The sequence below is a fragment of the Oncorhynchus keta genome, chromosome 5, assembly GCF_023373465.1.
Source record: "Oncorhynchus keta strain PuntledgeMale-10-30-2019 chromosome 5, Oket_V2, whole genome shotgun sequence".
Lineage (NCBI taxonomy): Eukaryota > Metazoa > Chordata > Actinopteri > Salmoniformes > Salmonidae > Oncorhynchus > Oncorhynchus keta.
The window spans coordinates 17085292-17155759 of NC_068425.1; the positions used below are offsets into that span (position 1 = coordinate 17085292).

The following is a 70468-nucleotide window of genomic DNA, read 5'->3' on the forward strand; positions in this document are numbered from 1 at the left end:
ATATGTGGACATCTATAAGTACCTAGGTGTCTGGCTGGACTGCAAACTCTCCTTCCAGACTCATATCAAACATCTCCAATCGAAAATCAAATCAAGAGTCGGCTTTCTATTCTGCAACAAAGCCTCCTTCACTCACGCCGCCAAGCTTACCCTAGTAAAACTGACTATCCTACCGATCCTCGACTTCGGCGATGTCATCTACAAAATGGCTTCCAACACTCTACTCAGCAAACTGGATGCAGTCTATCACAGTGCCATCCGTTTTGTCACTAAAGCACCTTATACCACCCACCACTGCGACTTGTATGCTCTAGTCGGCTGGCCCTCGCTACATATTCGTCGCCAGACCCACTGGCTCCAGGTCATCTACAAGTCCATGCTAGGTAAAGCTCCGCCTTATCTCAGTTCACTGGTCACGATGGCAACACCCATCCGTAGCACGCGCTCCAGCAGGTGTATCTCACTGATCATCCCTAAAGCCAACACCTCATTTGGCCGCCTTTCGTTCCAGTTCTCTGCTGCCTGTGACTGGAACGAACTGCAAAAATCACTGAAGCTGGAGACTTTCATCTCCCTCACCAACTTCAAACATCAGCTATCTGAGCAGCTAACCGATCGCTGCAGCTGTACATAGTCTATTGGTAAATAGCCCACCCGTTTTCACCTACCTCATCCCCATACTGTTTTTATTTATTTACTTTTCTGCTCTTTTGCACACCAATATCTCTACCTGTACATGACCATCTGATCATTTATCACTCCGGTGTTAATCTGCAAAATTGTAATTATTCGCCTACCTCCTCATGCCTTTTGCACACATTGTATATAGACTCCCCTTTTTTTCTACTGTGTTATTGACTTGTTAATTGTTTACTCCATGTGTAACTCTGTGTTGTCTGCTCACACTGCTATGCTTTATCTTGGCCAGGTCGCAGTTGCAAATGAGAACTTGTTCTCAACTAGCCTACCTGGTTAAATAAAGGTGAAATAAAAATATTATTTATAATATAGTCTTTTTTTGTTCATCTTTATCAAATGTGCCAATAATTTCAGATGTGACTGTAACTGGTCAGCCAAGTATTGCTGTTCCATTTTCAACATTACTGGGAGTCCCTCTAATAGGAAAGAGAAAAATGTCAGTATTTATTGTTTGGCCTTGCCACAACTTTCCATTTCTGTTTGAGTGCTTTTTCGAAAATGTGTCTAAACCCATTTAACACAACACTAAACATGAAAACATGAAAAGGCACATTATAAAATCAAAATGTTTTATGAAGTCTGAGTGGTCAACAAAGCTGTCTATAAATGCAGTTCATATGTGTGGCAGTGCTTACATTTAGATAGCCATGCATGCTATTTAATTTTAAAAAAAATGTTTACTAGGCAAGTCAGTTAAGAACAAATTCTTATTTTCAATGACATGGGTTAACTGCCTGTTCAAGGGCAGAACGACAGATTTTGTACCTTGTCAGCTCGGGGATTTGAACTTTTCGGTTACTTGTCCAATGCTCTAACCACTAGTCCAATGCTCTAACCACTAGTCCAATGCTCTAACCACTAGGCTACCCTGCCGCTACATGCAGTGGGGCAAAAAGGGATTTAGTCAGCCACCAATTGTGCAAGTTCTCACACTTAAAAAGATGAGAGAGGCCTGTAATTTTCATCATAGGTACACTTCAACTATGACAGACAAAATGAGATTTTTTTTCTCCAGAAAATCACATTGTAGGATTTTTAATTAATTTATTTGCAAATTATGGTGGAAAATAAGTATTTGGTCAATAACAAAAGTTTATCTCAATACTTTGTTATATACCCTTTGTTGGCAATGACAGAGGACAAACGTTTTCTGTAAGTCTTCACAAGTTTTTCACACACTGTTGCTGGTATTTTGGCCCATTCCTCCATGCAGATCTCCTCTAGAGCAGTGATGTTTTGGGGCTGTTGCCGGGCAACACAAACTTTCAACTCCCTCCAAAGATTTTCTATGGGGTTGAGATCTGGAGACTGGCTAGGCCACTCCAGGACCTTGAAATGCTTCTTATGAAGCCACTCCTTTGTTGCCCGGGCGGTATGTTTGGGATCATTGTCATGCTGAAAGACCCAGCCACGTTTCATTTTCAATGTCCTTGCTGATGGAAGGAGGGTTTCACTCAAAATCTCACAATTTACCTCCTGGGTGGCGCAGTGGTTAAGGGTGCTGTACTGCAGCGCCAGCTGTGCCATCAGAGTTCCTGGGTTTGCACCCAGGCTCTGTTGTAACCGACTGGGAGGTCCGTGGGGCGACTCACAATTGGCCTAGTGTTGCCCGGGTTAGGGAGGGCTTGGTCAGAGATTATCAGTGGTCTTGTATGTCTTCCATTTCCTAATAATTGTTCCCACAGTTGATTTCTCCAAACCAAGCTGCTTACCTATTGCAGATTCAGTCTTCCCAGCCTGGTGCAGGTCTACAATTTTGTTTCTGGTGTCCTTTGACAGTTCTTTGGTCTTGGCCATAGTGGAGTTTGACTGTTTGAGGTTGTGGACAGGTGTCTTTTATACTGATAACAAGTTCAAACTGGTGCCATTAATACAGGTAACGAGTGGAGGACAGAGGAGCCTCTTAAAGAAGAAGTTACAGGTCTGTGAGAGCCAGAAATCTTGCTTGTTTGTAGGTGACCAAATACTAATTTTCCACCATAATTTGCAAATAAATTAATGAAAAATCCTGCAATGTGATTTTCTGGATTTTTTTTCTCCTTTTGTCTGTCATAGTTGAAGTGTACCTATGATGAAAATTACAGGCCTCTCTCGTCTTTTTAAGTGGGAGAACATGCACAATTGGTGGCTGACTAAATACTTTTTTGCCCCACTGTACATCCTATAATTTAAAGGTTAATGACAACCACGTTTTTGGAAAGAAAGTGATAAAGATATAGCTGGCATGAGGCTAATATTGAATAAGGTGATGTTGGATGGTGCATTTGTGTGCATGTGCAAGGTGTGTACATTTTGCGTAGAGGGATGTTTTCTTTTAGGTGTGTCTCTAAGTGTGAGTGAGGGAGTTATTAAGACAAATAAGGCCTCAAATTTCAACCCATGACCCCTCCGCAAATTCTCGAACTATACAAACTGAACCACTAATGCCAATATGCTCCATTTTTAACTGGGCTTTATGTTACAGTCTGCGTCCTGCGCTACACAGGGCCTGATGGAAAACACAGACAGGTCTGTGGATGTGGCTGCTCTGCTACCCATGGCTCTGTGCCCAGATCCCAGTATAGTGTTCTGTGGTTAGGAGAGAGGGAATGTACTGGAATGGTTACTAGATCTACAAAACACAATGGGCTGAGTTTAATGGTGTTGGGATGGTTTTTCTGACTGAAAAATACATTTATAGTGAGGAGAACCATGGAAGGAGAGTGAGAGAAGTTGTTCTTATATAAAGAACCTTTCGCAAACCTTTCTTCTCTCACTCAGTTGCCAGTAATGGGACATATACAGATACCTTTGGTCTTCACTGAAATGTGTTACATTAATTGCGTCCTTTCATCCATTTTAGATTTTTTAACAATTTGACATTGGCTTGCTCAAAGTCTCTGATCCGTAGCCAGTTCCTTTATATTTCAGTTGGCAGCTATCAGCTTCTTCATGGTGCTTTGGTGATTGACAGAGTTCGTTCAAACACTGTTCCAAAGAAGCCCCTGTTCTAATGGAAGTTCTATGACATACACACAAAAAAATATATATATGTATAGTGCAAAATAAGGGTTCTTTGGCTTTTAACCAAAGCGGATCCCTTTTTGGTGGTATATAGAACCTTTTTTTAAAGGTTCTATAAAGAGCCATACTCATATACATACAGCAGAGTTTAGCTATGGTTATAACCCTTTTGGGTGCTAGATAGAACCCTTTTTAATGGTTCTATAAAGAACCATAGCGAAACCTTTATGGAGAACAGTAAAACAAAGAACCTTTCTCAATCTCAGAGGCTCTACAAAGAACCTTTTGGATAACCATGCAAGTTTTTAAAATTCTGGTTAGGCATGTTATATTGATAAAATTCCATAGGTGTTATTATTGTGTTATTTGACCAGTTGGATCAGGCATGCAAGCTCTGGAACGCCTAGGGGTCCCTGAGGGGAGAATTGAGAACAACTGATTTAGTCAACAGTTCTCAATTGACACAAGGCCATACGCGAGTGAGTCTTTCACAAGACACCGTTATTGGCCATAGTCATAATTAACATTTAAAAACATAACACAACAGGTTAGATCAACTGGAATGACACTCTCACTCACGGTAAAACCACACCCCCAAATATTCAAATGAACTGCCCCCACTACATTTGAATTATCACAAGAAGATAAACTAACACTTTCCTGAACTGCAAAGAACCATTAAAGGGCACAAACCCTTACCAAATAATCTAAGTGTGTAACCCTGTATTTTTATTTTTTATTATTCACCACAGGGTTTGAACTTGTTGGCAAAAAAGTGGACTGAACTCATTTGTGTGAAGTATATCTGTGTTTTGTAATTGCTGGCTGAGCAGCCGTTGACAAAGCAAAACAAAGAAGCTGCCAGTGACAGTCACTCACCCCTCAGCAAACATCCTGTTTCCTCTGAGCTTGTGAGGCCTGCCCAATCATAAAAAAAACTATACAGACTGTAATTGTTACTAATTATAGGACTTAGGAAATAATGTGGGTTAAGTGAGAGTGCTAACCTATTTCACAGTGCTGTGTTCTCTCACTCCAACTTTGTATAGACATCTAGAAATGCAGGGGGGTCAGCACGGGATCTTGAGAGTTAGGCACGCATGCCTTGGTGAAGTGCATTGCGTTTTTTGAGGAGCAGTCACTGTGTCTCCAGGAAATCGTTATTTTTCTGACTGACTGAGCTTGGCGACAGCCAGAATGCTAGAAGCTGCTGTGTTATCTGGACTGGAGTGAGCAGCTGCTGAGAAACCTGACCATCACAGTGGGCCCTGCCCTCATCATCAGCCTCTATCTGAGAGTTAATTGCTTTTGAAAGATGTCACTACCCAGCTGACTTATTTGAATCACAAATCACTTGGGGTGAATCCATTGAAAGAGAGCCCCTCCAACTTTTGAAAACAGTGCATAATGCCCAAAGAGAGCCTCCTCTGATGGGCTGAGGAAGTTTCTCTATGTATAGATGCATCCTTATTTTTCTCTCTTCTTTGTTTTTCCTCTGACTTATTTTTGTTTAAATAAAAAAATCCTAACACTGACACTCTGGAGCCTCCTTGGTGTTGTTGCATCTTTTGTGTTGATCTGAATCTAAAACAGGAAAATGCATAATCTCTTCCACATCATATGGGGACAATTAGAGGAGAATAAATTACAGAGCAAGATTTGAATTTACTCATGCCACCCATCCCTCTTTTGTTCTTTGTTATCCCCCAAAATAGTGAGGAAAGACACATTCTTTGTGGGGACAAAGGGTTGATTCTGCTGCAGCAGAGTCGACAGTGAGGCCCGAGTCAGAGATGGGGCCGTGGGTCTACTGGGTGAAGGCCAGTGTGGTTGTGCTGGACTGGGACAACGTATTCCACCACTGCAGCACTGGGCTCTGGGGCTCTCTCAATACCCTCTCTGTTTCTGTCACCTCAGAAATTAGAAGAATGATGTCCCCTCTGGGCCTGGCCTGTGGCCGCAGTGCTTCTGAATGTGAGAAGCAGGCTTTGAGAAAATATGAAAATGAAAGAGAGATGAGGAGAGGATGTGCTAAAGTTGTTTCAAACATCTATTTCTGAACATTAAGGCGCCTATGAATATCTAAAAACAAAGTAACGTATGCTTTATTTTGTAGGCCCCAGTGCTTTGGCTTCTGTGCTGTAGGCCCTGCTTCAGTCCAGCAGCTCTGAGACACTGGTCTGCTTGTTTATTCAGGGGAGGCCCAGGGACCGAGGGTAGGTTGACATTTCCTTTCAGTGTGTCAAGAGAAAGACACATTCGTTTGTCAGCCACCCCACATTTCCTGTCTCACATTGCACTGTAACTGAGAGACACATTCCCAGTTTATTTATTATTATTAAATGTTATTTTTTCCTTTTTTTGTAATTATCTTTTTTATTAGAATTGTAATAAACCATTTTGATCAGGGTTTACACAGACAACAAAACAAAGTGCACCACACAGATAGAGTACAGGGAGTTAACGCCTTCCCAGTTTAAACCCCCCTACTGTGCTCAGGCCAGACGCACCAGCCTGAATGCCTCTGCAATGTCACTGCTGACTTCTGTTGTAGTAACACAGTATCTGTCGAATTGTAAGTGCTAACACACTATCAGTCTTAACTGTAAGCGTTAAGTGGGCTTATCTAAATATCATTTCTAAGGTAGCAGCAGCCTTTCAAAAGCAATTACATAATATTGAAATGATTTGTCATTGTGTATGTAAGGCGTGGTCCCTCTATTGTAGACTGCTACAGCAGTTATAGGTAATAGGTTTTCATCATGATTCAAGATCTTGTAGTGAAAGAGAGACCATGAATAAGTCAGTGCTCAGTGGACCAGGCCAGGGTGAGTCACATGCTGGGCAAGAGCCCCGGGGTATAGCTATCTAACAAAACATAACATAGGACTAAACTGTCTCATATAGTCAATAGAATTAATCACAGATGTAATAAAAACAACTGGTATTATTGGTGTGAGCAATGGAACTTCCAAAGATATTGAAGAAAGAAAGAAAGGTGAATTAAACTGAGCAACTTTGTAAAGCACTGGGTGGATTGCTCCACCTTGTGGGAAAGCCCTTCTCTAGCCCCTCTTCAAAGCAGCTTTAATACCTAATTGAGTTGAAGGGAGTAAACTTTAAAAGTTCAACAGCAAAAATGACTGATCTTCATGATCTTAGATCTGTATGGCCTGTTGAAATGGAAGTTGTAGCCTACTGATGGCTGGTTACATTTGAACTATGGTAGGCTTTCCTTTTTAACAAGATATGTTTAAAGTTAAGCATACACTGTGTGCACAGGAATGTCCATTTCCAAAGACCAAGGCCACTTTATTGCAGGGAATTCGCTTTAACGGTCGACTTTGGACATGAAAACTGTCCAACTCCTCCACTTTCTCATTCTTCAAACAGAAAATGTTTCCATTGGGTTAACCAGAGCTACAGTATTTGGGTTAACCTGGCCTTAACCTAAAGTAGCAGGCTTAAAAGAAAATGCCGAGAGGAGTACCACATCCGGTTTTCAGAAGAAAAGGAAGCCTATGTTGAATTAGCTGTATCCCTGAAAACCGGATACATCCGGTTGTTGGAAATTTATCCTGGTTTGGTCATCTGGAATGATCAGGACAGTTGTGAACAATTGCTGATTGGTGGAATATGGGATGTGCAGACAATTGTGAGGAGGCGGGACTGCAAAGTTGGGGAGGGGTGTGATACTGTGTCCCAAGTACAACACAACCAGCTTCTCAATTCAATAGCATAGCCATAGTGGAATAGTAGTTTACGTTTCTATTGACTCATTCATCCTTTTATGATTGATCAAAAGGAAAAGTGGAATATCTGTCTGAGGAGTTTGCTTACAACACATCAATCCTTGACAATGAGTGGTAAGTGGGAAATTAAGATTTCTTCTTGTCATGTTTATTTTAATTACATTTTTAAAAGATTTCTTACCTGACTTTATCAGATAAAGTTAGATGACTCAATCAGTGGTGAAAAGTTGCGGCACTGAATGACACTTCACCCTCCTTATTGTCTTGTCAGTCACAGTTATTTTTAGTATTGTAAGCTCCAGTCAATTAATGTAGTAAATATTCATATTGCCAAGTAGTCTGAGGGGTGTTTATTTTTATTTTGAGATGTTGACACTGCTCTGGGAAAAAGTTGTTCTTGATAAAAAGTATCTTGTGTTTTCTATGGACTACATGAGTAGCCTACATGGGAAAAAGAGAGATGACAGGAAAAGATTCCACAGGACACAGATGTGTCTCGACCTGTGTGTCTGTTAGCCTATATGTGAGCAAGGGGTGTGTGGTTATGGAGCACTTACTTACCCCTCATTGTTGGTAAATAGCTAACTTTAAAACATATACTATGTTGCTTTAGACTTCTGCGGGAAAAATGGGGTGTCAGCTATGACACGGCGCCTTGAGTTGGAAAAAATCTATTTTGGTTATTGAACTACAGTAAGTGAAGTGGATTTACACCCAGTTACGGAATTAGATTATGGGTCCCTGATCTGTGCTACTAAAAGTGTCGAGAGTCTCAGTTGAACTTGTTTTTTCTTAGTCCAGGGAGATGGCACAACTGCTCCTCAGTAGTTGAGGTCTTTGTCTGCTATCACAGTAGGTTTTTAAGTGTGTGATATGAATCACATCAGTGTTTGCATTCTTGAGCTCTGAGACAGATTTAATGTCGTCCCTATCATTGTTTACAACCCACCAATCAACCTTGTGTAACACCAGGAGAAACTTGAGTAAATCATTGGTGCAGATAAATGCACCATCAAATGTGTTTATAGTACTGGAAGTTAATCCTACAGCCTGTTATACAGTGCATTCGGAAAGTATTCAGACCCCTTGACCTTTTCCACATTTTGTAACATTATAGCCTTATTCTAAAATCAATTAAATATTTTTCCCCCTCATCAACATACACACACTACTAAGGTAGCCTAGTGGTTAGAGCATTGGACTTGTAACTGGAAGGTTGCAAGTTCAAACCCCCGAGCTGACAAGGTACAGATCTGTCGTTCTGCTCCTGAACAGGCAGTTAACCCACTGTTCCTAGGCCGTCATTGAAAATAAGAATTTTTTCTTAACTGACTTGCCTGGTTAAATAAAGGTAAAATTAAAAAATGACAAAGCAAAAACAGGTTTTTAGAATTTTTTGCAAATGTATTAAAAAGATAAACTGAACTATCACATTTCTATAAGTATTCAGACCCTTTACTCAGTACTTTGTTGAATCATCTTTGGCAGTGATTACAGCCTGGAGTCTTCTCGGGTATGATGCTACAAGCTTGGCACTCCTGCATTTGGGGAGTTTCTCCCAGTCTTCTCTGGAGATCCTCTCAAGCTCTATCAGGTTGGATGGGGAGCATCACTGCACATCTATTTTCAGGTCTCTCCAGAGATGTTCAATCGGGTTCAAGTCTGGGCTCTGGCTGGGCCACTCAAGGACATTCAGAGACTTCTTCCGAAGCCACTCCGGTGTTATTTTGGCTGTGTGCTTAGGGTCGTTGTCCTGTTGGAAGGTGAACCTTGAACCCAGTCTGAGGTCCTAAGCGCTCTGGAGCAGGTTTTCATCAAGGATCTCTCTGTACTTTGCTTCATTCATCTTTCCCTCAATCCTGACCAGTCTTCCAGTCCCTGCTGCAGAAAAACCCACAGCATGGTGGTGCCACCACTGTGCTTCACCGTAGGGATAGTGCCAGTTTTCCTCCGGACGTGAAACTTGGTATTCAGGCCAAACAATTCAATCTTGGTTTCATTAAACCAGAGAACCTAGTTTCCCATGGTCAGAGTCCTTTAGGTGCCTTTTGGCAAATTCTAAGCAGGCTGTCATGTGCCTTTTACTGAGGAGTGGCTTCCATCTGGCTATTCTACCATAAATGCCAGATTGGAGGAGTGCTGCGGAGATGGTTGTCCTTCTTGAAGGTTCTCCCATCTCCACAGAGGATCTCTGGAGCTCTGTCAGGGTGACCATCGGGTTCTTGGTCACCCCCCTGACCAAGGCCCTTCTCCCCCGATTGCTCAATTTGGCTGTGCGGCCAGCTCTAGGAAGGGTCTCGGTGGCTACAAACTTCTTCCATATAAGAATGATGGAGGCCACTGCGTTCTTGGGGACCTTCAATGCTACAGATTTTTTGGGGTACCCATCCCCAGATCTGTGCCTCGACACAATCCTGTCTCGGAGCTCTACGGACAATTCCTTCAATGTTATGGCTTGGTTTTTCCTCTGACATGCACTTTCAACTGTGGGACTTTATATAGACAGGTGTTTCTTTCCAAATCATGTCCAATCAATTGAATTTACAACAGGTGGACTCCAATCAAGTTGTAAAAACATCTCAAGGATGATCAATGGAAACAGGATGCACCTGAGCTCAATTTCGAGTCTCATGGCAAAGGGTCTGAATACTTATGTAAATAAGTGTTAGGTTCTTATTTTTGAGAGTAAATAACTCAAGGACACTAGATAAGCTTTAACCAAGTTTAATTCTTCCCAAAGGTTCTGTACAGCTGTAATTCAGACAACCCAACATTTCTCCCATCACAGATATATATATATCCCACTTAAGACACTCCTCCTGCTCTCCAATCCTTACATCTTATGGTTCTACAGGAAAAGAGTAACAGGATACTAAACCCTTATTACTCCCTTCAGGGGATCTGACCTCACCTCCTGACCTCAACCCCTCCTTCACCTAATCCACAGATGTCTATCTGTCTCCCCTATATCTAAATGTTGCTCTCCTCCCATCCACCCAACACATTCCAAAGCCATATGTCTTTCTACAGAGAACCATTCACTTCTGACATAAAACTCAGTCTCTTTCACTATTCTATGCTTCTTCTCCATCATTTATTTAATATCTCAATGTTCAAAATGTCAAATCAAACATAAGGTATGTCTGTTTTTTTAGCAAACATTTCTAAAAATCTGTTTTCGCATTGTCATTATGGGGTATTGTGTGTAGATTAATGAGGAAAACCAATTTTTGAATACATTTTAGAATACGGCTGTAAAGTAAAAAAATGTGGAAAAAGTCAAGCGGTCTGAATACTTTCCGAATGCTCTGTATGTTAAATGCAAAATAATCCCCTCCAGCTTTCCTTGGAGCACAGCCAGAGAAGCACCTCCTTTTGCTCCTTCTCACAATGCAGCAGACAATGGCCATAAACTGTATCATCAACATAGTTTGAGCCTGTTCTCTTTATAACACAGAATGTTGGCTCCTCTTTCAAACCAGTCCTGTATTAACTTGCTTTATCTGTACCAGGCATCACAGTATGGGTGAAGGATTATGACACGGGACAGGAAGAGGGGCGGCCGGTGTCCCCGTTCTCTGAGGAGTGCTGTGAGGAGCTGTGGGACAGGGTGGAGGGGGTGAGGCACAAGCTGACCCGCATCCTGAACCCAGCCAAGCTCACCCCCTACCTGAGGCAGTGTAAGGTCATCGACGAGCAGGATGAGGATGAGGTCCTCAACTCCATCCAGTACCCACTACGTATCAGCAAGGCTGGTGAGAGAGAGGAAGGGAGAGGGAATGTGTGGGAGCAAAAAAGAGAGGGAGAATGAGAGAAAAATTATGGAAGTGAATGAGAAGAGTGCAAAAGGTACAGTTGAAGTTGGAAGTTTACATACACCTTAGCCAAATACATTTAAACTCAGTTTTTCACAATTCGTGACATTTAATCCTAGTAAAAATCCCCTGTCTTCGATAAACCTGTCAGAATAATAGTAGAGAGAATGATTTATTTCAGCTTTTATTTGTTTCATCACATTCCCAGTTGGTCAAAAGTTTACATACACTCAATTAGTATTTGGTAGCATTGCCTTTAAATTGTTTAACTTGGGTCAAACATTTCGGGTAGCCTTCCACAAGTTTCCCACAATAAGTTGGGTGAATTTGGTCCCATTCCTCCTGACAGAGCTGGTGTAACTGAGTCAAGTTTGTAGGCCTCCTTGCTCGCACACACTTTTTCAGTTTTGCCCACAAATGTTCTATAGGCTTGAGGTCAGGGCTTTGGATGGCCACTCCAATACCTTGACTTTGTTGTCCTTAAGCCATTTTGCTACAACTTTGGAAGTATGCTTGGGGTCATTGTTCATTTGGAAGACCCATTTTTGACCAAGCTTTAACTTCCTGACTGATGTCTTCAGATATATCCACATAATTTTCCTTCCATGTGATGCCATCTATTCTGTGAAGTGCACCAGTCCCTCCTGCCGCAGAGCACCCCCACAACATGATGCTGCCACCCCAGTGCTTCAAGGTTGGGATGGTGTTCTTCAGCTTGCAAGCCTTCCCCTTTTTCCTCCAAACATAATGATGGTCGTTATGGCCAAACAGTTCTATTTTTGTTTCATCAGACCAGAGAACATTTCTCCAAAAAGTACGAACTTTGTCCCCATGTGCAGTTGCGAACTGTAGTCTGGCTTTTTTATGGCGGTTTTGGAGCAGTGGCTTCTTCCTTGCTGAGTGGCCTTTCAGGTTATGTCGATGTAGGACTCGTTTTACTGTGGATATAGATAGTTTTGTACCTGTTTCCTCCAGCATCTTCACAAGGTCCTTTGCTGTTGTTCTGGGATTGATTTGTACTTTTCGCTCTATTCATCCCTATGAGACAGAACATGTCTACTTCCTGAACGGTATGATGGCTGCATGGTCCCATGGTGTTTATACTTGAGTACTATTGTTTGTACAGATGAACGTGGTACCTTCAGGCATTTGGAAATTGCTCCTAAGGATGAACCAGACTTGTGGAGGTCTACAATTTATTTTCTGAGGTCTTGGCGGATTTCTTTAGATTTTCCCATGATGCCTAGCAAAGAGGCACTGAGTTTGAAGGTAGGCCTTGAAATACATCCACAGGTACACCTCCAATTGACTCAAATTATGTCAATTAGCCTATCAGAAGCTTCTAAAGCCATGACATTTTCTGGAATTTTAACCGACTTGCCAAACCTATAGTTTGTTAACAAAAATTTGTGGAGTGGTTGAAAAACGAGTTTTAATGACTCCAACCTAAGTGTATGTAAACGTCCGACTTCAACTGTAAGTGAGAGGAGGCAGGGAGAGAGGAGGTAGGTCGGAGAGAGTGAGGTAAGTAGGGGTTTGTGCCGTGTGAGAAAACGGTGGTTAGGAAGGATAGCAAAGAGGGGAGTGAGAGACAGAGGGAGGGGAGACTGTTATGAGTAACGAGGCAGGAGATCAAGATGAAAGGAATGAAGGAGTGGCCACTAGCTAGGTAAAGGAGAGGGAGAGATAAAGGAGGAGGTAGACAGATGGGGAGTGAAAAAGACGGGGAGAGAGGAAGAAACAGAGAGATGAGGTTAGAGAGGAAAAGATGACAAAGGGATTACCTGGAACATGAGCAGCTTTCACACTTTTGTCAGTACAGTACTTACAGTGTCTCCATCTTCAGGATGTATTGTCGTCTTCGTCTTATAAACTTTAATGATGTCCTAACTGTTTATCAGGACGTTTGATTGACATCCTGCATGGGCGGGGCCAGCGTGGCCTGCAGGCCTTCATGGAGTCTTTGGAGTTCTACCACCCCGAGCAATACACTCAGCTCACTGGACAACAGCCCACCCAGCGCTGCTCCATCATCTTGGGTGAGGATTTGTCCCCAAATATCCCCCTTCCACTCCTGTATGACCAGTGTTCCCCCATCCCCCATTTACCTCCATTGTGTCCCCCATTGTGTCCCCCACTGTGTCCCCCCAGATGAGGAGGGTCCAGAGGGCCTGACTCAGTTCCTGCTGCTCGAGGTGTGTAAGCTGAGGAGCAGCTGCTGGGGAGCCGCGTGTGTGAGCGCCGCCTGTCCCAGCGTTGCCGTGTGGCCGAGGAGGAGCGTAGCCGGGCTGAACGCAAGACACTGGACCTACGACATGACCGGCTGCAGATAGAGAGGTACACCACACGGAACCACACATACAGGGCTTAAAGCACTGTGAGACAAATGACACTAGCATTAAAGTTTGATTAATTGAACTTCACAGGTAAAACCACACAGACATCTGGTTGTTATCCACAAGGCCCAACAATGTGCATTGCACCCAAAGTGAATGACAGTATTCAGACTGGAACTTGAAACATTGGGAATGATATACATAAACTACATTCGTGATAAGCCATGGTCCATGGCTGTCATACATTTCTTTAATAGGGATGTACAGTTTCTATGTCCAGTGTACTGAGAGCTGGCTGAATGTGTCTCCCACAGGCTGCGTCAGGACTGGGAGGCAGGCAGCAGGGAGTTGGCCCGGTTGAAGGACAGGCACCTGGAACAGGCTGTGAAATACTCGCGTGCTCTGAAGGATCAGGCCAAGGCCTCCGCACGTGAGAGAGAGCTACTGGAACAGGTATAGAGAGGAGAGGGTGACAAGGGGTCTGATGGGTTGTTGAAGGAGAGGGAGGGTGACTGGGACAGAAGAAAGCAGCTGGTGAAAGATAAAAGGATGGATGGAGGGTATACATTTTTTTGAAAGAGTTGTTGGGACATGCCTTTATAGGAAGCCTTTTCCCTGGTAGGATTCCCTTGTAATACTCTTACTCAACCTTTTCTACAGATGGAGCATCTGAAGACCAAACTGATAGAGGCAGAGAAAGAGACTGACAGTTGTCCTGTCTCTATTGCGCCAGTCAGAAGGAACAGGGGTGTCGCCCATCACACGAACGGCACCCCCGCTGTTCCCAAGAAGAGTGAGAAGCCACTACAGCACATTGACATTCAGAAGTCAGGTCACATTGAAACACAGGTAGAGCCACCACTCAGAGTGAATCTGATTCAGGTCACATTGAAACACAGGTAGAGCCACCACTCAGAGTGAATCTGATTCAGGTCACATTGAAACACAGGTAGAGCCACCACTCAGAGTGAATCTGATTCAGGTCACATTGAAACACAGGTAGAGCCACCACTCTGAGTTTGTGATGTTTTCCCGCCCCGACGGTGCTGCTCTAACTCTTGTATTGTTCCGTTTTGACCTCAGGCTCTGTTGGACATCCTGAAGCAGGACCGCAGGGAGGCAGCAGAGCAGAGACACGAGCTGTGTGGCAACATCGCCAGACTACAGGGAGAGCTGGAGAGCTCTGAGGATTTCAGGGACAAGGTGAGAGCAGAGAAAGGGCCTATTCACGCCATTCTCTCCCATTATTCACTCTCAGAAGTCACTGAGCTGGTGACAGTTTTTCAAGTTGTCTTTGTTCAGGCTTCATAAAGTGTTAAAACACGCCTCTTGTATATCAACACAATTGTATTATTCTGTCTTTGATTGTATGGTGTGTTGTGTTGTGAAGCAGGAGTCTCAGTGTGAGCAGCTGCAGTTGAAGGTGAGGACTCTGCAGCTGGACTGGGAGACGGAACAGAAAAGGAGCATTTCCTACTTCAACCAGATTATGGAGCTGGAGAAGGAGAGGGACCAGGTCAGTAGGTCTGAGTAGGGATACGGGTTAGAATCAACGAATCAATGTATGGTAAGGTTTTTGTTTCTGTTGGTTTAAATTGTTCATGGCTGTTTGGACACTGAATGAACATGCACAGAGTGTAACGGTTGTCTGTGGTGGAAGAAGAGGAGGACCAATGCTCAGCGTGGTAAGTGTCCATAGTGTTAATTTATTATCATGAACACAAAAACAAATTAACGAGAACGAACGAAACAGTCCTGTATGGTAAATACACAAATCAGAAAACAATCACCCACAACTCAAGGGTGAAAACAGGCTACCTAAGTATGGTTCTCAATCAGGGACAACTATTGACTCTGATTGAGAACCACACCAGGCCAAACACAGAAATCCCAAATCATAGAAAAAAGAACATAGACGGCCCACCCCAAATCACGCCCTGACCATACTAAAAGAAAGACAAAACAAAGTAACTCAGGTCAGAACGTGACACAGAGGAATATTGAGGTCGGAGTGTTGAGTTTGAGGCCTTTTTGCAGGATAATATAAGGCCTTTCTCTGCATAGTTGCCCCATTACTCACCGTAATACATAATTTTTGTCTAGTCATGCAGGTGTTTCCACTACTCAGTATCTCCCCCACTCTGTGTTTGCCTGTCTCCTCATAACTCATCTCTCTAGCACGTTCTCTCCTCCTCCCTCTGATACTGTATATCCTTCAGGCTCTGCGCAGTCGAGACAGCCTGCAGTTGGAGTATACTGACTGCCTATTGGACAAGAACCGCCTGCGTAAACGCATCGCAGAGCTGCAGGCCAATCTAGAGCAGCAGCAGAGAGAGCTGGAGAAAGAGAAGGACAGGAGCAGGGAGCAGAGTTCCCCCTGTATGCACTGTGTGAGTCTCAGCTACTGTATGTACACACATTCTGTGTACACACTTTTGATTATACTTGCACAACACAAGTGTGTTTTCCCTATTCTGTCAGACATACAGTTTCACACACTCACAAAAATATGACAATCAAATTACAGTGTGGACCGACCTGTTAGCCTTCTCCTGTACTCTTCTAATGTGATTGTCTCTCTGTCCCTCTCCTAGTCTCACCTGTCTCTGTGCAGCGAGGACCAGTGCTACGGGCCCTGCTGCTCCCGAGACCTCAGCCTTCTGCCCAACGGCACTCACCAGCTGCTCTGCAAGGTCAGAGTTCATTGCCATCTTATCATCTTCGTTGGCAGCAGCTAGAATATTAGCAACATTATAGTGTTATGATCAACAGCAGCCACAACATTTATCTCTTCATAATCATGTAATAAATAGTCCTTGAGGAGTGTGGCAGTGTTGCTGTCCAACCCGTCTTTTCATTTGACTCATTCAGAGTTGTACTTAAGTAGGTACCATTGAGCTGATCCCCGTAACAATAATGATACTTTTACTTGGCATGGTTATTCATGGTCTACTTACAGAGAATATTATTTTTAGATCAGGGTGAAGCAACTCCTGTGTGCTAATTAGGTCACATTGTTGTTTTGCATAGAGTTAGAGATATTATGTTTTATGTATTGTTTATTTCACTTTTGTTTATTACCTACTTCACTTCTTTGGCAATGTTAACATATGTTTCCCATGCCAATAAAGCCCCTTGAACTGAACTGAATTGATGTTGCCAGAGAGGAATTTGTGTAACTGTCAGCATGTTGGTACGTGTAGGATACCTTTCAGTGAACAGATGTTGATGATGTCTCTGTTTTCATTTCTGTGTCACAGTCTCCCTCTACAGACCAAACCCATGACCACTCCGAAGGTAAGCCTACATTTCAAATCAAATCAAATGTTATTTGTCACATACACCGAATACAACAGACCTTGCAGTAAAATGCTTACTTACATGCCCTTAACTAACAATGCAGTTAAGAAAAATACCAACAAAAATAAGAAATAAAAGTAACAAATAATTAAAGAGCAGCAGTAAAATAACAATAGTGAGGCTATATACAGGGGGTAGAGTTGAGATGAATGCAGTGTTTCCCAACCAAGGGTACTTGGCCTATCCACAGAGGGTACTTTAAGGGTACTCTGGGGTAGAGCAAAATATACTTGGTAGTCGAGTAACGGAAAACGGTTGGGAACCACTGGATTAGGGGATTGGGGTTTTGCAAGAATAGCATTGAAGAAAAGAGCATTCCTGAGTTGATCCCTTTTTTTTTCATTTTGCTTTATTTATTCTACATTTTTATATCACTGTAGCTGATGAAGGATAAACCTTGTATTTGAACTACTGTTTGAATAAGACATGGTAGAAATAGGCATGGCCAAAACAAATGTGGTTTTTTGGACCACTTTGATGAGAGAGGCTTAGACTTCTAAATACTTTCTTTTGTCTGCAGGTTCCCGTTCAAACTCAGAGGAGAATTTCTTGACAGCAGTGAGTTGTTACATTACTCCACAACACTTTGTGACATGCCAACATATCAAAGCATCATGTCTCATCTTGCGTTAATCTATATTATATTAACAAATGTATTTTTCTCACTGAACTAGTATAGCTGTGAATACACACAGTATATGTGGAGTATTGAATAATTAATCAACTTTTTCAAGTTGTCTTGGAGTAAATGAATAGGTTTTAAATTGTTGGCCTGCATCTATACTTTAGTCATTCTCTATTTCCCTTTTTGTTTGTGTCCTGTGTGTTTTACAGACAGTGGACAGTGAGAGGGATGTTAACAGGCTCTCCATCTTCCCCTTCCCTCCCTGCATGAACTCCATCAACCGCAGGGTCAACATAGAGTATGTCATACCCATAGAATTAGGAATTAGAATTATTATTAATTTAATAGGATATCTATGGTCATACCATAGCAGATCAACTTTTACATTATTCTCTGATATGGAGATATCACTCTCTTAAATCCCATGTTATGCTGGAAATGCATTTAAAACTAAGTAAATTATGATGAAAGGTCCTCTATTGTGATCTTATCCCTTTACAGGTTTGATCTGGACTCCTGGGGCAGTGATGAGAATGAGAACCTCACAGGTTTGGTTTAGTTCAGTACAACCCTCATGTCCGTCTAAGTCTGTAGCTACCTGTAATACATGTAACCCCGGCTAAATATAGATGTGTGTATCTCATTATGTTGTGTTTCAGGAGTCCAGAGTGAGGTCTCCCTGTCGAACTCCTGTAGCTCCCTGCATTCTCACCTCTTCGCCCCTGACCTCATCAACCTGCCCCCTGTCCCACCTCACAAACCCAACTACAGCAGTCTCGGGTATGTCTCCATCTCTGTGCTGCCTACATCAGGGCAGCTAATCCAACGTAGTGTATGTACACATGCTAACCCTTTATGGTGTGAGATATAGTCTTAACTGTATACTGATAAGTGTAATTACCATCTCTCTTTCCCCTTCCTCTTTCAGTTTCGAGCCCCTGTCCCCCGTACCAAGTCCCCCCACTACGCACAAAAGAGGAAGAGGCAGCCTGGCAGATGACATCAACATCATTGGGGGCAACCGCACAGGCATCTTTGTTAGCAGCGTCAGAGCTGGTTCTCCTGCTGAGCAGTGGGGTCTGAAGGAGGGCAGTGAGTTACTGGAGGTGAGAAACAGAGACATACAGACAGATGGACAGACAAACAGATAGTAGAAAAACAGCCACACAGGCCTGAGTATAACTGTCTCTCTCCTCCCTGTCCAGCTGGAGAAGGTTCTGTTTGGTGGGGGCAGTGTGCTGATGGGCCAGTGCACTGGAGAGGTGGCCCACTTCTCTCTGCAGTGGTGGACAGAGCCCTCTTCTCTCAAACACCAGACCAACACAGAGGGTGATGTTCTGAGACAGCTTTTACAGTTATTTTCCTTGACTGATGTGCTTTTTCAGTACAGTACACCTTTATAGTAAATGGTCTTTCTTGGTCTTTATCCAGATGTCAGACTGTTTATAGAACCATAAAAGATCAAATAATAGAGTGTGTGTAACTAACTGCCCACCCCTTTTCCTCTTCTCAGCCTACTCCAAGTTATGTGCCCAGCTCCCTTCTCCTAACTTCTACGGTGCTGACTCCTTCTACGTGCGCGTCAACCTGGACCTGGACCCTCATAACGACATGCCCTGTCTGGGGGTGCGCTGTGATGACATAATACACGTCACTGACACCCGTTACAATGGGAAGTACCAGTGGCGCTGCACCCTGATGAACCCCCGCACAGCCAAGCCCTTGCAGGCGGGGGTCATGCCCAATTACAACAGGTAAGGGAGAGGTGCCACGTACTGTCACCTTTGTGACAGACTTCAAATGAACGGGTTATATAATGTAAAACATTTTAATAAGCATGAGAAGAAGATTAAACGTTCCATTAATCTATAATAGACAGTTGTGCAAACATTTAGCTTTGTTAGACTGCACTCACAAACTGCATAAGACACGTAATGATAAATGTGTTTCCCCCTACATCTTTCTCTATCTCAGAGCCCAGCAGCTGTTATTGGTGAGGTTACGTACCATAGCCCTGGAGCAGAAGGATTTCAAAAAAAAAGTATGTCTCCTCTTGTCCCTACGGTGTGTGAAATCTCTGGTAACCAAGGGTAACCAGACTACTGATTCCTCCATTCCTCCCTGTAGGTATCCAAGAAGGGCTCTGAGCGTGTACGATTGGTCAAGGCTGTCCCCCCCAGCTGTCGTGGAATTGGTTCCACCCCACAGGTCCTTTACACACTCAGCAACCGTAAGCTTCTCCCAAATGACTTTATTGATCTTTTTTGTTTGTCCTTTGAAGACTATAGTAAGATAAAAATGCATGAACCTAAATGTGCGTGTGTGTGTGTCTTTGCTCAGGTCATGAGGAGCACCTGATTCCTTACAGTATGGTCCAGCCAATACAGGTCATGACCAAACGGCCTGTCATCTTCTCCCCCTCCTTGTTCTCTCGTGGCATCATAGAGAGACTGCTTCAGCCAGCAGAGTCTGGACTGGACTTCAACACCTGCCAACCAGGTACACACACACATGCAGACACCCATGGTTATTTACATAGTGTCACTACAGACTCAAATTTCAGAAGCACTAGTTGCATGCTTGTTGTCCTTCTTGCATGATCGGCTGTGTTTTAAAGTAATTACGTGTAGATATGTTGCCTCTCTACCGCTTCTCATGGAGTGATGTCTTTCAGAGCTAATCCAGGCCACAGAGAGAAATGATAAGAGTGTCTTCCTGCTAGATGCTTCCACCCCAGAGCAGGCTCTTGGAATCAGTCTGCAGTCTATTCAGGAAGTAATAAGCCAGGTATACACTCTTTCTTTCATTAATTCTCTGTCTCTCTCACACTCACACACACACACAAACAAACACTTCCCATGGGGCAAAAACTGTGTCAATTTGTATTTTTTATTTAACCTTTCTTTAACTAGGCAAGTCAGTCAAGAATAAATTCTTATTTACAATGACGGCCTACCCCGGCCAAACACTCCTCTAACCCTGACGACGGGCCAATTGTGCACCACCCTATGGGACTCCCGATCACAGCCAGATGTTATACAGCCTGTAATCTAACCAGGGTCTGTAGTGACGCCTCTTGCACTGAGATGCAGTGCCTTAGACCGCTGCGCCACTTGGGAGCCCCAAAATGTTGCTTCCACGCTATTTCAACAAGGAAATGTTATGTAATGATGCTTAATCGACTTGGAAAACTGAATGGATTTGAAAAAGTCATCAACATAAGGGAATTTTGTCTTTTTTCATCAAACATTTAACCTAAATCCAATGACATGGTGACATTTTTTTTGTTGATTTTACATTGAATTCATGATAGTTGACAACTACACCTAATGTAAATCAAAACTAGAGGTTGAACTGTCTGTGCCCAGTGGGTTACCTTTCCCATATAGGTTTCTGTGTCTTGTCTCTCAGGACAAGCACTGTCTGTTGGAGCTAGGCCTGAGTAGTGTGGAGGGCCTTCTGAGGCAGGGGGTCTACCCTATCGTCATTAATATCCGACCCAAGAACAAAAAACACAAGAAGTTAAAGTAGGTGCCTGACTGACTATCTGTATTTGTGCGTGTTTACAATACACTTTTAGATCATAAGTTATTCTATTTTTGTAGTTGTATGTTCTCTAATCCAATTTATAAACAGTAGTTACAAAGTCAATCTATTTTGCCCCATTGACAGGAAGTTGCTGACCGGGCGAGGGGAGGATGGCATGATGGAGGAGGTGTGTCAGGCGGACAAGCAGCAGCTGGAGACCCTGCCCCTGCTCTACCACACTTTGGAACCCAGCACCTGGAGCTGCACCGAGGATTTGCTTCTCGCCATACGCAATGTCATCCACAGCCAGCAGAAGGCACTGCTGTGGGTTGAGTTGGAAAGGCTCCAATAGATCCCAATGTTTTCACCCAGTTTTATTATTTTACTAATTTGATACAATTATCGTATACATTTCACACACACCCATTTAGATACCTAGTTCTACCACAGTAAATATGAAGTTTCATGTTCATTTGATGAATTAAACCTTACAAGCTCAGTAGTAATGTTTTAATGTTGTATTTCTTGTCTACCTATGTGTAACAGTATAACTTTAGACCGTTCCCTCGCCCATACCCGGGCGCGAACCAGGGACTCTCTGCACACATCAACAACAGTCAACCACGAAGCATCGTTACCCATTGCTCCACAAAAGCCGCAGCCCTCGCAGAGCAAGGGGAACAACTACTTCAAGGTCTCGGAGCAAGTGACGTCACAAATTGAAACGCTATTTCGCGCACACCACCGCTAACTAAGCTAGCCGTTTCACATCCGTTACATATGCTAAAAATCAGCATTAAACAACCTTCATTAGTTAACGGAGCATCTTTTACATTATTGAATAATTCATAATAATACATGGAATTTGTATAGCGCTTTTCTAACAACCAAATACATTCATATTAGTAGTTGGGGTTTGCCTACATTTGCCTTTGGCCACTAGTCACAATACAATAGCTTTTGAATGTTCTTCTAAAAATAAATCTAAAAATTAGGACTGCTTTATGGTTAGGAAAAACTTTGGCCTTTAGAATGTTCCTTTCAAGACAACTGGAAACTCGGACAAAAAAACGAGAGCTTATTAAAGGCGCTGCATTGTCAATAAATCATCTGTATTGACAATACAGTATTTACTGCGATGCGGCCTCCGCAGAAGTCAGAGCAAACACATGTTTTGCATTTGAAGGAAGTTGTAAAGAAAGTGTGTTTGTGTATATCTAGGACTGCCCCCCATCTACTGCAACCAATCAACCATCCACTCAATTTGACTTCTGCATGCCTCTGGAGACTCCACAATTGCACCATCCTTAACCGCGCCTCAAACCACATTTTTCGGATTAAGCGTGGTGATACGGCAGAGGTATAATAATGCCGAGGTCAAAATAACTAGGAACTCGGAAAAATACTAGGTCAAATCATGACGTCAGTGAACTTAAGGCTGGAAAAAATCGGAGCTCTGGAAAGAGGCCGGAGTTCACGAGATGGAATTCCGAGTTGGATGACCGTTCAAATCGATTTTCCGAGTTCCCAGTTGTTTCCAACGGACTGAAGTCGGAAGTAGGAGATTTCCGAGTTACCAGTTGTTTTGAACACCGCATAACTCAATACATTTTTCATTAATGTTGACGTTTTTGCAAAATAGATTTTAGTCGCGCGATTTTGCATTTGACTATGATATTTGGTGCAGTATTTCTCAAGTGACTTGCCTAGTTTCTCTTTGAGACAGCACTTCATTGAAGTATCCCTACTGTTGACCAATCGCCGACGAGGGGGCGTAGACTTCATCGACCGACTTCCGCTTGCCTCTAGAGAAAAATGGTGTGCCCGAACTGCTGAAAAAAAACCTGCCGAAGTCCAAAACAAACAAAAACGTCACAAAATGTCATCATAATATATTCACGAACTGTTCCGCCTGGGATGCATGCGGACGCCACGAGGCAACAAAAGAGAAAAACAACAACATGCTGGAAATGTTACATAACAACAGGGTATAAATAAGCAGTCAAATGAGGCTGGGATTTTGAGGTCAGTCTTATGATATAGATAATAATATAATATAGATAATGTTCTGGAAAAGGTATGATGAAGAGAAGAGGGGGAATGCATTGATTATACTTATTATTATCTCATACAGGTGCTGACAGTAAAACCAAAAATGAGAACGGACTAGGTTATTGATGAGTTTTTGTTTTGCAATGTGTAAGTTCACTGAGTTTATGGTAGAGGTTCAGTTTCCACTGTCTAGTTATGGTCCTGTACTGTTGCTTTGGCTTACAACTTTTTCTACCAAACTCGAGAAGTGTCATCTCTGATAACACTCTGGCTAATTGGATGTCAATTACGTCACGCTTAGGCGAGAATACGCCCCCTTGCTGCAGAGTGCAGATATCCATTCAGCCCCCCTCCCTCTGGTCAACAACACAAGCTGCACAGAGAAGCAAAATGGCCGATAGTAAACTAACCGACCTCACAGCGATTTGCAACCACCAAGAGGTTATGTATGTGTAGTTTACAGCGAAAAGTACATTCGTACGAAAGGATATACGTTAACTGAATTTCTCGATTGTTAACATTTAGCCTTTTAGTGATGTTATTTCTTATTTGGTTTAGCCTTGAACTACCGTTAGATTGCTAAACTAGCTTTAGCTAAATAGGTCTGCAAGAATTTCACAAAGTACTTTATGTTTGATTCCTGAGGTGAGTAACTAAAACGATGTATCGTTAAGTTGTTCATTACAATGTTGTAAATTGTGTGTACCATTTTTTTTTCCTATCCATGTTAAGTTATAAGCGACAGCTAACGTCAGTCAGCTAAGTTAGCTACAGAGAACGTCACTGAAGTTTTCTCGTAGCTTTGGCCTTGTCACTTCAGTCCAAAAGCGATAGTTGATTGCACAGACCAGTCATGCTATGAAGCAGTATTGTTGTCATATATATATATATATATATATATATATATATATATATATGTGTATGTGTATGAGAAACACAATCAATTCAATTAACATTGCTATGAACTATTTTCGATTACCACGGAGTACTCAACTAAATAACAGTATATATGTGTGACCGATATGTATGGATTTTTTTTTAAACTATGTATGGAGCTTAGCTTTGGGAGCTGGTTAGCAAGCCGGCAGCTGTACGTCGTGTTCCCTACTAGGCTTTACCTTTTGAGCGGCAGTTAACTACGTCAAAGTCGCTCGCACGAAAGCGCTATCTTGCAGCTGGTTAATGTCAATACTATTTTGACAATTTAGCTAGATATGTTAAAACACGTTTGTGTCGTTATGTGACTTTATTCTCGCGGAGTCTGTTTCGTCCGTTTTTTTTCAAGTCCAACGCCACCGGGTGTCCAGTTTGGGGCTACTCTGTACTCGATCTCGAGGCTGGAATAGGCCTTGGCAAACGTCAGAGCGATTACCACCAGGCAAGCTTCTGCTAGCTGATTTGTATTAAGTGGCACTAGCTAGCATAATGTAACGTTAGCTATTATGGGAATTGTTTTTCATTAAATGCCGCGTATAGATCCACATATAACAGTTTAACTAGTCAATAAATAGTTATAGTAAAAATGAACATTATATTGCTTGCTATCTAGTTCTTAATCTGACAATTTTGAGCGGCTTAATTTGACTGCTGTCCTTAAATTGTATTTACAGACTAGACTACTACTTCGCAATTTGGACAAACTCTTGTCCAAATTGCCAAAATGCCTCCCATAGCGCAAACTTGCTTTGTTTACGTTTCCCATACATACACTCAAAAGACCCCACATTTTCAGCTTACTAGCGTTTTCAGTGGAGCGCTTTTGTAAAGCTGAGTCAAACAGGGGGACTAAAACGAAATGCTACCCCGTGATACCTGACCCATCTAGCCAACTAGCTCGCTCTATCCTGCACACACTCACTCTCTCGCCATCTCTATTAGCTCGCTAGGCCTTGACCTACGTGACAATTAAATATTTCTACCAGCTAACGGGTTCTTTTATCTACCAGTCAGGTACTGCCCAGTCTTACATTTCCTCTCTGTTGATGTGCATGTGTTACATGTTTGGAGTTGTAATCGTTTGCTTGAAAATGAATAATTCAGGGTGGCTACCACAGATTGTTGCCAAGGTTGTCTGCTTAATACTATAGTTCTGACAATATTAACTAATTGTGTAAGAGTTCATTTTAATAAACTGTTCATAAAACGTTTTAGGCAAGTCGCAGCAAATGTATTTAACTTGATGTTGATGCCTATCGCCAAATGTCAATGCCCACATCCATTTAAATGTGTCCAGATAGGAGAATCAGGAAAGGGAACAGCAGTTCATGGAAGACAAGAAAAAGAAGAAAGAGGATAAAAAGAGAAGGGAAGCTTCCCAGAAGGTATATAATATCCACTTTTCATCTGGAAATTAGGCCTACATAATTCGAGTGCTCTGGTATGTTCCTAAAAACAGAATTGTCTGGTGTTTGATCCAGTTTCATGGCCCATTGAAAGTCAGAGCCACACTGTTTTGGCTGTGTTTTAGTCGTGACAGCAATAATCATTTACTTGGCCTGCGCACCATTGTTGCTTGCAGTATTAGCACTTGACAATCGTTACAATAATGTGTTGGCTGTTTCATGGCACTGACGGTCTTCTCTACTTTCAGGTGACTGAACAAAAAGTCAAAGGTAATTTTTTTGTTCTGTATATACAGTACCAGTCAAAAGTTTGGACACCTACTCGTTCAAGGGTTTTTATTTTTCTAAATTGTAGAATAATAGTGAAGACGTCAACTCTGAAATAACTCATGGAATCATTTAGTAATCAAAGTGTTAAACAAATCAGAATATCATTTATATTTTAGGTTCTTCAAAGTAGCCACCCTTTGCCTCTGACAGCTTTGTACACTCTTGTTATTCTCTCAACCAGCTTCACCTGAAATGCTTTTCCAGTAGTCTTGAAGGATTTCCCATATGCTAAGCACTTGTTGGCTGCTTTTCCTTCAGTCTGAGGTCCAACTCATCCCAAACCATCCCAATTGGGTTGAGGTCAGGTGATTGTGGAGGCCAGGTCATCTGATGCAGCACTTCTTCACTTTCTGTCTTGGTCAAATAGCCCTTACACAGCCTGGAGGTGTGTTTTGGGTCATTGTCCTGTTAAAAAAAACAAGAGTCCTACAAACCAGATGTGTTTGTGTTGCTGTGGTAGCCATGCTGGTTAAGTTTTTCTTGAATTTGAAATAAATCAATGTCACCAGCAAAGCACCATCGCATCACCTCCATGATGCACGGTGGGAACCACGCATGTGGAGATCATCCGTTCACCTACTCTGTGTCTCACAAAGCCATGGCAGTTGGAACCAAAAATCTCAAATTTGGACTCCAGACCAAGGGACAGATTTCCACCGGTCTAATGTCTATTGCTCGTGTTTCTTGGCCCAAGCAAGGCTCTTCTTCTTATTGGTGTCCTTTAGTAGTGTTTTTTAAATTTATTTTGTTTGAATTATATATGCATTATTATTTAACTAGGCAAGTCAGTTAAGAACAAATTCTTATTTACATACAATGACTGCCTAACCTGGACGGCCCTGGAATGAGTAGGAGTGTCCATACTTTTGACTGCTACTGTACATCTGTAACACTCCTTCCTTTCATCAAACAAGATAACGATGAGAGAGGAAAAGGCCAAGTTTATATTATGTTACATAATATTATGATTAGGATGCATTCCAGCTTTGACTTTATTGACTTGGTTCATTTGTTTCATTTTCCTTAAGTGCCAGAATCAACCAAGGCCAGCTCCACGCAGTCACTAGCCACTCCTGGCTCTGTGTCTCCCAGCCCTGGCCCCACTCCACCATCGTCCCCCTGCCCTGCAGCTGGGTTCGCTGTTCCTCCGGGTGGGAACAATGCAAACCGGGCGGCTGTGGCCAACGGACAGCCCCCCACCGGAACTCAGCGCTATATGCCCAGAGAGGTGCCCCCACGATTCCGCTGCCAGCAGGACCACAAAGTGCTTCTGAAGAGGGGCCAGCCACCACTGTCCTGCATGCTGCTGGGGGGAGTGAGCGGTAGGGGAGACGCACCCCCTCTTTCACAGGGAGATGCCCCCAATGCAACCACATCTGGATCCACAGGTGGGTCAACATTGAAATGAAAGGATGTGGTTTGGATCTGTAGTCGGCAGCTAAATTAATATTTGTCCAAGTGTAATTAACGTGCTGTTTTAACCTTCTTAACATGGTCCTTAAGTTACCGAAGTATGTTTGCTCATTATCTACAGATCCCAATCTGGGTTCACCTTCTCCTTCACCCCCCCACTCTTCACCCTCATCTTCAGTTGCTGCTTCTTCAACTTATGCAAATTCCACATGGGGGGTGGGCTCTGGCAGCCAGCCCCCTTCTCAGGGCTGGGAGAAGGTGATAGTGGATGGGAGTGACCTTGAAGAGTGGCCCAGCATTGTGGGTGGGGATAGAGTGGGTACCGAGGGAGCAGAGCTGGATGTCCCCAACAACAGCAGTGCCTCACGGACTGACAAATGCACCCAACAGCATCTGAGGACAGGAGGAGCAAGAGCTGGGAGTTCAGACAGTCCCTCCCCACCCCACTCTTCCCCCTCGTCACTCACTGAATGTGTCCTGTCTGGTGTCGTGTGGGGCTCTTCCAGTCAGCCTGGAATTGGAGTGGCTGCAGCAGCAGAGGGGCCAGTGCTCAACAATTCCAAAGTCTCCTTTCTTCCTGGGACTCAGGAGAGCCCTCTTCGTGTGAACAGTGGGATTCCTGGTGCCAACTTCAACCCTAATGCCAACCCTTCAGCCTGGCCTGCCCTTGTGCAGGATGGAACAACAGGGGTTGGTGCAGCTACCACCGAAGCTATGCCCTCATCCATCACAACATCCTTCTCTGCCAGTACCACCCATACTCATGCACTCTCATCTGTGAATCAAGCTAGCTATCAGCACCAACTCCATGAAATGCCTGCCAGGGATGGAGCACATCTCCATGGGGACTGGGGGGGCTTGGGGCTGGAGCTTGGAGAAGGACCAAATCAAGGAGGCAGAGACCTTGTGGACAGTGGGGTTGTTGGAGGGAGCGAGCATCTCTCTGCCTCGTCATCCTCCTCCACAACCTCTTCCTCTTCATGGAGAGCTTTGCCTCCCCCCTCTAACCTCAACACAGGTGCCTCTAAGACTGATGGGTGGGACAGAGTAGGGGGAGATGCAGCTCAGGAGGAGGAGAAAGCTGGGTTGGCAGGAGATGAGGAGTGGGTCAGGGGAAATGGTGTTAGCTCAAATACCCCAGTGGTATCTCAGGGAGCATGGGATGGGGCTACAGAGGAGGGTTGGGGCGGTACACAGGGGTCGACAGATGTCAGGGGTTCCAGCAACCCGGCAATAGGAAGTAGCGGTGGAGGCGAGAGCAGCAGCAGCAGCAGCAGTGGAGGTAGCGGTGGTGGTGGTGGCGGCATATCCCAGGATTCTGCCTCACCAACATTTGCTACTATGACAACAGCTTGGGACAATCAGAAAGGGGTTGGTGCTGTGGGGAAATGGGCAGGTCAAGGTGGCAGAGGTAGTGGAGACCCCTCATCCTCCAGTGGAGGAGGGTCCAGAGCTGGGAGTCACAATCGGAACCATGAGCATTCCCGCCACCGCTCCAGCAACCCACCCCCCAACCCTGAAGTGGCCTTACAGAGCATGCTCAGCCGGTCGGACCTGGATCCCAGGGTGCTGTCCAACACTGGATGGGGGCAGATCCAGGTACAGCAGAATGTTGCCTGGGACCTGGATACAGGAGCAGCAAGTCAAAATGAGGGAAGCAGTTCCCCTGCATTTCCATCTCAAGCTGTTAGTTCTACTGGTCGGGCATCTACTTACCCCGCAAGCAACAGCACAATGACTACTGATCCATCTGCTGGGGCCCATATGCCTACTATGATCACTGGCCCTGTACCTTCAAAGGGCGGCTGGGATGACGAGTCAAATTGTGCTCCACCATCCAACATGCGGAATTCTGCTCCCTCCAGGATGCCAGTGAAAGATATTGATGGCAGCCAGGGAAAGACGAGTGGAGCCTGGGGCGACGTCAGTACTTCAGAGAGCCATGGCAAAGGCTGGGGCAGTGAGGAGCAGGAGGGGAGAGACCGCAGAGGGGGCGGAGGTAGTAACTGGAGAGATTTCGGAGAACAGGGTGGCGGAAGAGAGCGTGGCTGGGGAGGTGGTCAGGAGGAGAAGGGGACTGCAGGGGGTTGGAAAGAGTTGGGTAGGGAGGGAGGTGGATGGGGACAAAGAGGGGGAGGCAACTGGGCGCAGCGTGAACCCAAGACAGTCAGTGGAGGCTGGGGGGAAGGGAGGGGCAGAGGTGAAGGCAACACTGACAAAGGATCTTGGGGTAACATAGATGAGGGAGGCCCACAGAGGAGTTGGGGAAGTGGAGGTGACATGGGCGGCAAACCGCACCAGGACTGGTGCATGAAGCCGCATTCACCACAGATACCAAACAGCCAAGCGGCAACACTGAAAGCCCCAAATCAACAGCAACACCAATCACAGACCCAACAGCCACCAGGAGGCTTGGGCAGGTCAGGAGGTCCTCCCACCCAGAATCAGAACCAAAACTCAGGCTGGACTGCTGGCCCCATCCCTCAGATCCCTGTTGGGCCTGCTGAGGCCCCTGAGCCCAGCGGGTGGGAGGAGCCCTCCCCTCAGTCCATCAGCCGCAAGATGGAGATTGATGATGGCACTTCAGCCTGGGGCGATCCCACCTGCTACAACAGCAAGAATGTGAACCTGTGGGATAAAAACAGTGCCCCCTCTGGTCAGCCACCACCACTTCAAGGCCAAACTCAACAGGGTCCACCGACATCCGTACAACAGCCACCACCAAGGAGACAGCCTGCGATCCCAGCTAACCGGGACTCAAACCCTGGCAATGCACCTGGAATGGGTAAGCTATGACCAATTTATTCCTTCGAAGGCCAACAACTGGCATTTCTGGCATATTCTTTAATCTGATATTCTCTGTATTACCAGGCCCAGGTATGTGGGGAGGTGGTGGCAACCTCGTTGGACAATCTGTGGATAATGGCACTGCTTCCTGGGGGCAAACTTCTGCTGCACCATCTGGCTGGGGAGACCCAGATAACTCAAGCAAAACTGCTGGTTGGGGAAACCCCTCATCTAAATCTGGTAAGACACTTCAAGGAGCTTTCATTGTAAACCAAATGTGTTACTCCTCAGGACATTGCATGACCAATTTTTGCATGTCCCATAGGTTCAAAGTCGGTGCAAGAGAGCTGGGGCAAAGGAGAGGGCCCAGTTCCAGCCTCTCGACACTCCAGTTGGGATGAGGAGGAGGACGTTGGTGGAGTTTGGAACAGCACAGGCTCACAGACCAGCAGCAACTACAACTCTGGTGGCTGGGGGCAAGGCCCCGGGGGAAAGAGAGGCAACTTTAAGGTATTTTTGTGGTTAGGATCTGCCTGCTCAATTTTGTTTTTATATCCTAAGCTGTGGAACTATGAAAGGACATCTTTCTGATTGAGGGATTATGTTTAGCTACATTGCATGTTTCTGTTTGTTCCCTAAAGGGTGGAGGTGGAGAAAACTGGATGAACCCAATGACACGACAATTCCAAAATATGGGACTCATGGTAAGCCCTATTAATTATGTCTCGGAAGAAAGGATGGTGACGATGCATTTTCTGTTGAAGGGTAGGTAGCATAAACGTAACCACATGTAAAATATGGATTTGCATTAGAATACTCATCAAAAGTCCCAATACAAAGTTGCACCCCACTTTTCAATTTTTCGAGTTATTACATAAAACTGATCAGAATGCCAGAAAGAATATTTGCGGGGTGTGACATATATTGGAGGACCCGGCAAGCCAGTCTATTCCCTATAATGCAAGCCCTCTGCCTATATGCTACATAGCTTTATTCAAGCATGTCTTGAAATGCAACACTGCCTCTTTAAAACAAATAAGCTCTTTACCTGACTAGTCTTTTAAAGGTGTCTAGAAATGTACATGTTTTGTGCTTTTGTAGGAAGCAATCACTCGCCTATTACTGACTACAAATTATCTATAACTGAGCTAATAACTTACTAACTAGCAAAGGAGTTTCCGAGTGGCGCAGCGGTCTAAGGCACTTCATCTCAGTGCACAAGGCTTCACTACAGTCCCTGGTTTGAATCTAGGCTGTATCAAATTCTGCCATGATTGAGAGTCCCATAGGGGTGTTTGGCTGGGGTAGGCCATCATTGTAAATAAGAATTTGTTCTTAACTGACTTGCCTAATTAAATAAAGGATAAAAAAATATATATAAACAAAAATGTGCACTTGATTACACGAGTACCCTTATTCTACTTCTCCTCTAGTGATGTAGAGGTTAATCCAGGCCCTGCAGTGCCTTGCTCCACTCCCATTCCTCAGGCCCTCATTTGTTAACTTCTGCAACCGTAAAAGCCTTGGTTTCATGCATGTTAACATTAGAAGCCTCCTCCCTAAGTTTTTTTTTTTTTAAATCACTGCTTTAGCACACTCTGCAACCCGGATGTCCTAGTTGAATCCTGGCTTAGGAAGGCCACCAAAAACCCTGAAATTTCCATCCCTAACTATAACATTTTCTGACAAGCTAGAACTGCCAAAGGGGGCTGAGTTAGCCTGCAGAGTTCTGTCTTACTATCCAGGTCTGTGCCCAAACAATTTGAGCTTCTACTTTTTTTTAAATTCACCTTTCCAGAAACGAGTCTCTCACTGTTGCCGCTTGCTATAGACCACCTACTGACCCCAGCTGTGCCCTGGACAACATATGTGAATTGATTGCCCACCAGCTATCTTCAGAGTTTGTGTTGTTAGGTGACCTAAACTGGGACATGCTTAACACCCCGGCCATCCTACAATCTAAGCTTGATGCCCTCAATCTCACACAAATTATCAATGAACCTACCAGGTACAACCCCAAATCTGTTAACACAGGCACCCTCATAGATAAATTCCTTACCAACCTGCCCTTTGAATACACCTCTGCTGTCTTCAACCAAAATCTCAGCGATCACCGTCTCATTGCCTGCGTCCGTAATGGGTCTGCGGTCAAACGACCACCCCTCATCCTCATCACTGTCAAACGCTCCCGAAAACACTTCAGCGAGCTGGACTTTCTAATTGTCCTGGCCCTGTTATCCTGGAAGGATATTCTGTCAGTAGAAGATGCCTGGTCATTCTTTAAAAGTGCTTTCCTCACAATCTTAAATAAGCATGCCCCATTCAAAGAATTTAGAACCAGGAACAGATATAGCTTCTGTCCCTAAGGTGTCAACAGTCTTTAGACACAGTTTCAGGCATTTATTTTGAAAACTGAGCGTGAAGGATCACATTGCGTAAGTGCACAGGTGGGGGCTCTCGGAGTGAGTTGGTGCGCAATTGAGTAAGACGGCCATTGTTCCTCCCGCTGTTATGGAAAAAGCTACACACTCGGTTTATATATATATATATATATATATATTTTAAACTACCTGAGGAATGATTATAAAAAAACGTTTGACATGTTTATGTGGACATGAAGACTATTTGGGATTTCCGTCTGCGTTGTCGTGACTGCTCTTTCCTGTGCATTTCTGAACATAACGCGACAAACAAACGTCGGTATTTTGGGTATAAAAATAATCTTTATGGAACAAAAGGAACATTTGCTGTGTAACTGGGAGTCTCGTGAGTGAAAACATCCGAAGATCATCAAAGGTAAACGGTTAATTTGATTGCTTTTCTGATTTTCGTGACCAAGCTTCCTGATGCTAAGTGTACATAATGCTATTCTAGGCTATCAATAAACTTACACAAACGCTTGGATTGCTTTTTTCATGAATATTAATATTTTCTAGTAATATTATTTGACTGTTGCGCTATGCTATTCAGCGTTGCTGATGACAATTATCCCGGATCCGGGAGGGGTGGTTCAAAGAGGTCACATTAAGCATCTCCAATCCAAATTACATCTAGAATCGGCTTCCTATTTCGCAACAAAGCCTACTTCACTAATGCTGTCAAACCATACCCTCGTAAAACTGACTATCCTACCGATCCTCGACTTCGGCGATGTCATTTACAAAATACTCTACTCAGCAAACTGGATGCAGTTTATCACAGTGCCATCCGTTTTGTCACCAGAGCCCCATTTACTACCCACCAATGCGACCTGTATGTTCTTGGTGACATGCCCTCGCTTCTCACACATTCTCATTTACAGCAACGACCTGGGGAATAGTTAGTGGGGAGGAATGAGCCAATTGTGAACTGGGGATTGTTAGGTGACCTTGATGGTTTGAGGGCCAGATTGGTAATTTAGCCATGACACTGGGGTTAACACCCCCTACGATAAGTGCCATGGGATCGTAAATGACCTCAGAGGCAGGACACCCGTTTAACGTCCCATCTGAAAGACTGCACCATACACAGGGTAATGTCCCCAATCACTGCCCTGGGGCATTGGGATATTTTTTAGACCAGAGGAAAGAGTGCCTCCTACTGGCCCTCCATCACCACCTCCAGCAGTATCTGGTCTCCCATCCAGGGACTGACCAGGACCAACCTTGCTTAGCTTCAGAAGCAAGCCAGCAGTGGTATGCAGGGTGGTATAATGCTGGCTGATAATTACAAATAATTTGTAGTCTGCAAATGATTCACGATAAGCCCAAACCGATATGTTTAACTAAAACAATCATTTCAAACCTTGCTTACATTTTTATACAATCACGTCTTTTTATTATGCTTAGGAATACTTGGAAAAGATTTCCAAAATTTAAAAATCACTCAACTTATTTATTGGTGTTTTTAGTCTTATGTCCAACAATGAACCATAGACATTTAAAAAAAAGATTTTGCACACAGAACTTGCCCCAAATAAGGCCACCAGTTGGGGAACCCTGAAATAGAGCTTGCAGGCTTCACAAACAACGCTCGGCACAACACCTGGTTTCATTATGAATCCTGCCCTCCACTGGTTATACTAAGCCATTGAAGTCCTCCGGGGTGAAATGAGCACTGCATACAGTAGATGTGCGCACGGTTCCCATACTCCACCAAACACACAGGAGTAGAGACGTTTTCAGTTTTTGGCATGAATTTGTGGTTTCTTATTCGTGGATACACATAGTATCTCACCATGATTTGGAATGTAATTACATACTAGCTTGGCTAGTTAGCCTTACTAGCAAGGTATTATAGATTCTCAAGATTATGTTCTGAAGAGGTTTTAAATAATGCTAAAACATAAGTGTTTGTAGTAATGGTTAACCAGATCGTGACTACTAAGTCTTTGATCACTCTTTGAGTAAAAACTGACGCGTACTACTCTTTTAATAGGGCGAGGACTTGAGTCTTGATAAAAAGTTGGAAGGAGATAAGAGGGGGATGAACGACTACAGCGGTGAAATGCGGAGAGGAGGAAGAGGTGGTGGAGGCTACCGTATGCCCAGTTCCAAAGACATGGGGCCTGGAGACATGGGACCTTACAGTGACAAGGTAAGTGAGTCATACTCCTGTCAAGTGGTTCAAGGTGTCCTTGAAGCTGTGCTAAGCAGTGTTTGCATGGTCTGTCGATTGGCCTAGGTGGAGGAGGCTAGATATGTTGACCCTATCATTAGCTAGCCAGCTAACATCAACTAGCTTTTTTTGTCAACTAACTTTATAGATATTTTCATTTTATCAGCTCTCACTGTTCCTTTTTATCATTTTCATTTTTAACTGTACTCATCTGTATTTCGTTCCAGATGGGTGGTCATGGTTTATTTGGTGGCAGCGGTGGGATGCCTCAGTCTCGGGGAATGCGCCAGCCTGGGATGCATCCCATGAACCCCTCCCAAGGGTTACGCGGACAAGTCCCTCATCAATTCATGTCTGCGCAGGTACGCTGCCTGTGTTGTACCTCACGAATATTAATGTTTATTTAGAAAGTTGTTCCACGTTGGGTATGAGCAGGTGCTCCGAAAGTCAATAACAATATATTTTCTAGCTTGTCTTTTAGATTTCCATTTTGTAATATTGGCCAGGTTGTCTAACAAAACTCTACATTCTATATCCAGAGCATTTTTCTTTCTCCAGTGTCCACAATGCTAATACACATTTTTTTTTCACGTAACAGGTGCCGGGTCCCATGCTAAAGCAGATACCATCTCCTGGCAGCAGTGTTGGAGGAGTAGGTGTCGGAGGAGGGGTGTTCCCACCTCAGCTCTCGCCACAGCAACTTGCCGTGCTTAGTAACATTTACCCTCATGTGCAGCAATTCCACCTGGTAAATATCGTCTCTGCCTCGATGTTGTGGTTCAGGTCTGAACCGTTTTATCACAATTTTCAAAATTGCTCAGTAATTCAAATAATCTTGTATTGATTGGACATCAAGTAATTGCAACTGTAAAACTGCCACTACACTAGCTCTCTCAGTGGAATAGAATAGTAAAACTACTTTGTGCCTGCCAACCCACTCAGGCTTGTCAGCTCCTTCTGCAGCAGCAACAGCAGCAGCAGCAGCTCCTGCAGAACCAGAGGAAGTTGCCCCAGCCTATACGCCAGCAGACTGATCCACAGCAGGTACTGAACGTCCCATAGTAGTGTAGTGCCTTATCACTATACCAATAGCAGTTCGGACTAATTTCAATATTAGATGCAATACTTGTGCTAGACTTTCAGTATGTAGTAGCTTTCTAGCCAGCTTGTCTTTACTCTATTGATGCAGAGTTTGTGTACATATTTTTCAGTCTTTTCTCTTACCCTATGTCTCCATAGCTGGCTAGAATCATGGCTATTCTGCAACAACAGAGACAGCAACAACAGGGAGTGGTGGGCGGAGGCAGTGGGAGCTCCAAACTGTCCCCATCTCTTGGAGGGGCACCAAAACAGCCGATGGCAGACTCGATGCCTCACCCTGGTATGGGTGGCCCCTTGTCAGATCTTCATGCCAAAACACAGGCGATGTACTCTGGTAAGTTGCTTAGGTTTGGTCTTCGTTATTATCTCTAACACATTTCAGTCCAATCTGTCAGTTTAGAGCAGTCTACTCAGTATGACGTCAAAGGCAAACCATTACTAAATCATATCCAACTAATTTGTGTAAACAGTAGCTCATATATCACTGTTGCCGTGACAAAAGTCTTTCATTTAAATCACATAGCAGCTTTTCCGTGATGTTCGATTTCAGGGGGATTACACTGGCCCAAGTTTTATCAACACAGCCATCTTTGCTCATAACTGCAGTGAATGAACCATCTGACCATGTTTTTTTCTGTTATATCAGGTCTTGCTCCCGGAGGCAATCTGTCTGGGCTGGAGCTGGGCTCCATGGTGGGGGGGGTGAAGGATGGAGGAGGGCAGCAGTCCCGCTTCAAATGGATGATGGAGGGTCACTCTCCGGCCCCCTCTCCCCCAGATACAGCCCATCACAAGAATGGTGAGTCATTAAAATCCAATGTCTTGCTAATTACATGAATAATCACACCTATATAAAGCCATAAAAGGAAAAGCCATGTCAAACTGACAAATTATTTGTATTTCTGTTTTTGTCTTGTGTGCTATTGCAGGTCCTTTACCCATGGCCATGAAAGTTCGAGAGGGCTCCCCATATTCACAGTATGAGTTGCTCGGAGTTGATGGGTTGGGAATGACCCCTCAGGGCCCTTCAGACAACTGGCACCGTACCCCTGGAAGCAAGATGGGCACCATGACTGGGACATCCAGCTGGCCCCCAGGTAAACTGCTTTCAGTACCCCAAGTTCCTAATGCACAATTTTGAAATGCACATATGAAACGTTGAAATAAATGTCAATATTGCCAGACTCAGTAGTCTTCCCTGTGTTTTTTCTGCGGTGACAGAGTTCCAGCCTGGAGTGCCCTGGAAAGGCATCCAGAGTGCCGACCCGGAGTCGGACCCGTACATGACCCCTGGCAGTGTTCTGGGCTCCCATGGACCCTCCAGCCTCAGTGACTCTGACCACCAGTTACTGCGAGACAATACAGGTACTCACTGTTTAATCACTGCTTCTGTATAAGTATTGAATGAGATTAAACCTATTGGCACAACTTGGGTTGTTGCAGTGACTGTATTACTGGCGGTCACGAGGGCAGTCAAACTGCCTGGTGGGAAAAGCATCCTCCATTTGCTATTTAAGTGCATAGATTACTTTTTTATTTTTTTTTATTTATCCTGCTGCCCCTGTTTTGGTACAGGTGCAATGGTCCGTTTTAAATCAAAACAAATTTCACCAATATGTTATTTAGATTATGTAAAGATAAGATTAAATCAAGAATAGTCTGATGGGGGGACAATTAGGGTTGCGAAGCTTCTGTACATTTCCGGAAGTTGAGCCCTGGAATTTTGCTTACATTCGTCAAAAGTTAGCTTATAACAGTGAACCTTTTTTATTTTGTAGGATACATATAAGGCAATTGTAGGTCTTGTGGCATATTTTGGTTAAACTATCCCCAATTCAATGGAATTGCAACCCTCTGCAAGCACAGTGCATTCTTCCATCACATGTAGAGCTGATTCTCAAGATCTTGCACACTAATGAGATGCTGTTGAGCCCACACTACTACACTGTGAGCCAAGGACTACATGCTTTCTGGTAAGTTTTCATTACTGTACTGGGTGGGGTGGATATATTTTATGACATAAATTATTTTTTATTAACTAGTAAGTAGTAGCCTACAGCAAAGTGTTTAAATAATTTCTAACTTGTTAGCAATTTCTGCTAGTTAGTTTTTGTTTCCACGTGGGTTTTAGTTTGCTTGAGCCTGTTAACTGGGGAGTGTTAATTCACCTGTTTCCATATGTTTCATTTGAAAGCATTTCTCTTACAAAGGAGTTGTTTAATCTAACTGCTTCACTATTTATCTGTACATGGAATTGTATTTGTTTTTATTTACTCTTTTAAAAACCTTTTTTTTTTTTTTACATCTTTACAGGAAAATGCCATGGGCACTATCTGATGTGTGGAGACATTTCACTGCGGCTGATGTAGAAGGAAAGGCTGTGTACACTTGCAAGTACTGTGCCAAATCATATGTGAAGAATGCAACAGATTAAGAATCATTTGGCCAAGTGCATAAAGTTCCCTCACTGTTCACAACAAGCAACCTCTGACAAAAGTACCTCTACTCGAGGTGAAAATGACAAATCAGACATATTAACGATAGCAACAGCTCATGGTCCTCCTGGAATCAGAAGTTGTTTTTTTACTCAATGGAGGAATGTAGTCAGAAGTGCTGATGAATTTCTTGCTCGAGCTGTGTATGCCACTGGTTCACCTCTGATGCTCACAGGCAATGTGTATTGGAAGATATTTCTGAATGTACTTCGCCCAGCATACACCTCTAAGGCAGTACCAAAAAATAGGTACAGCCCTGCCCATTTCACTGTTTCTCCAAGCAGAGGAAACTGCAGTTCTGAAAAGCATCAAAAAGCGTGAAGACTTCTGCCAGAAGCCCATACACGCCGCAGCATACATGTTGGAGCCCAAGTATGCTGGCAAGAGCATCCGGTCTGGTGCAGAGATCAACAAGGCCTATGGTGTCATCACTACCGTGTCTCGCCACCTTGGCCTGGATGAGGGAAAGGTTCTTGGCAGTCTGTCGAAGTACACTTCCAAGCATGGGCTTTGGGATGGAGATTCAATATGGCAGTTGTGCCAACATATTTCGTCAGCCACCTGGTGGAAGGGACTTTTTTTCCCCTGTTGCCGCCACCATCTTCCAAATCCTACTAATATTAGCCTCCTCAGAGCGCAACTGGTCCTTGTTTGGGAACATACACACCAAAGTACTCAACAGGCTAACCAATACAATGGTTGAAAAATTGGTTGCCATCTGGGCACATTTGAGGCTTTTTGAACCTGACAATGAGCCATCCTCAAGGTTGGAAAGTGACAGTGAAGATGAGGCCTCAGTCTGTTCAAGAAGTGGACATTGAGGAGGTCTGGGAAGAAGACATGGAAGCCTGAGAGGAAGACAACCAAAGCTTTAGTTTCTAGACTATAATTTTACAGATGAATGTTGAAAATGTTTTTGGGAGATGCAATGGATCATTGGGGATCGTTCAATATTCCCTTTTGTTCAGTGAAAACATCCCATGTGAAGAGTCAATTCATTGAATTCAACTTCAATTCGTAACTAAAACATTTGTAATTCTATTGAAAGGATTTAATCATTTACAATTGTCTACTAATGGTAATGTTTGTTTCTGTCTCCATATTATATGGTAAATATATCCAATGCAAAAAACACATGTCACGTCTTTGGCATCATTAGATTGAAGACTTATTTTTATCAAATCAATTCTCTGTAATTAATAGTAGTGGCTACTGGGTGTGGATTGAAGTGCGGTAAAGACAGTCACTACACAGTTGATAATTATATTAATTGAAAATGCTAATCCTTTTGCCCATGAACACACACTCATTTGGGAATAATTGCAATCAATATATATTTACTCTGTGTGTCGTTGTGATCTCTGTTGGAATCGTCAGTCCTTCTGTTGGGAAGTCTTTCGTGGATACCATCCAGAAATGTTCTTATAGATGAGATGTTTCGGCTGTTGCTCTTATTCTGTCAGGATCGATAGTCTCAGAGTTGAACCATTTCCTGCCGCATAGCCAATGCTCCACGTGGTATGGTTAGAAATTCAACAACCATTACAACCTTAGCTTAAACTGAGTTTTTTTGTGGTCTCGACTCAAACCTTTGCCCCCTCAGCTGACTGAAGTAGGCATGGTCTGAAAAGGATTTCTTCAGGTGGGGGTTTTATTCGTAACAGTAGAAAAGGGCTGTCCCATCAGCCAGATCATGTCTGCTCATGGGGGGTGGGCCAATGGCTTAGTTTAACTTTTTAAAGGGAATACAATTCTCTCACATTAAGGGTTTAACATAGCATTCCATCATTTCACAAATGGTTTAATCTTTACTCATTCATTTTATACAATAATAACTCTGTTTATAATGTATAAACAGAGTTATGGTAATGTGGCTGTATTGTCTTTCATGAGGTCACAAACATGAAACAAAACAGACCGGGTCGTAGCTGGCTTCTCCACCGACTGTTTACGCATTCTCCAAAACATGGATATTTTTCTGTGATGTAGAAGAAATGCATTTGTTCTACTGTGAAACTCTATATACTGCATGGACAGGAGAGTCTCCTCCAGGAATTTACGACCTGAGATAACAGAACATGTATGTAGGAGAGCGAAAGAGAGGGATGCCACGATCTATACCCAGAAAGGGCCACGTCATGACACGTTTAAATGGTATTAATATTAATTTGTATATATTCCCCAAAATGTGCAACCCTAGTGACAATGTTAGCCTACCACTTGTAAATGATCACTTGTGAAAATGTTTTAATAAGGTTTGTATCACAACTAAAGTGGCCAAATAACTTCTTCAAATGAAGCACATTAATCTGCTTTAAAAGGGGTGTAGAGCCTAACTGGCATACATGAGCAGCGAGGGAGTTCGCATCCCCACAACTGGGGATGCAACAGCACAGGTAGCGTTATTCTCTGATATTAACAACTTTAAGGTCTAGTCCAATAGTTGAGACTTAGCTGCTAACCAAAGCCCTGTAAATTGTTTGAAATGAGCTATGTTTCCCTTCTCTCTGTTGCAGGGCCAAACCCCTCCCTCAACACCTTGCTGCCTTCACCAGGTGCCTGGCCCTACAGTGCCTCAGACAACCCCCTTGGCAATGCACACAGCACAGGTATTAACATTCTCTAATATATGAACAGCTTTAAGGTCTAGTCTAATATTTGAGAGAATGAGCTGCTAACCAAAGCTCTGTAAATTGATGATATATTGAAATTAGCTGTTTCCTTTAATCTATTTTCGTCTGTTGAAAGTTGTGCTTGTTTCCTCAGCAAAGTACTCTGACTACAAACCCAGCTGGCCCCCAGAGCCCATTGGACACAATAAGCCGTGGAAGACCAGTCGCATCAGTTCCCAGTTGCCACGCCCCCCTCCTGGACTAACCAGTCAGAAACTGGCCTCGACATCCCTATGGGGCAGCGGAGCCCCGCGTTTGACCAGGGGCTGGGGAGAGGGCGGGGGCAGTCAAGATTCAAGATTTGGGACAGGTAATATTATATATCTGGATCAACCCTGTAGTGATTTTAACTGTTTCCTGGCTAACTTGATACAAAACCATTTATAGCTGTTGGGTTTTCAGAACTCATTGTAGTAAGATATTTATTAGATACTGGCTTTACAACAGAAAAAGATTGAAAGACTACCCTTTGTTTCTGACTGCCCTCTTTCTCTCCTCCGTAGGCTCAGCGTGGAATGATGGTGTGGCCTCCAGAGGCAGCTGCTGGCTACTGCTCAGCAATCTCACCCCTCAGGTACAGATGGAGAGAATTGATAAAGATGTTAGCACTAGCACCTATGAGCAGGGAGGGAATGAGCAGAAGGATGGGGGGGCTATGGATTATGTTGTGGGTGATTTTTGAATTTTATGTTTTCTGGCCCATCATCGAAGTGGAATTTATCACAGCTATTAAATGAAATGGCCATTGAGAGAGAGGTGGGTGTGAATTTCTTGTTCATCAGCATTCTCCTTCAGTGTATCCTATGCAAATGAGCCGGTGTCATGCGTGACCCAAGTGTAATTGGATTGTGAAGTTGGCTGATCCATTTAATCAATTAAGGATTGCATGAATGAAGTTGGCATGAAAGGGCTGCTAAGGGAAAAACAGAATGGGGAAATGTTTAATTCCACTGCCTACCCTTTTACAGACTCACACTTCCCCACCACAGACACACTGGTATCCCACTACATTTTTTGTTCTCCTACAGATTGACGGTTCCACGCTACGGACTATCTGTATGCAGCACGGCCCCCTGCTGACCTTTCACCTCGGCCTGACCCAGGGCAGCGCCCTGATTCGTTACAGCACACGTCAGGAAGCAGCCAAGGCCCAGGGTGCACTGCACATGTAGGCTACTACCCCTCTACATACTAACAAACGCTGTGCTGCTGCCTAGTGTAATGCTAAATGCTTGTAATTAAATATTTACAAATTAGCCCTAATGTTAGCTCCATGCAGAATGTTTTTTATTTTATTTTTTATTTGACCTTTAATGCTGAATTGGAGCCTGATGGCCATTCAGTTAGTACAATTTCTACTACTTCACCTGTTTTACTAAAGGACACTGATATATTTTGTTTTCTCCAGGTGTGTTCTGGGGAACACCACAATCCTGGCAGAGTTTGTGAGTGAGGAGGAAGTGGCTCGCTATTTTGCACATTCCCAGGTTGGAGGTGCGGAGGGGGCCAGCCCAGGGGCAGGGGTGGCCCAGGGCTCGTCAGGAACGCACACAGTGGTGTGCAACAGCGGAGGGGGCTCCCCGGGGAGTGAACGAGCAGTAATTGGAGCAGGAAACAATTTGGGTGGAAACAGCGGTGGAGGAGGGGTTCTGGGTAGTGTGGGGCCTTCCAGCTCCGGCTGGCAAAGTTTGGATGGTACGGGCAGCTCTCCAGAGGCCACCTCAGCCCAAGGTCCTGGGCTTGGTATTTTTGCTCAGTGGAGCGCCAACGGGGCTGGGAAGGGGGTAGGGGGTGGGGTGGGACGGGTAGAGGCAGGGAGGTCTGGGCTCTGGGGTGGTGTGACCCCAGGTTACTCCAGCAGCAGCTTGTGGGGTGCACCCCAAATGGAGGACAGGCAGCAAATGGGCAGCCCAGCTGCCCTGTTGCCTGGTGACCTGCTGGGAGGAGTGGCTGACTCCATCTGACACACCTTCACATAAGTATATATTTAGACACACGACATACACTGGGAAACACAAATACATATATATAAATGACTAAATATAACCACGTAAACACACGCATACACATATAACTGACTAAATATAACCACGTAAACACACAAGCAGAAATGTGAGACATGCTTACACACATTCTCATGGCCAGACTTAAGCTATTCTATAAACAAATGCAGGGACTGTTAGATGTGTAAGGCCTTTTTCCACAGATGAAGATTTAAACTGCTAGACTTGAACCTGAAAAATTAGTCTGTCGGTCTGAGAGACTGGCTGGATTGCATTGTGCTTAGTAGGTGATTTGATGACAGACTTACATGGACATGCACACACCAAATACAAACTAGCCTTCGGACAGATGGGCACTGTAACAGCATTACTCGCGTCATATAGGAAAACTATGTGATGCAGGACAACCTGTAGTTTCCATTCATGCCCCTTATGGAGACTGAATCAAAACATGTGCAAACACACCGCTCTGATTGATGACAACTATCTTATTGTGTATGTTAGTTTCTGTTTTGTATGGTTTTTATTTTGAACATTGGAATACTGAAATGTAATTGTTCCTTTCAAATGCTGACCTCCTACTGTTGTTTTTCTCTCAATCACGTTTGTTACTGTTACTATGATAATTGTTGAAACTCTGGCAGTATGAGGGAACATTGCATTTCTCAGAGAGTGGGATTGTGTGTGTGTGTATGAGTGAGAAGGAGACCAAGTGATAAACCCCTGTGTGTGAATGTGAGGATAATGTAGTGTGCATGTTACTGCCTGTCATGATTAGTGTGTGAGGCTGCTTACAGAAAGTCTATAAATCTGTGTTGAGTGCATTGGTATACTGCTGACTGTGTTCAAGAACATTGGCACTAATGCTTAGTTTTTTTTTCTCTCATTTTAAGATTATTTTTTTTTGCAGACTGTCTTTTTTATTGTCCGAACTGCAATAATAATAAAAATTTTAATGATACAAAGAGCTGAAGGCATATGTATTGAGAAAAAGGACATGCCAAATCTTATCAAACTGTGGAGTGGTGGGGGGGTTGTTTACAAGACACAGAAAAGAGTTAACGTGCGTTTATATGTTTTGTTGTGTATCGTTTTAAATTAAGACAGGCTTTAACACTCCTGTTCAGTGTTTCGTTTTGAGATTTTACAAATAAATTTATTTAAAGAGTACAAGATTACTAATAAAGATGAAAGTATTGGCTTCTACTTGTCTTGTGGTCATTGAGAATTGTCCATCTATACAGAATGGCCTCTTATCCTCAGGTGTCCCAACACCGTTCACACACGGGTTCCTGTGTCCACTCCACGTCGCACACACTCAAATAAGCCGGTGTCCATCTGCTATGCCATCTTAACCAATCCTATTTACTGTACAAGCCACACAGCCTGGAAGAAGCATGCACTTCTCCAGTGAGCTATCATTTGCGGTGCAATTAGTATGACAGTATGGAGTATTTATATCCTGAATGTGAAAAACCAGAGATGGGCAACTTTGATGGGGGTGGGGGCCACAAAAAAATCTGAACTCGTGGCTTGCGGGTCCACACGTGCAGTCAGAGCCAGCCCTAGTCAATTGGGGAATTTTGTTGGGCACCCCACCTTACGAATAAAACATTGGCTATGGGGGCAGGCAGAAGATGTAACAATTTTATAACACAGTTCCTGCAATTTTACTAATTTTACCATAGGGTGGAGAGAAATGTTTGTAGTTTTGAATATGAGAGTGATTAACAAAATCAATGGTAATTTGTCGGTAATTTGACCATGATTACTACACGTTTAGATGGCTGGCTAGACTAATTTACCAATCTAAAAAATGTTAGCTGATTAATTGGGCTAATTGAGTGACTGACGAGTGAGTGACAAGAAAAAAAACTCTATGCACTACCAAATTTGGAAATTGCACCTTGTGTGTTCTACTATTCTGACTTTCAACATCAAGTTCAGACCCCAACTGAGTTCCACAAAAGGGGGGGGCTGCCAGTTGCCCATCACTGTGCAAAACCATCAGGATCTAGAGGTACCTTATGGTGACCTCTGCTGTTCTTTCACTTCTGCTGCTTGTGTCTAAACTCCAGGGTGCATGACTATGGAGATTTGATTTTGATTTGATTTGGATCTCTTTTAGTCCCCATTTGGACTAATCTTCCAAGAGTCCTTAAACATTAAAATACAATTTAAAATATGAACACATTTCCACATATAATACACTATTACAAACATACATAATGACCCAATAAATACTCAATCTAAAAAAATATTGATTCTTCATCTACTATAGTCCCACAACATTTCTATGTATTATATTTAAATCGTTTTAAAATGTTTAAATGTACATATTGAAAGCTTTCTGGTTTGCTCAGTTAGTTTATTCCATTTCTTTATTGCTCTAAATCAAAATATTATTTTTCCTATTTCTCTTTTCTGTCTGGACAACGCATAGATGGTGGACAATCTATTCCTAGTATTTACGGAATGTCTGTCTCTTACCACCTGAATACCATTGTGAATAGAACTTTTAAATGATGTATATTATTCAATAAAATATGCATGTTCATTTCCATTATCTTATCGATTGATGACCAACCAAGAACATTGCGCATGACTGCAACAGAAGAACCATATCGCCACCTTAAAACAATCCTTACTGCTTTGTTCTGTGCATTCTGCAGTCTCCTAGCTTCACTTGATGATGCATTTCCCCAGACCACCGAACAGTAGTTCACCTGACTCTCAATTAATGCTTGTGTTATTTGCTGAATCATTTTTCCTGATAAATATTTAGCTATCCTTCTGATTATGCATGCTGTTTTAATATATATATTTTTTACATAGATTAGTTATTTGAGAAGACCATGATAAGCAGTTGTCTAGCTGCACTCCCAATAGTTTGGTTTCTGCCACTTCTTCAATTTGTACTCCTCCCATACTTAATTGTATCCCATGCTGTTTTGGCCTTTTCCTAGTGGAACAGACTAACATAACTTTGGTTTTCTTGGTGTTTAAAACAAGTTTGTTTTGGCAAACCCACTCCCTAATATTCTCCAAATCTCCTTGTAAAGCTTGCTGTACCTGTTGAACCGATTGTCTTGCTGCATACATTGTAGTATCATCTGCAAATATAGTGGCTTGAGTTTCAGCTAAGGCATAGGGAAGGTCGTTGGTATATATTAAATAGAGAAGTGGCCCAAGGCAGCTGCCCTGCGGTATTCCACTGTTTTTTTAAATGTTTTTTTTTTACATAGATTAATTATTTGAGACGACCATGATAAGCAGTTGTCTAGCTGCACTCCCAATAGTTTGGTTTCTACCACTTCTTCAATTTGTACTCCTCCCATACTTAATTGTATCCCATGCTGTTTTGGCCTTTTCCTAGTGGAACAGACCAACATAACTTTGGCTTTCTTGGTGTTTAAAACAAGTTTGTTTTGGCAAACCCACTCCCTAATATCCTTCAAATCCCCTTGTAAAGCTTGCTGTACCTGTTGAACCGATTGTCTTGCTGCATAAATTGTAGATCATCTGCAAATATATTAGCTTGAGTTTCAGCTAAGGCATAGGGAAGGTCTTTGGTATATATTAAATAGAGAAGTGGCCCAAGGCAGCTGCCCTGCGGAATTCCACAGTTTAACACGAGGGGAAGAAAATTAACCATTGATATAGGTGGACTGTTTCCTGTCAGTTAGATATGACTGTACCCAATTCAATGCTACCTCCTTAAAACCATAATGCGTTAATTTTGTCAAGTGTATTTCATGATCAGCTAAATCAAATGCTGCACTGAAATCTAAAAATAGTACACCCACAAACTTGCCATTATCCATAGCATTGGGCCACTGGTCAGTCATGTCAACCAATGCAGTGCTCGTGGAATGGTTTTTGCGATTAAACATGCTGATTGGCTGTAATCTGATCATTCCTTTCCATGTACTCCCATATTTGTCTACTCACAATACCCTCCAATATCTTACTGAGTGTAGGGAGTAGACTAATTGGTCGACTATTGGCAGGAGTAATGGGTTCTTTGCAGACTTTCGGGAATAGGACACAGTTTCGAATGCTTCCATACATTTGCAAACATCCCCTTTTCCAGTGACCAATTAAATATGTATCTCAGTGGAACTGCAATCTGGGGAGCAGCACAGCGAAACAAAAAAATTGTCCATAAGACCATAACCTGTAGATTGACCATCACGTAATGACTTCAATAGGTTTAACACCTCCTCCACTGACACCGTTTGTAGACTAAAAGAGCAGATCTTGCTGCTCATAATATGATCATCAATCCATTGGACAATAGCTTGCTTGGAAGAATGCATGTTTACCTTGTTGCTCAGTAAATTAATTTTCTTTGTAAAAAAAATCTGCAAAATGATTGGCAATATCAACTGGTTTTGTTATTATTCTCTCGTCAACCTCCACACTAGATGGGCATGATGAGATAGATGTACCAAGTAAGCCCTTAACCGTGTTCCATAACTTTATAGAATCGTTTTTACAATCAATAAAAACATTGTTGTAAAACTGTTTTTTCTTTCGATTCGATTTAACTGCATAATTACGTAATGTTCTATAATTCTGTTCATCAATTTCTAATTTTGACTTGGCTGCTAAGACTTTTGCCATAGTTCTTTGAGAAAAAGCCTCACCCAGTTCATCATCAAGCCATGGAGATGGACGAGCACCAACTGTACTCTTTCTTATAGAGAAGAACCCTTTGGTAATGTGGATGAGGACTAATGTCTGGATGGAATCTTCACTATCTCTAAACCAGAACCACTGCTATTTGTTATGATGGCTCTTGTCTTCACTCTATTATCCTTCATAACACTGTTCATAAGAATCTAATCATCATGCAAAGGCCTATTCTCTTTATAACTGAACAAAAGCCAACTCTCTGTGGTTGCGTTTACACAAGCAGCCCAATTCTGATCTTCTTCACACTAATCTTTTCATATCAGCACTTTTTCAGCCCTGATCTGATTGGTCAAAAGAACAATTAGTGAGAGAAATATCAGAATTGGGCTGCCTGTGTAAATGCATATTATTTTCACTTAATTCAGTTGCATCTATTTTCTGAGGCTGCCTATTCCTCAAATGTGTAACATTTAAGAATGTCTACAGTTGTAGCTGTTCTATTTCTTTAAGGCAATCCGGGTGCTTCTGACATCATCGATGTTGGTCAATGGTGCGTTGGGAGTAACGAGAGGGGGAGACAGAACTCTGATATAGACGGCCATTCGTATTGAAGCTTCACACGGACTATCAACAGGGAGTATAGCCGATGCTGAAGGAAAATTGGGGTATGAGAGCCACCAGAATCCGTTCCCATCCTTCGCTGCCCGGGGCCCAGTCTGACTGACATCCTTCGGATCAGCACCGCCACTGAACCACCTCTCGAATAAACCTAATATCGTGTGAGTAGTGTACGGGGGAACCGACGAAACCAGGGGGGAAAGGGAACTTGATTCGACCGAACCGGAGACTTGTATTCAGGAGCGTCGCAGAGGGGGAGGGGGCGAATAGAGATGGCTATCACTGGAGAACATAGGGTAGGTAAGGGTGCGGCTAGAATAAAGTAAACATGATACATGATCGTACACACTGTCAACTATTTGTGAAGCTTGAAGGTATTTTAAATGGTGTGAATGACTGGTGCATGGTTGAAGCGGCAAGCGTATTCTCGGGCTACTTGCTAGCTAGGCACAACCACTGCTGAATACGGACAGTTGGTATTGTCACAGTAGCAACCTTTTGTTTGAAGTGTACGGTAGATGTTATTATTATTGTAACCAGTTCGACTTTTGAGTGCTCGTAAGTGTCACAACTATTCACCCTAGTTGAGATGCTTCCCTTTTGATTGTTACCAACGCAGCGACAGCTTTCTAAAAGGTTACGTAAGAAGATGTTTAGTTGGGTTGATGATACTCAAATCCGTAAAAGGATTTTGTCCATGCAAATGTTACATTTCACGTTACCGTACGTAGCTAATACATTAACACCTAGGTGAAATAGACTGGCATTATGTAGGCCTAGTTGTATTGTTTCTGAAAAAAATAGTCTCTTCATGTTGTTGTGAAATCCTCCTAGCTTTTTGTAAAGACAGAATTCCTCTTAAAGAGAACGCATTGTAATTCTATGTAGGTTACAGGCCCACACTGATGAAAAGATTCAAGTCAGTAAATGCTCTGTAGTGTTTCATGGGAGTAGTGGTAATGGTTGAATATTGCGATACATGGTGCCGGAGTGTATGGTTTACACTGTAGTTAGCAGGTCCTGATGGTTTCCTACCAAAATATAAAGCCTGGCTCTGAACTGTGATCTATTGATAAAACCTCTCACATGACCCAGTAGGATGAATCAACTGCTAAATAATTAATGTTAGGCCTGAGCTGGGTCTCTACAGTTAAAACCCTCATGTTGTAATGAAACCTAACCCTGTATTAACCCTAATCCATCTACTACCATCACATCTGTATTTCTGTCTGTCACCTGATGCCTCTTCTGACAACACTACAGGCAATGGGAAGAACCTCATGCCAATTTTTGAAAATCATTTCCGGGAAAATATTTGGTCCCCCTTGGTAGTTTAAATATGCACAACTAGTCCTGCACAATTGATTATTTTTTCCATTCCGGAATTGGAATGCCCATTGCCACACAACTGAGTTTGACCGAAAATGCTTCTTCTCGAATTTCCTCATTCTGCTCTGTCATGAGCTACTTGCATTTCCAAAGTATTACGTTGAGAGGAAGTAGACCTGTAATCGTGGTGAGGTATAATGTGGTCAGTGCTGTAGGATGGCCTAGGCTTAATCATAGGAAAAACATGACACTGTCATACACATACAATGAAAAGCTCTATAGTAGTTTAGTAATGAGAACTGACAGAATAATGCTTCCCATCTGTATGTACTACATTGTCAACTGAGAGATGGAATAAGCTTTTCTTAGGCCACCTAAATTGGTGTGGCGCTCTATAAATTATGCCTCATATCCTTCTCCAGGTCTTGCTCTAAAGTTCATTGCACAGATTCCTTTGTGGGCTTTGACACACATACAGCCCACGCAGCAGCGCCTTTGCAGTGGCTGCAGAATATGGCGTGGTTGAGGGTGCTAAATAAATGATGATCCTGTTCCAGTGTCACGTGCAGTTTGGCTCAGAAGACTCGCTTCCTTCCCTCCCTCGTGTCTGACAATGTCTACTATCCAGGCCCCAGCTGACTCTGGGGAGCTCTCCCGGCCCCTTCCAGGGAGATATGTTGTTGCTCTTTCTCTTGTCTGTCTTTCAGGCCTCATCTTCCATATTTCCCTCTGTATTTCCCACTTTCTCTGTACCACCTCAGCAGCCTTACAAATGTTATCATGTAGCCTATCGCTGGAATCCAGACCGCTGTCTGCTAATCAACCTCTCAAGCTACACACTCACTCAATTCATTTAGTTGTTTGCAGTTAATGGTCGTCCTGTTTGGAATGTGTAAAGTGACCATTGTAAGACGGCCTACCGCTGGTTCAGGAAGAAATGTTCCATTAGTCAAAGTTTGCCTTCGATTCGAGATCTAGTGAATTAAGTTGGATTTGTAGCGTTTCTTTTCATTTGCAAATTAGCCTATGCCAAGTGTAAAATATAAGACTGTACGGTCATGTTTGCCTCGTAACATCGTGGCCTCGTCTGTTCTGTGTCCATAGTGACCTGTCAACACCATGGATCTGAGAGTGGGGAACAAGTACCGACTGGGACGGAAAATAGGGAGTGGGTCCTTTGGAGACATTTACCTTGGTAAGTGGAAGTGCTCCATCTCCCTCTGTTGGCATTTCTCTTCTTCCTTGTCCTTTTCTCCATTTGCCTCTGTCTACTGGCCTAGTCCCCATATTGGCTTTTTTCCTCCTCTTAGCCGTAGACTTTCTTTCCATTCCCTGGGTGTTCAACCGGATTTTCTTTCCATGTTCATGGTTCACAAGTTGCTTCTGAGCCGAGCCCTGCTGTGTGTTTGCGCTTCCTCAGGTGCCAACATTGCCACGGGCGAGGAGGTGGCCATTAAGTTGGAATGTGTGAAGACCAAACACCCACAGCTGCACATCGAGAGCAAGTTCTACAAGATGATGCAGGGAGGAGGTGAGGAGAATTGGGGGGGGGGTGTAACTGAGAAGGAACATTAGTAAATGCCACATTGACACGTCTGAGTGTATTGGGATCAGTAAGTAGTGACTATCATAAATGGTCAAATGTAAACAGTTATTGCATTTATTTCATTTCAGAAGTATCATGTTCACCAAAATAATGTGTTGAGCACTGAAACTCTTTTGCTGAAGTTGTTGTTGTTGTTGTATGACATTAGTCATAAAGGATGTATGTGCACGTAACTATGGTTAGATGTACACTAAAAGCTACTTCTTTGTGCCTGCCTGACAGTGGGGATTCCCTCGATAAAGTGGTGCGGGGCAGAGGGAGACTACAATGTCATGGTGATGGAGCTCCTGGGCCCCAGTCTGGAAGACCTCTTCAACTTCTGTTCCCGCAAGTTCAGCCTCAAAACGGTGCTACTGTTGGCAGACCAGATGGTACAGAACTTCTATGGTGTCATCTTTTCCCCTCAACGTTCATTGTGCTGTTTGTCCTCTATACCCTTTACCAGTAACTCTTGTCTGCTGTCCTAACTTTGCTTGTGCTGCTGTGTAGTCGTATTACTCTTCTATACTATTTGGCTGTCCTTTCTCCACTTCCTGTCCTCATTGTTCTTCCTTTTGCTCAGATTTGTTCTGTTACTTATTGTTTCTGTTTTTACCGATGTTGTGATCCCGAAAGGCATTGGCTGTTGGAGGGTTTAAATGACTGTTAGCTTACAGTAATGTTTCAAGGCTTTTACAGACCATGCCAGCAGAGCTTTCTGTTGTCTCGCTTCTCCTTTTCTTCTGAATCCCCCTCTGTCCTCTCCAGATCAGTCGCATCGAGTACATCCACTCCAAGAACTTCATCCATCGTGACGTCAAGCCCGACAACTTCCTCATGGGGCTTGGGAAGAAGGGCAACCTAGTGTACATCATCGACTTTGGCCTGGCCAAGAAGTACAGAGATGCCCGCACACACCAGCACATCCCCTACAGGGAGAACAAGAACCTGACAGGCACTGCGCGCTACGCGTCCATCAACACCCACCTGGGCATCGGTAAGGGACTTTTTAAATCACCTCCTCCTGTTTGGCTGAAGTATCTACATGTCTTTATGAATGTGATTTCATTTTACCCTCCAATGCTCATGCCTAATGTTGAGATGTAGTGACTATTGTCCCCTTGTCCTTAGCTTACATATTTTGATACCACTTGATCCTGTCTGTCCTAAATAGCAAATCATTCAAACCTGTCTCCTGTTCTTCAGAGCAGTCTCGGCGTGATGACCTGGAGTCTCTGGGATATGTCCTCATGTACTTCAACCTGGGCTCTCTGCCCTGGCAAGGCCTCAAAGCCGCCACAAAGAGGCAGAAGTACGAACGCATCAGCGAGAAAAAAATGTCCACTCCCATCGAAGTGCTCTGCAAAGGATACCCCTGTAAGTGACTGCTAGTATCTGTCTGGGCTGTGACATTTTTTGTATCAATGTGCGTGGACAACTATTTTCCTTCTCTATTGTGTTGTAACAAACATTTGCATATACCACAGTCTCTCAATCCTGGGTTTTTGCTCACCCTTCACTATTATTGGCATTGCTTGTCTGCAGCCGAGTTCTCCACCTACCTGAATTTCTGCCGCTCGTTGCGCTTTGACGACAAGCCAGACTACTCATACCTTCGGCAACTCTTCAGGAATCTGTTCCACAGACAAGGCTTCTCCTATGACTACGTATTTGACTGGAACATGCTCAAATTTGTGAGTTTGCCACACCAAAGCTCTTATTCTTTACAAAAAGAAAGATTTGGATGAAGTGTTCTATGTAGAGTTATGGGTTTGCTGTAACCTGTGTGGTCTCCTCTCAGGGTGCCAGTAGGACAGCAGAAGACGGCGAGAGGAGGGGAGCTGATGAAAGAGACGAGCGTATCGTAGGAGGCCCTCGGGGATCCGCTGCACGGGGTCTCCCGCCAGGGCCAAACCCACCAGCTGTCAACAGAGTTAGGAATGGACCAGAGCAGGCCATCTCTAACCCCGCCTCACGGGTGCAGCAGTCTGGTGAGCACACACCAGTGCACTTTTTAACTAGAGCTATAGTTGAATGGAATAGAAACATTTAGGAAATTATCCAAAAAGGGCCAATAGAGTGAGTGTGTGTGTGCGACTAACACACTTCAGTTAATTACTGTAGCTCCCTTCTGCCAATCAGTGTAATTTTGTAAATGCCGTATCTCTATGGCAAGACACATCATTCATCCAAGTTTCGTCAAAATCGTCCCAGTGCTGTCAGATTGCGTGTGACTAATTTACGAACGAACGGAGACCGAGCAGCAGAACACTACCCGATTTCATTGTGGGGGACAATGAAATAGCTTTTGATATAGATAAATCATTTTGTAACCGCATTGACAGAAATGACGGTTTGCAGTCAACAGTTCTATTTCTAAATGGCCTTCTCCCTTGTATTCTTCCTCTCAGGGAACACGTCACCGCGGGCTATCTCTCGCGCTGAGCGTGAGCGGAAGGTGAGCATGCGGCTCCACCGAGGAGCCCCCGCAAATGTGTCATCCTCTGACCTTACAGCCCGTCTTGACCAATCCCGAATTTCCACATCGCAGGTACGCTAACGCTACCCCATCATGCATCATCACAAACCCTAAAACCCAGGTGCCATGCACCTGAGCCCAACTCCTACGACCAACTTTTTGAGGGGGAATATCAATTGGAAAAATGTCCACCCTTCCAGAACAAGATTACATTTCTTGTCAAAGAGTCAGAGGACTTCCTATTAGTGTTTAGCTTCTATATTATGTAGCATGCAGTGGGTTGATTATTATTTTTATATTGCGGCACTCACTTGATCACCCTCTTATTTGCACTCCAATTTTCGGAGTCCTTTGTTCTCTCAAATCAAATGTATTTATATAGCCCTTCTTACATCAGCTGATATATCAAAGTGCTGTACAGAAACCCAGCCTAAAACCCCAAACGGCAAGCAATGCAGGTGTAGAAGCACGGTGGCTAGGAAAAACTCCCTAGGAAGAAACCTAGAGAGGAACCAGGCTATGAGGGGTGGCCAGTCCTCTTCTGGCTGTGCCGAGTGGAGATTATATCAGAACATGGCCAAGATGTTCATAAATGACCAGCATGGTCAAATAATAATAATCACAGTGGTTGTCGAGGGTGCAACAAGTCAGCAGCTCAGGAGTAAATGCCAGTTGGCTTTTCATAGCCGATCATTCAGAGTATCTCTACCGCTCCTGCTGTCTCTAGAGAGTTGAAAACAGGTCTGGGACAGGTAGCACGTCCGGTGAACAGGTCAGGGTTCCATAGCCGCAGGCAGAACAGTTGAAACTGGAGCAGCAGCACGGCCAGGTGGACTGGGGACAGCAAGGAGTCATCAGGCCAGGTAGTCCTGAGGCATGGTCCTAGGGCTCAGGTCCGAAAGAAAGAAAGAGAGAGAGCATACTTAAATTCACACTGGATAAGACAGGAGAAATACTCCAGATATAACAGACTGACCCTAGCCCCCCGACACACAAATTACTGCAGCATACATACTGGAGGCTGAGACAGGAGGGGTCAGGAGACACTGGCCCCATCCGATGATACCTCAAAGTCACCAAAAATTAGAATATTATCTGCTATGACTACAAGGTCCGATAGGAACTCAGTGAGGAATGCTGTATATGGCCCAGGAGGCCTGTAAACCGTATCTATAAAAAGTGATTGGGTAGGCTGCATAGATTTCATGACTAGAAGCTCAAAAGACAAATATTTTTTTCTTTCTTTTTTTGTAAATTGAAATTTGCTATCTTAAATGTTAGCAACACCTCTGCCTTTGCGGGATGCATCGGGGATATGGTCACTAGTGTAACCAGGATGTGAGGCCTCATTTGACACAGTAAATTAATCAGGCTTAAGCCATGTTTGTCAGGCCAATCACATCAAGATTACGATCAGTGATTAGTTCATTGACTATAACTGTCTTTGAAGTGAGGGATCTAACATTAAGTAGCCCTATTTTGAGATGTGAGGAATCACAATCTCTTTCATCGTGATACCTTTCCCCTCCCTTTTCTCTCTCTGCAGGTCAGCATGCCATTTGAGCACCTGGGGAAGTGAAACATTCAGTTCCACATGCACTGGATACTGACAGGTGAGGATGTCTCTTTCCCTAACACACGCAGGACTTAAGTAGATGTACCTAGTTTGTCAGACAGTGTTTTCTTGTTATTTATCACCTATCTATACATCTGACAAAATACACAATCTTCCCTTGCAGGGCCTTAAGAGATCCTTTGTCCCAGTTTTGTTTCTGTTGTGAATTTTTGCTAATTGGACAAATAAGTGGATCTTGGAGGAAAGGACAGAGAATCATAAACTGATGAAAGGATGGCAGTTGGTCAAGGACTGCAGGAATTTCTCCCCTCCACCCTAACTTTGATGGGATAAACCTGACCTGTAATAGTACGAGGATAAGATAGTGAATAACCCCCTCCTCTCCACTGACCCATTTACCCCATGGTAGCTTGGATCATGCACCCCCTGCCACACACCTTTGTCCCTCCCCCACTATTCTCTGGGTGGCTGGCAGGTAGAAGACTGATTTGGGGGTTGAAAAAGACAAGCTGGTGCTCCTTTGCCAAATATAGTTGCGGGCACAAACGCGTTCCAAACCAAGAAAAGGTCAACTCGAAATTTGGGCTTGTGTGGATTTAGCCATTTCTGTTTACACCGCAAAGACCACACACACAAATGTACCCATGTATGTTTTAACCAGTTAATTTATAGAATAGTAAGGGGCTGTACTGATTGGTATGATTTACTGTGCATATTTTGTGAATAGATCATATTCATTTGGTGGGAGTCCTATTGAGGCTTTGGCAATTTTACTTTCTTATTTGATGTTTTAACTCAGAAAGGAAAGGTACAGCTGGAGAGAAGGAATGGTGAGATGGGTGGGTGGTAGATGAAGCCATGAGAAGAAAGGAAGAGCAAGTGAGCATTAGCTGAAATGATGTTGGGTTCTTTTCCCCTACTTTACCTCTTACTGAATTGCTAATTCTTCACTTTAGCCTAGCATTTAGGCTACTTCAACCCACTTTGGAACTGATGTTGTCTAAAAGCCAACACCTCACACAATGATTGAGGTGGACATGCGTTTTCTACCCTTCTCCTGCTTTTATTTATTCACCACCTCATCCACACTTGTTTTTTTTATCCTCCCTTTTTTGCCCACTTTGGTCTCCTTTTGATTTGTGTTCTTTGGTCGTAATATTTGGTAGGTTGGTAAGGTCAAAGCAACCACGCTTATTTTAAGACTGTGCAACACTCTTAAGACATGGGAGAATCACAAGCTTTCTTAATGTATTTGACCAGAGACTGCGATGAACAAGTTGGCAAATGATGGTGGCTATGATTTATGATTTTTCTTAACGCCAACTTTGACATTTTATTTTAATGTTTTTCTTTTTGTAGGTCTGATGGGAATGGATTAGCTCTGTACTTGATTGAAGGGGGGGGGGGTGGTGCATCAAGTGCAATGGCTTTTTTATTTTTTTACTTCACTGTAAATATTTTTTATTTCTGTGTAAGCCAAAATGTGTTTGGTTGTTTTTAAGGTGTAATGTAGAAAAATAAATTCATAAATTGCAGCTGGGGATCAGTAATTTTTTAAAAATATATTAAGTACTAAATTGGGAGGGATTTTAGAAACTTTTACATCGCCAACTTGGTCGTGTGTGTGTCGTCAGAAGTGTAGGTCTGGTGCATGGACTCTCAGAATTCCATAGGTCCCCTGTTAAGATCACAGGGCTGCTGGGGACAAACTGCAGGCTATACATTTCTCATGCCTCATTATTTGAGATTGTCCGTCTCGCTGTTCTTTTTCCGATACTCCATTTTGTTTCTCTTGTGTACGAGGAAGCTCTTGGAAGTATTGCACTTTTTTTCCTATTTTATTCCCAGCAGTTTGTTCATAGTCTGAGAATGTGTCACTACTCTCCCCATCACTCCACTCAAAGCCTTTCCTGGAGGACCTGATATAGGGCTGTCTACTTTTCTTCTTTTTTTTTTACAAAAAAAAGCACTCTTGAAAAAGGAGATGTTGACGTCATCGGCGCCTTCTATTGCAAAATAAGAGGTCCCTGGATGTCATTTACCAGCACCCTTGATGTCATTGATAACTGGGACTCGGATGCAATCACAGTGATGTCACAGTTTCTGGTAATGACCTGTGTTTGCGACGTGTCCCTTTGGCAAGCCAGTGTGACCCAGTGGCAATGTAACTACGGGGAGGGATAGCGCTGGTCAGGCTATGGGGAGTATACACCTTATGTATTGTGTACTGATATCTTGTACAGTTCTTTAACACACTAACTTTATTTACAACAGTATTTGTGTATATTTTATGACGTAATAAAAAAAATTAAATGTCCTCACTAGTAATTTGTTGAAATGGCTCTATTCTACTTCAGTTCTATGCACTTGTGTTGTGTACTGTTTATTTTTGTAGCTGTACAGTCGTGGCCAGAAGTTGAGAAAGACTCATACATTTTCACAATTCTCCTGCCTCAGTTTGTATGATGGCAATTTGGATATACTCCAGAATGTTATGAAGAGTGATCAGAGGAATTGCAAAGTCCCTCTTTGCCATGAAATGAACTGAATCCCCCCCCAAAAAAAATCCGCTGCATTTCAGCCCTGCCACAAAAGGACCAGCTGACATGTCAGTGATTCTCTCATTGACACAGGTGTGATTGTTGACGAGGACAAGGCTGGAGATCACGCTGTTTGAGTTCAAATAACAGACTGGAAGCTTTGAAAGGAGGATGGTGCTTGGTATCATTGTTCTTCCTTGGTTACCTGCAAGGAAACACGTGCCGTCATTGCTTTGCACAAAAAGGGCTTCACAGGCAAGGATATTGCTGCCAGTAAGATTGCATCAACCATTTATCGGATCATCATGAACTTCAATGAGAGCGGTTCAGTTGTGAAGAAGGCTTCAGGGCGCCCAAGAAAGTCCAGCAAGCGCCAGGACCATTTCCTAAAGTTGATTCAGCTGTGGGATCGGGGCACCACCAGTACAGCGCTTGCATGGCAGCAGGCAGATGTGAGTGCATCTGCATGCACAGAGAGGCGAAGACTTTTGGAGGATGGCCTGGTGTCAAGAAGGGCAGCAAAGAAGCCACTTCTCTCCAGGAAAAACATCAGGGACAGGCTGATATTCTGGACTACTGAGGACTGGGGTAAAGTCATTTTCTCTGATGAATCCCCTTTTCTGATTGTTTGGGGCGTCCGGACAAAAGCTTGTCTGGAGAAAACAAGGTGAGTGCTACCATCAGTCCTGTGTCACGCCAACAGTAAAGCATCCTGAGACCATGTGTGGGGTTGCTTCTCAGCCAAGGGAGTGGGCTCACTCACAATTTTGCCTAAGAACACCGCCAGCAATAAAGAATCCTCCGAGAGCAACACATCCTCCGAGAGCAACTTCTCCCAACCATCCAGGAACGGTTTGGTGACGACCAATGCCTTTTCCAGCATGATGGAGCACCTTGCCATAAGGCAAAAGTGATAACAAATTGCCTCTGGAACAAAACATCCAATGTTTTGGGTCCATGGCCAGGAAACTCCCCAGACCTAAATCCCATTGAGAACTGGAGGTCAATCCTCAAGAGGCGGGTGGACAAACAAAAACCCAACGCCTTTGACACTTATGAAATGCTTGTAATTATACTTCAGTATTCCATAGTAACATCTGACAAAAATATCTAAAGACACCTAAGCAGCAAACTTTATGGAAATTAATATTTGTGTCATTCTCTCAACTTTTGGCCCCGACTATACACGGCATTTGGGAAATGGCATGTTATTGTATCTAAAAGGGGTACATTTGAAAAGACTGGAGGGGTGAATGGGTCTGAAATGCTTTTTTTTTCAAAATTCTAATTAAATTGTCAATACAGTAATGAGACATCTCAATACATATTTATAAAAGTCATTACACTTGAATACATGAACAGGTCAGGATTAATAAACATTTTACATTCAATTTGCAGATACATTTTTAAAAGGATCAGGGTTTACATTTTTTTAATTATGTAAGAAAATATTGTTCTTGTCATTGACTAATACTATAGATTTTAATTAATATTTAAGTAAAACATTTCTGGTATGGATATATTACTGAAATTGAATGGAAGAAAGCTTGGTTGGCCCTTAATTTCTTTCACTTTGACATTCCAATCAACTTTAAAATGGGGAAAATATTATCCAAATGTTTTGTGACAAGTTATTTTGGAGGAGCTAAGTAACTGCGTTTTTTATTTACAATGAAATGTGTAATATTATTCGAATGAAAACAACACTACTGAATGAATTAACTTTATACTACCTGGTAAATTCTTCATACACATGCACAAACACAAATATTTGAAACAACAATGCAACAACAATGCATTTGTACAACAATGCAAGACCAGCTGGCATATACGAGTTACATCATGGGAAAGTGGCTCAAGGCGATGAAGCTACTGCGCCTGCGTGAAAGGACCGGTGGAGGAGTTTCGCTGTTCTGCTACTGTAAAATCTTAGCGTAGTGAGTGAATCGCTAGGAGAGATACAGGGGAAGAACGGAGCCGATTTCACGAGCGTTCCCCGATAATGCTATTTTGAAATGATAGTGACTGAATAAAGTTTTTCTACATGAGATGGACTATTAGTACAGACAAAAGTTTGTATTTACCTAGGATTTGAAGAGTTTGCGAGCAGCTACCTAACTAGCGATGCTAACGTTAGCTAGCGAACTAGATAAAACGGTAAACATGGTTTAAATTGGTTTCTCACTTGACGTTATATTGCAGTGATTCAAATTTAGTATGAATTATTATTTTATGAATGTGTGTCTGTCGTAGCTAAAAAAGTATTTAGGATACATTTATGCTTGGATTCAAACAGCCGCAGTGTGTACACAAATCAAACAACTGCAGCAGAGGCAGGTAAGCCACCGGTCGGTCACACTGTGTTTTTGTGTTCAGAATGGATAGAAATAAACTGTTTCCAAACGAACGATGACACAGCTGTAATTTCAGCTCCTGAAATCATCCGTAAAGAGGTTTTGGTTGCCTTTTTTTCTATTATGGAAATGGGAAGCTGCTGTTTTTTTTTTTATATAGTCTTTGCATGGAAATTATGTTATTCATTTATTCTCACTGCAACGCCCTATATTTTCCTTAGTATGTTATGCCTTTAGTATATCTGGAGAGGAAAACTGCAAAAAATGTATCTCGTTTTCATTTTGGCATCAATGTCAAAAAGCCGATGCTGGATGACTGGTACGATTTAGGTCAAAGTACAACAGATGTTATGAAATACACCCTCAGCTTCAGTCAGAAGGAATTGATGGAGTCTCCCCTGTCATGTCATATATGGAGTCTCCCCTGCCTGTCATATATGAATTATCTGGTCATTGAACCAAACGAAATGCACCAGACATGGCTCTCAATTACAACTGAACATATCTTATAAATATAACATGTTTGCTGTTTTTAGAAGCCATCAATATTGACCAATACTTTCATTCTTTACTACTGTCTCAACCCTTTCCTTTTTTCTTGAATAATTAAGCATTTGTGTCATGGAAAAATCGCATTCTAAACCTAATAGGCATTCATTCTCTAGGCCTATACAGAATAGGCCTTCATATTGCTGATATTCAATCTCAATAGTCATCAGTCAATAGTCTATGCTTATCACGAACCAATAGTTACTTGAGAAACCCAACTTGAGTGAAACGAGTGTGACACTCAATGTAACTGCCCCCTCAAATGTAATTCATACAGCAGGCTTCGTCCAGCAGCGTGAGTCACCCATGGCCACGACCTGCCTATATTTAGCCATGCATATTAATTGAATCCCCTTTTTAAATCAGTTTTATTCTGAATGATTAGGTTATTGCCATTGGACACCAGACTGATGCATCTAGCAGTCACATTACCAAGTTAGCATCACTAATGCAGGATTGAGAACAAGGCTGTGGAGAATCTACTGTCCATCTTTCTATTGGTCACTTAGCCCACAGTTTCCCATTAGAAAACTGCTATCTGGCTACTTTGCAATACATCAGTATTACAGACCTAATGAGCAATAGTGATCAGTCACCTTGCTGACTTTGAGAATTGATCATGTGCTGCTGATGGCTAAAAGACTCAAACCAATCTCATAAATGTTAACAATTTTTCTGTCATTCAATAAATTCCTCTCATTAGCTATACAGTTGAAGTTGGAAGTGTACATACACTTAGGTTGAAGTCATTAAAACTCATTTTTCAACCCTCCACAAATTTCTTATCAACAAACTTATCGTTTTGGAAAGTCGGTGAGGACATCTACTTTGTGCATGACACAAGTAATTTTTTTCAGCAATTGTTTACAGATAGATTATTTCGCATATAATTCACTGTATCACAATTGCAGTGGGTCAGAAGTTTACATACACTAAATTGACTGTCTTTAAACAGCTTGGAAAATTTCTGAAAATGTCATGGCTTTAGAAGCTTCTGAGAGGCTAATTTACATAATTTGAGTCAATTGGAGGTGTACCTGTGGATGTATTTCAAGGCCTACCTTCAAACTCAGTGCCTCTTTGCTTGACATCATGGGAAAAGAAATAAAAAATCAGCCAAGACCTCAGAAAAGAAATTGTAGACCTCCACAAGTCTGGTTCATTCTTGGGAGCAATTTCCAAACGCCTGAAGGTACCACGTTCATCTGTACAAACAATAGTACGTAAGTATAAACACCATGGGACCACGCAGCCGTCATACCGCTCAGGAAGTAGACACGTTCTGTCTCCTAGAGACGAACGTACTTTGGTGTGAAAAGTGCAAATCAATCCCAGAACAACATCAAAAGACCTTGTGAAGATGCTGAAGGAAACAGGTACAAAAGTATCTATATCCACAGTAAAACGAGCCCTATATCGACATAACCTGAAAGGTCCCTCAGCAAGGAAGAAGCCACAGTTTCCAAGACCGTCATTAAAAAAGCCAGACTACGGTTTGCAACTGCACATGGGGACAAAGATTGTACTTTTTGGAGAAATGTCCTCTGGTCTGATGGAACAAAAATATAACTGTTTGGCCATAATGACCATCGTTATGTTTGGAGCAAGAAGGGGGAGGCTTGCAAGCCGAAGAACACCATCCTAACCATGAAGCACTGAGGTGGCAGCATCATGTTGTGGGTGTGTTTTGCTGCAGGAGGGAATGGTGCACTTCACAAAATAGATGGCATCATGAGGACGGAAAAGTATGTGGATATATTGAAGCAACATCTCAAGACATCAGTCAGGAGGTTAAATCTTGGTCGCAAATGGGTCTTCCAGATGGACAATGAACCAAAGCATATTTCCAAAGTTGTGGCAAAATGGCTTAAGGGCAACAAAGTCAAGGTATTGGAGTTGCCATCACTAAGCCCTGACCTCAATCCCATAGACAATTTGTGGGCAGAACTGAAAAGGTGTGTGTGAGCAAGGAGGCCTACAAACCTGACTCAGTTACACCATCTGTCAGGAGGAATGGGCCAAAATTCACCCAACTTATTGTGGGAAGCTTGTGGAAGGCTGCCTGAAACGTTTGACCCAACTTAAACAACATAAAGGCAATGCTACCAAATACTAATTGAGTGTATGTAAACTTCTGACCCACTGGGAATGTGATGAAAGAAATAAAAGCTGAAATACGTCATTCTCTCTACTATTATTCTGACATTTCACATTCTTAAAATAAGTGGTGATCCTAACAGACCTAAAACGGAATTTGTACAAGGATTAAATGTCAGGAATTGTGAAAAACTGAGTTTAAATGCATTTGGCTAAGGTGTATGTAAACTTCTGACTTCAACTGTATGTCCCACTGGCACTGATATACCCAGTCTATCCTTCAGTGTGCTCAATAGAGATGTTTGTGGCTCTCCTACGCTCGCCCCTGCTCTCAAACCAGGAGGAGAGGAGAAGGAGAATTTGGGTCAGTGGGCCCTCAGCCCATGTCACGCCAATTTGCTCTGACTGACTGATTCACTCTGTCCCTGTGTTCTCTCTCAACTTCCATCCCCCTCTCCCCCTCACTCAGCTCCTTCTGGTTCCCCTCTCCCTCACTCGGCTCCTTCTGGTTCCCCTCTCTCTCCCTCACTCGGCTCCTTCTGGTTCCCCTCTCTCTCTCCCTCACTCGGCTCCTTCTGGTTCCCCTCTCTCTCTCTCCCTCACTCGGCTCCTTCTGGTTCCTCTCTCTCTCCCTCACTCGGCTCCTTCTGGTTCCCCTCTCTCCCTCACTCAGCTCCTTCTAGTTCCCCTCTCTCTCTCTCCCCCTCACTCGGCTCCTTCTGGTTCCCCTCTCTCTCTCTTTCCCTCACTCGGCTCCTTCTGGTTCCCCTCTCTCTCTCTCCCTCACTCGGGTCCTTCTGGTTCCCCTCTCTCTCTCTCCCTCACTGGGTCCTTCTGTTATCCCTCTCTCTCCCTCCCTCACTGGGTCCTTCTGGTATCCCTCTCTCTCTCCCCCTCACTCGGCTCCTTCTGGTATCCCTCTCTCTCTCCCCCTCACTCGGCTCCTTCTGGTTCCCCTCTCTCTCCCCCCCTCACTCAGCTCCTTCTAGTTCCCCTCTCTTTCTCTCCCCCTCACTCAGCTCCTTCTGGTTCCCCTCTTTCTCTCTCCTCTCCATATCTTATTCAGATGTTCTCTGTCCACAAGGATGTTTTTATTTTTTATTTCACCTTTATTTAACCAGGTAGGCTAGTTGAGAACAAGTTCTCATTTGCAACTGCGACCTGGCCAAGATAAAGCATAGCAGTGTGAACAGACAACACAGAGTTACACATGGAGTAAACAATTAACAAGTCAATAACACAGTAGAAAAAAAAGAGAGTCTATATACATTGTGTGCAAAAGGCATGAGGAGGTAGGCGAATAATTACAATTTTGCAGATTAACACTGGAGTGATAAATGATCAGATGGTCATGTACAGGTAGAGATATTGGTGTGCAAAAGAGCAGAAAAGTAAATAAATAAAAACAGTATGGGGATGAGGTAGGTAAAATTGGGTGGGCTATTTACCGATAGACTATGTATAGCTGCAGCGATCGGTTAGCTGCTCTGATAGCAGATTCTTTTTTCAATTTGTTCCAGTCACAGGCAGCAGAGAACTGGAACGAAAGGCGGCCAAATGAGGTGTTGGCTTTAGGGATGATCAGTGAGATACACCTGCTGGAGCGCGTGCTACGGATGGGTGTTGCCATCGTGACCAGTGAACTGAGATAAGGCGGAGCTTTACCTAGCATGGACTTGTAGATGACCTGGAGCCAGTGGGTCTGGCGACGAATATGTAGCGAGGGCCAGCCGACTAGAGCATACAGGTCGCGGTGGTGGGTGGTATAAGGTGCTTTAGTAACAAAACAAATGGCACTGTGATAAACTGCATCCAGTTTGCTGAGTAGAGTATTGGATGCTATTTTGTAGATGACATCGCCGAGGATCGGTAGGATAGTCAGTTTTACTAGGGTAAGTTTGGCGGCGTGAGTGAAGGAGGCTTTGTTGCGGAATAGAAAGCCGACTCTAGATTTGATTTTCGATTGGAGATGTTTGATATTTACATTTACATTTAAGTCATTTAGCAGACGCTCTTATCCAGAGCGACTTACAAATTGGTGCATACACCTTATGACATCCAGTGGAACAGCCACTTTACAATAGTGCATCTAAATCTTTTTAGGGGGGTGAGAAGGATTACTTACCCTATCCTAGGTATTCCTTGAAGAGGTGGGGTTTCAGGTGTCTCCGGAAGGTGGTGATTGACTCCGCTGTCCTGGCGTCGTGAGGGAGTTTGTTCCACCATTGGGGGCCAGAGCAGCGAACAGTTTTGACTGGGCTGAGCGGGAACTGTACTTCCTCAGTGGTAGGGAGGCGAGCAGGCCAGAGGTGGATGAACGCAGTGCCCTTGTTTGGGTGTAGGGCCTGATCAGAGCCTGGAGGTACTGAGGTGCCGTTCCCCTCACAGCTCCGTAGGCAAGCACCATGGTCTTGTAGCGGATGCGAGCTTCAACTGGAAGCCAGTGGAGAGAGCGGAGGAGCGGGGTGACGTGAGAGAACTTGGGAAGATTGAACACCAGACGGGCTGCGGCGTTCTGGATGAGTTGTAGGGGTTTAATGGCACAGGCAGGGAGCCCAGCCAACAGCGAGTTGCAGTAATCCAGACGGGAGATGACAAGTGCCTGGATTAGGACCTGCGCCGCTTCCTGTGTGAGGCAGGGTCGTACTCTGCGGATGTTGTAGAGCATGAACCTACAGGAACGGGACACCGCCTTGATGTTAGTTGAGAACGACAGGGTGTTGTCCAGGATCACGCCAAGGTTCTTAGCGCTCTGGGAGGAGGACACAATGGAGTTGTCAACCGTGATGGCGAGATCATGGAACGGGCAGTCCTTCCCCGGGAGGAAGAGGAGCTCCGTCTTGCTGAGGTTCAGCTTGAGGTGGTGATCCGTCATCCACACTGATATGTCTGCCAGACATGCAGAGATGCGATTCGCCACCTGGTCATCAGAAGGGGGAAGGAGAAGATTAATTGTGTGTCGTCTGCATAGCAATGATAGGAGAGACCATGTGAGGTTATGACAGAGCCAAGTGACTTGGTGTATAGCGAGAATAAGAGAGGGCCTAGAACAGAGCCCTGGGGGACACCAGTGGTGAGAGCGCGTGGTGAGGAGACAGATTCTCGCCACGCCACCTGGTAGGAGCGACCTGTCAGGTAGGACGCAATCCAAGCGTGGGCCGCGCCGGAGATGCCCAACTCGGAGAGGGTGGAGAGTAGGATCTGATGGTTCACAGTATCGAAGGCAGCCGATAGGTCTAGAAGGATGAGAGCAGAGGAGAGAGAGTTAGCTTTAGCAGTGCGGAGCGCCTCCGTGATACAGAGAAGAGCAGTCTCAGTTGAATGACTAGTCTTGAAACCTGACTGATTTGGATCAAGAAGGTCATTCTGAGAGAGATAGCGGTAGAGCTGGCCAAGGACGGCACGCTCAAGAGTTTGGGAGAGAAAAGAGAGAAGGGATACTGGTCTGTAGTTGTTGACATCGGAGGGATCGAGTGTAGGTTTTTTCAGAAGGGGTGCAACTCTCGCTCTCTTGAAGACGGAAGGGACGTAGCCAGCGGTCAGGGATGAGTTGATGAGCGAGGTGAGGTAAGGGAGAAGGTCTCCGGAAATGGTCTGGAGAAGAGAGGGGATAGGGTCAAGCGGGCAGGTTGTTGGGCGGCCGGCCGTCACAAGACGCGAGATTTCATCTGGAGAGAGAGGGGAGAAAGAGGTCAGAGCATAGGGTAGGGCAGTGTGAGCAGAGCCAGCGGTGTCGTTTGACTTAGCAAACGAGGATCGGATGTCGTCGAACTTCTTTTCAAAATGGTTGACGAAGTCATCTGCAGAGAGGGAGGAGGGGGGATTCAGGAGGGAGGAGAAGGTGGCAAAGAGCTTCCTAGGGTTAGAGGCAGATGCTTGGAATTTAGAATGGTAGAAAGTGGCTTTAGCAGCAGAGACAGAGGAGGAAAATGTAGAGAGGAGGGAGTGAAAGGATGCCAGGTCCGCAGGGAGGCGAGTTTTCCTCCATTTCCGCTCGGCTGCCCGGAGCCCTGTTCTGTGAGCTCGCAATGAGTCGTCGAGCCACGGAGCGGGAGGGGGAGGACCGAGCCGGCCTGGAGGATAGGGGACATAGAGAGTCAAAGGATGCAGAAAGGGAGGAGAGGAGGGTTGAGGAGGCAGAATCAGGAGATAGGTTGGAGAAAGTTTGAGCAGAGGGAAGAGATGATAGGATGGAAGAGGAGAGAGTAGCGGGGGAGAGAGAGCGAAGGTTGGGACGGCGCGATACCATCCGAGTAGGGGCAGTGTGGGAAGTGTTGGATGAGAGCGAGAGGGAAAAGGATACAAGGTAGTGGTCGGAGACTTGGAGGGGAGTTGCAATGAGGTTAGTGGAAGAACAGCATCTAGTAAAGATGAGGTCAAGCGTATTGCCTGCCTTGTGAGTAGGGGGAAGGTGAGAGGGTGAGGTCAAAAGAGGAGAGGAGTGGAAAGAAGGAGGCAGAGAGGAATGAGTCAAAGGTAGACGTGGGGAGGTTAAAGTCGCCCAGAACTGTGAGAGGTGAGCCGTCCTCAGGAAAGGAGCTTATCAAGGCATCAAGCTCATTGATGAACTCTCCAAGGGAACCTGGAGGGCGATAAATGATAAGGATGTTAAGCTTGAAAGGGCTGGTAACTGTGACAGCATGGAATTCAAAGGAGGCGATAGACAGATGGGTAAGGGGAGAAAGAGAGAAAGACCACTTGGGAGAGATGAGGATCCCGGTGCCACCACCCCGCTGACCAGAAGCTCTCGGGGTGTGCGAGAACACGTGGGCGGACGAGGAGAGAGCAGTAGGAGTAGCAGTGTTATCTGTGGTGATCCATGTTTCCGTCAGTGCCAAGAAGTCGAGGGACTGGAGGGAGGCATAGGCTGAGATGAACTCTGCCTTGTTGGCCGCAGATCGGCAGTTCCAGAGGCTACCGGAGACCTGGAACTCCACGTGGGTCGACGCGCTGGGACCAACAGATTAGGGTGGCCGCGGCCACGCGGTGTGGAGCGTTTGTATGGTCTGTGCAGAGAGGAGAGAACAGGGATAGACAGTCACATAGTTGACAGGCTACAGAAGAGGCTACGCTAATGCAAGGAGATTGAATGACAAGTGGACTACACGTCTCGAATGTTCAGAAAGTTAAGCTTACGTAGCAAGAATCTTATTGACTAAAATGATTAAAATGATACAGTACTGCTGAAGTAGGCTAGCTGGCAGTAGCTGCGTTGTTGACACTACACTAATCAAGTCGTTCCGTTGAGTGTAATAGTTTCTACAGTGCTACTATTCGGGGCTAGCTGGCTAGCTAGCAGTGTTGTTTACGTTACGTTGCGTTAAAAGAACGACAATAGCTGGCTAGCTAACCTAGGGAATCGCTCTAGACTACACAATTATCTTTGAAACAAAGACGGCTATGTAGCTAGCTATGTAGCTAGCTACGATCAAACAAATCAAACCGTTGTACTGTAATGAAATGAAAATGTGATACTACCTGACCGGGTTGTTGAATTCGAATTTGATATGAGTCTGGAAGGAGAGTTTACAGTCTAGCCAGACACCTAGGTACTTATAGATGTCCACATATTCAAGGTCGGAACCATCCAGGGTGGTGATGCTAGTCGGGCGTGCGGGTGCAGGCAGCGATCGGTTGAAAAGCATGCATTTGGTTTTACTAGCGTTTAAGAGCAGTTGGAGGCCACGGAAGGAGTGTTGTATGGCATTGAAGCTCGTTTGGAGGTTAGATAGCACAGTGTCCAAGGACGGGCCGGAAGTATACAGAATGGTGTCGTCTGCGTAGAGGTGGTAGATGTTAGTTTTAGCTTTAATTGTTCAATTAAAGCTGTTCAATTAATTGTTCAATTGAATAAAGTAGTAGGTTTTTATTGGTATGCCCGAGACAACCATCCATGTGTGATGTGTTCGATAACCTTGAAAGAAACTAGGGTTTTGTTCCCTGAGGAGGCACACTGTTCCTTAATGGAGCTCCACCTTTTCTACATATTTAGCTACTTCTGTTAATGTGATTGTGAATATCCGGAAAACCCAAAACCCACCATATCCCCCTGTTGTCTCCCTCCAGAGGATGGAGGAGCTGTGGAGACGTGGCATGCCCCTGTCAGATCGAATGGAACATGACTCCCCAGCCGATATGGCCCCAGGGTCCCCAACCACAGCGGCCCCGTCGGGCTCCAACGCCTCCTGGGTGCCAGACACCCCCCTGGTGACCCCTGAGGAACCATACTTCCTCATGACCTCCACTGCCCAGACCGTGTCAGGGTTCTTTGTCTGGACAGCCCTGCTAATAACCTGCCACCAGGTAAGGGGCTAGTGAACTCTTTCTCACACATACATACACAAACACACACACACTCCTATGTTTTTCTGCATGCTGCATCTAACATATGCTTGAACTTTTTGTACTCAAATCATATGTTAGTGTGGTCTCACTGCTGCATAAGATGGATGCCTAGTGCCTCCAGTAGTTTTCTCAGTATGCACAAATCAAATTGCAGATAGAAATTGCAGAAGCATATCAAGGCATCCCTTCAGATTCCTCACGCCTGCAAAGTCCAGGTTGATTATGCACCCTGGAACACCTCAGACTGTTCAGCCATGATAAAGTAGTTGTGGCAGGTCTTCAAATATGCAGTCATATTGCCTGCAGACCACTAACCTCCTGTAGGTTCAGAGCTACTGAAAGGCCCAGGTTAATGATTCCTCTCCATTGTGTGTTTAATAATATAAATAATAATAAAGTGTTTCTGCTCACACAAAGGGTTAAAGATGAGCCGTCGCTCTGACAACAGGTGTACCTAGCTCTGCAGTGACATCAGAGAGTGGGGGGCTGTTGCCTAGCAACAAAGCTGGGTATGGTGCTCTGTGTGCGAACACCCTACTGTTTGCTATTTTACCAAAGGTGTGTGTGCCCAGGCCAGGAAAGGTGATAGGTGTAGCTTTGTGTAAGTGGGAACCTGGGACAGGATGAAGTAGACAAAAGGTATTGATGACAGAGCCTGCTCATCCGAATGGAAAAACACAACACACATCCACTCATCACACACACTCGCATGATGTCGACTGCTCTCCCCAGGATGTGGGTAGGACCACAAAGTCAGTCACTGAGCCCTAGTGAAAACGCATTGATTTCATGATACACTTGTTTCAGCTAGCCCATTTTTAGCAAGCTTACGTTGACAGAGCTGTGGTCCCTCTCAGGGAGAAGGAAGCTGTTGAATATTCAAACACAATTACCCCCCTTTCAAACCATTGTCTATTTAACTGCCATGTTTATAGTTTTTAAATTATTCTCCTACAATGATGTACATTATAAACTAGCCAGGTCCTTTAGGAGCTGAGATTAAATGATGCCCTCTTCACTCTGTCTTTCTCTTTCTTGTCTATGTATCTTTCCCTATTTTTCTCCCGTTGACAGATCTACATGCACCTGCGCTACTACAGCTCTCCCAATGAGCAGAGGCACATAGTTCGCATCCTCTTCATCGTTCCCATCTACGCCTTTGACTCGTGGCTCAGCCTCCTCTTCTTCACTAACGAAGAGTACTACGTCTACTTTGACACGGTCCGCGACTGCTACGAAGGTGAGAACCTTCCCACCCTGTCAATGGTGTATGACTCTTACCTGTTAAAATAGTGTTTTTAAATGTATTGGCATTAATATACATTTTTACATTTTATTTCACCTTTATATAAGTAGGTAGGCCAGTTGAGAACAAGTTCTCATTTACAACTGCCACCTGGCCAAGATGAAGCAAAGCAGTGCAACAAAAACAACACAGTTACACATAAA

At 43.8% G+C, this 70468-nt stretch overlaps 4 protein-coding genes across 10 annotated transcripts in view; all 4 read left to right on the forward strand.

The window, feature by feature from the left end:
- Positions 1-5495: 5495 nt before the first annotated feature.
- Positions 5496-21620, forward strand: LOC118384793 (caspase recruitment domain-containing protein 10-like). Its single transcript, XM_052518311.1, has 25 exons — positions 5496-5676; positions 10967-11209; positions 13171-13308; positions 13421-13464; positions 13524-13606; positions 13920-14058; positions 14266-14454; positions 14689-14808; positions 14999-15121; positions 15825-15995; positions 16200-16298; positions 16866-16902; positions 17486-17523; positions 17800-17888; positions 18092-18138; positions 18250-18370; positions 18519-18696; positions 18796-18919; positions 19104-19344; positions 19565-19631; positions 19718-19820; positions 19931-20089; positions 20265-20377; positions 21002-21117; positions 21263-21620. Exons 1-25 carry the CDS (start codon positions 5496-5498, stop codon positions 21468-21470), a joined length of 3171 nt encoding a protein of 1056 aa, XP_052374271.1. The 3' UTR covers positions 21471-21620.
- A 1326-nt stretch (positions 21621-22946) lies between these two features.
- Positions 22947-44115, forward strand: LOC118384597 (trinucleotide repeat-containing gene 6B protein-like). Of its 3 annotated transcripts, none has more exons than XM_052518862.1 (21): positions 22947-23143; positions 25404-25491; positions 25761-25782; positions 26871-27230; positions 27377-30040; positions 30127-30282; positions 30368-30552; positions 30684-30746; positions 34459-34617; positions 34866-35000; positions 35237-35386; positions 35581-35682; positions 35878-36073; positions 36386-36538; positions 36669-36836; positions 36961-37104; positions 40751-40843; positions 40983-41216; positions 41410-41480; positions 41935-42074; positions 42315-44115. In XM_052518862.1, the coding sequence occupies exons 2-21, from the start codon at positions 25435-25437 to the stop codon at positions 42868-42870; spliced, it is 5808 nt and encodes a 1935-aa protein (XP_052374822.1). In that variant the 5' UTR covers positions 22947-23143; positions 25404-25434; the 3' UTR covers positions 42871-44115. The 3 variants fall into 3 exon arrangements, with proteins under 3 accessions (XP_052374822.1, XP_052374821.1, XP_052374823.1); XM_052518861.1 differs by lacking the exon at positions 22947-23143 and adding an exon at positions 23500-23815; XM_052518863.1 differs by lacking the exon at positions 22947-23143 and adding an exon at positions 23500-23815 and having other exon boundaries at positions 41001-41216.
- Positions 44116-48078: 3963 nt separating this feature from the next.
- Positions 48079-57451, forward strand: LOC118384598 (casein kinase I-like). 2 transcript variants are annotated; one of them, XM_035771265.2, is made up of 11 exons: positions 48079-48326; positions 50599-50689; positions 50915-51025; positions 51323-51471; positions 51848-52076; positions 52286-52456; positions 52625-52773; positions 52881-53070; positions 53491-53630; positions 55105-55171; positions 55298-57451. In XM_035771265.2, the coding sequence occupies exons 2-10, from the start codon at positions 50614-50616 to the stop codon at positions 55135-55137; spliced, it is 1248 nt and encodes a 415-aa protein (XP_035627158.1). In that variant the 5' UTR covers positions 48079-48326; positions 50599-50613; the 3' UTR covers positions 55138-55171; positions 55298-57451. The 2 variants fall into 2 exon arrangements, with proteins under 2 accessions (XP_035627158.1, XP_035627159.1); XM_035771266.2 differs by lacking the exon at positions 48079-48326 and adding an exon at positions 48330-48461.
- Positions 57452-59522: 2071 nt separating this feature from the next.
- The window catches only part of LOC118384174 (transmembrane protein 184B-like), a 17843-nt gene continuing 6897 nt past the window's right edge, over positions 59523-70468 (forward strand). The window contains exons 1-4 of one of the 4 annotated variants that reach the window (XM_052518864.1): positions 59523-59831; positions 59928-60011; positions 68741-68977; positions 70094-70259. In XM_052518864.1, coding sequence (XP_052374824.1) covers positions 59799-59831; positions 59928-60011; positions 68741-68977; positions 70094-70259 — 520 coding nt within the window. In that variant the 5' untranslated portion in view covers positions 59523-59798. The remainder of the gene's footprint in view (positions 59832-59927; positions 60012-68740; positions 68978-70093; positions 70260-70468) is intronic. The other 3 variants (XM_052518867.1, XM_052518865.1, XM_052518866.1) reach the window with 3 other exon arrangements.

Bases quoted from the DNA above. Each gene is read 5' to 3' on its own strand.
- LOC118384793 (XM_052518311.1), top strand. From the start codon at position 5,496: ATGGGGCCGTGGGTCTACTGGGTGAAGGCCAGTGTGGTTGTGCTGGAC. The intron at 18,139-18,249 runs GTTTGGTTTAGT...GTTGTGTTTCAG, and splicing joins TGAGAATGAGAACCTCACAG to GAGTCCAGAGTGAGGTCTCC. The intron at 18,697-18,795 runs GTGAGAAACAGA...CTCCCTGTCCAG, and splicing joins AGGGCAGTGAGTTACTGGAG to CTGGAGAAGGTTCTGTTTGG.
- LOC118384597 (XM_052518862.1), top strand. From the start codon at position 25,435: ATGGAAGACAAGAAAAAGAAGAAAGAGGATAAAAAGAGAAGGGAAGCT. The intron at 27,231-27,376 runs GTGGGTCAACAT...CATTATCTACAG, and splicing joins AACCACATCTGGATCCACAG to ATCCCAATCTGGGTTCACCT. The intron at 35,683-35,877 runs GTACTGAACGTC...ATGTCTCCATAG, and splicing joins AGCAGACTGATCCACAGCAG to CTGGCTAGAATCATGGCTAT.
- LOC118384598 (XM_035771265.2), top strand. From the start codon at position 50,614: ATGGATCTGAGAGTGGGGAACAAGTACCGACTGGGACGGAAAATAGGG. The intron at 52,077-52,285 runs GTAAGGGACTTT...CCTGTTCTTCAG, and splicing joins CAACACCCACCTGGGCATCG to AGCAGTCTCGGCGTGATGAC. The intron at 52,774-52,880 runs GTGAGTTTGCCA...GTCTCCTCTCAG, and splicing joins ACTGGAACATGCTCAAATTT to GGTGCCAGTAGGACAGCAGA.